A 71,661-nucleotide genomic window follows, 5' to 3' on the forward strand; every position below is an offset into this window, starting at 1 on the left:
AAATATTACTTATTCAATTGTAACATACTACTATTATTTATTTATAGTCAAATTTTATTGATTTAGATATTTTTGTAAATGATATCTAAACAAAAATAATATTTGTATATGGGAAAAAATATATTATTTATCTAAATATTTTTATATACGAAAAATGGTATAAGTATTTCACATAACCCATAAATCTATTTTTACATATACGGGTTATGTGTAATACTTTTACCAATTTTGATGAATATTTTAAACATCACTTAACTAAGTTTATGATAACTCTCTACTTATGTTATTTAGTTTTTATCCATTACATTCCTTTTATAAAATTAAAATAATAATATTGAAATACGGGTCGGAATGAACCATTAGACTGCATGGTGTAACACCCGAGGCCGAAAAAGGCGAGGGGTGGTTGTACCGCATGGAACACCTAAGGCCGAAGAGGGCGATGGTGGTCGCCACATCGGAATGAGAGGGATCCTGATGCTGTGCAGGTATGAGATTGCATGGTTGAAGGAAAGCTTATAAGGATTGATGGGTACTACCTATATCAACAAGATGCATCTTCTTTTCGGTAGCTCATTCCATAAGAACTCCACAGTTAAGCGTGCTTGACTTGGAGTAGTATTGGGATGGGTGACCTTCTGGGAAGTTTCCCGGAAAGCGTGCGAGTGAGGTCAAAGCATGCTGAAAAGACCCATGTTGGTTTGTGGGGTCAGTCGATCATCCCGAAAGCAGTCTGGGGCGTTACAAATGGTATCAGAGCCAGACCTCTTCCAGTACGATGTGGTTCGAGGACGAACCATGCGGAAGCTGGTGGGCATGTAACACCCGAGGCCGAAAAAGGCGAGGGGTGGTTGCACCGCATGGAACACCTAAGGCCGAAGAGGGCGATGGTGGTCGCCACATCGGAATGAGAGGGATCCTGATGCTGTGCAGGTATGAGATTGCATGGTTGAAGGAAAGCTTATAAGGATTGATGGGTACTACCTATATCAACAAGATGCATCTTCTCCACAGTTAAGCGTGCTTGACTTGGAGTAGTATTGGGATGGGTGACCTTCTGGGAAGTTTCCCGGAAAGCGTGCGAGCGATGTCAAAGCATGCTGAAAAGACTCGTGTTGGTTTGTGGGGTCAGTCGATCATCCCGAAAGCAGTCTGGGGCGTTACACATGGGCCTTTGAAAAATGGGTCGAACTCATTTTTTGTAGCCCATTAAACAATCGGGTCGGGTCAAACCAAACTTATTTAAACATTATGGCCTACTGGGCCGAAGCGGACTGGGTCGGACCGACCCATTTGACAACTCTAGATCTTATTTTGTAGTTTGTTATCAAAATGGATCACGATCGATTTCCAATCCAAATAAATTTGAATTTTTAAAACTGGTAAAAGTATTCCACATAACCCGTATATCTGCGTCGTTCTTCAACTCACGGTTGATGAACACAAGCTTCCCATCTTTGTCAACAAATGGCGAGCAGAAAAATGGATTGAGAATGGAAGGTTTTTGAGAGGTTTTATGAAGAAGAAGAAATGGTTTGATCGAAATTGACTATGCTTGTTAATGTTTTAAGAATTATGAATTTTTCATAATACCAGAATTATACTTCTGATTCTATATGAAATGACAAGGTGGCAGAAAAAATCAATTTTCCCACTCTAAAAATTGGAAACATAATACCGATAAAGAAGCAGAAGTATACCTTCGATTTTGTTTTTATTTTTTGAAAGATGAAACCACATTTATCCTATTTTTGTGAAATATATGGTGCGAATTTGAAATTTATTTTTTGGTTTTTGAAGGACAATTTCAAAATTACAAAGGACCTATCTTTTTTGGGATGAGGTAGAATAAAAAAATTCCAATGGTTTAGTGGATTTGTAAATTTGGTTTTTATAAACTATTTTTTTTTTCACACCTCTACACAAATGTACATACTTTACCTTTTATACCACTCTAATAATACAATTTCAATCTATATTATACCTCTTGATATCTCTTTGATGCCTTTAATATACATTGACGACATTAACAATTTAACTTTGTAATAACAAATAATTTTCCTATATATGTAAATATAAAAATAACAACACTTATGTTTTGTCTTTTAGTTCTTGAACTTAGTGAGACCTGTACTAAAATCTAAGGAAATAAAATGAAATATTGTTTGTAATGTTAGCCATCTGCTACAGATAACAAACTTGAAATATATCATTGTCATTTTCTTTTTTCACTTTCATCCAGTATTTGTTTTGTTGTCTCCTACTAATTCAGATCCATTATTGCATTGCCACTGCTAGCTACTACCTAAAAGCATCCAAAGATGTTGTTGATCAGTTCAGAATTCTACAAAAGAAAAAACATGAATTTCAATTGTTGATCAATGTTTTAACTGGTATGCATCTTTTAAATGACACTAGCTTAAAATTAAAAATTTATCAGCATTAAAAAAAGTTTTCTCCAATTTGCAATTTGCTCATAATTCATAACAAAGCAGCCAAAGGACTGTGGATATGTATCATTCAATGGCCAATTAACGCTCAATTTTAGGTCCATATCAAAAGGATCACATGCTGATATCCAAAACTATCTTTTATAGATCTTTCTAGGTTTTTACTAGTGAATTAACAATATGATTACTAATTCTTTGAAAGTGGACAATTTATTTTAGAGTAAATTAAAAAAACAAAGTCACCCTTTAATTAAATCATGCAAAACAAGCCATTTATTAGAAAATTATACCCTGTACCCCTACGTTTATCCCAATACTCCTACAAAAAAAAATTTCGGACAAATTTACCCCTGTATAAATAGTAAAAATTACAAAATTTTTCACTTTTTCACTCATTTTCACGGTTACACACCGTTTGAGAAGAGGGAATTTTTTTGAGCCAAAACCGGATAACCCAGCCTCGTCAGTTCCGGTTCACATTTCATTTAAAAAGTAAGTTTTTCAAAAAAAATTCTCAGCCGGATAACCCAGCTATGGGGTTTCCGGTTCTGTTCGTTTTCTTCTGTTACCAGCCGGATAACCCAATGATGGGGTTTCCGGTTCCTTTTTTTTCAGCCGGATAACCCAACAATGGGGTTTCCAGTTCTTCTTGCCCTCGGCCGGATAACCCACCCTTGGGGTATCCGGTTCCTTTTTTTTTTTAGTTATTTTTTTGTTGTTTTTAATATCATATATTATTTTTAATAACATTTTATTTAATTGTTAACTATTTTATTTTTTATTTTTTAGTGGTTCGAAGAAGAGGAGGTGCGATCGACGGAATGCGTCAAAGAGGAAGACAACGTCGAGAGGCTGATGGCGAGGGACAGCAGGGAGCTGCTCCTGAGGTTGGTCCGCAGCATCCGGCATTTCCCGGAGGACCTACTGATACATCTTTATTGGTTAGATATCAGAGGCACGTTGCCTGTCATTTATGGTTGGGCGAGGTACGTAAATATTTTCTTAAATGTTTTTTAAATTACATGTACTTATATATTAACATATATTACAAATTATTTTCAGGAGAGACGACCAAAGCCGACCTTAAAGGTTGCTGCACATGGCAGCAAATTAATAGGATGGGTTCCGGCAATGCTCCCAAGGCAGATGGAAAATTGGTTAGTTGCATCTGGCCTGTCATCTTTGCAGCATACTAGTTTGGCCAGGGTAGATACGCATCTATTATCTGCTTTTGTTGAGAGATGGCATCCTAAAACATCGTCATTTCATATGCCGTTCGGCGAGATGACCATCACGCTAGACGATGTTTCTTGTCTTCCGTTACCAGCCGGATAACCCAATGATGGGGTTTCCGGTTCCTTTTTTCTCAGCCGGATAACCCAACAATGGGGTTTCCAGTTCTTCTTGCCCTCGGCCGGATAACCCACCCTTGGGGTATCCGGTTCCTTTTTTTTTTTAGTTATTTTTTTTTTGTTTTTAATATCATATATTATTTTTAATAACATTTTATTTAATTGTTAACTATTTTATTTTTTATTTTTTAGTGGTTCGAAGAAGAGGAGGTGCGATCGACAGAATGCGTCAAAGAGGAAGACAACGTCGAGAGGCTGATGGCGAGGGACAGCAGGGAGCTGCTCCTGAGGTTGGTCCGCAGCATCCGGCATTTCCCGGAGGACCTACTGATACATCTTTATTGGTTAGATATCAGAGGCACGTTGCCTGTCATTTATGGTTGGGCGAGGTACGTAAATATTTTCTTAAATGTTTTTTAAATTACATGTACTTATATATTAACATATATTACAAATTATTTTCAGGAGAGACGACCAAAGCCGACCTTAAAGGTTGCTGCACATGGCAGCAAATTAATAGGATGGGTTCCGGCAATGCTCCCAAGGCAGATGGAAAATTGGTTAGTTGCATCTGGCCTGTCATCTTTGCAGCATACTAGTTTGGCCAGGGTAGATACGCATCTATTATCTGCTTTTGTTGAGAGATGGCATCCTAAAACATCGTCATTTCATATGCCGTTCGGCGAGATGACCATCACGCTAGACGATGTTTCTTGTCTTCCGTTACCAGCCGGATAACCCAATGATGGGGTTTCCGGTTCCTTTTTTCTCAGCCGGATAACCCAACAATGGGGTTTCCAGTTCTTCTTGCCCTCGGCCGGATAACCCACCCTTGGGGTATCCGGTTCCTTTTTTTTTTTAGTTATTTTTTTTTGTTTTTAATATCATATATTATTTTTAATAACATTTTATTTAATTGTTAACTATTTTATTTTTTATTTTTTAGTGGTTCGAAGAAGAGGAGGTGCGATCGACGGAATGCGTCAAAGAGGAAGACAACGTCGAGAGGCTGATGGCGAGGGACAGCAGGGAGCTGCTCCTGAGGTTGGTCCGCAGCATCCGGCATTTCCCGGAGGACCTACTGATACATCTTTATTGGTTAGATATCAGAGGCACGTTGCCTGTCATTTATGGTTGGGCGAGGTACGTAAATATTTTCTTAAATGTTTTTTAAATTACATGTACTTATATATTAACATATATTACAAATTATTTTTCAGGAGAGACGACCAAAGCCGACCTTAAAGGTTGCTGCACATGGCAGCAAATTAATAGGATGGGTTCCGGCAATGCTCCCAAGGCAGATGGAAAATTGGTTAGTTGCATCTGGCCTGTCATCTTTGCAGCATACTAGTTTGGCCAGGATAGATACGCATCTATTATCTGCTTTTGTTGAGAGATGGCATCCTGAAACATCGTCATTTCATATGCCGTTCGGCGAGATGACCATCACGCTAGACGATGTTTCTTGTCTTCTTCATGTACCGATTAGGGGCCAGCTGGTTGACCCCGATGTTGTTGTCACCGATTATGATGCTATCCATCTAGCTGTTGAGTTGTTTGGTGTTTCGCTGAGTGATGCAACTACAGAGGCTTCTGCTGTAAGGGGTCCTTACTATAAATTGGATTGGTTGAAGCAAGTTTTTGAGCAACAAAGAGCTGCGAATAACTTTACAGGCGCTATGAGAGCATACATGATGTTGCTATTAGGTTGTACCATTCTTGCCGACAAGACTTTTACTCTTGTCGAGGCAAAATATCTTCCACTTTTGAGAGATTTGGATACTTGTGGAAGCTATTGCTGGGGGGCAGCTGCACTGATTACTCTGTACAGATACTTAGGGGATGCCTCATTTTATTCATGCAAGCAGCTTGGCGGTTATGCCTCTCTTCTTCAGGTTTAAAATTTTACTTATTATTTAATTATACTTAATATCTAATATTTTAGTTTAATTTAGTTTATTATAATTTAGTTTAATTTATAATAGTAACTTTTACTTTTGTTTCAGTGTTGGATTCATGAGTACTTTCCAATTGTTGGAAAGAGAGGTACTTCTGGGTTATGTGGCATTGATAGTCCGATGGCTAGGGCGATGAAATGGGAATATAGGCAGGGGACGCAAAAATTGGCTGACATCCGAGCTGTGTTAGATCAGTTGACTCCTCACGATATTGTCTGACGCCCTTTTGAGGATCATCGGGTGCACCGTCCTTTTGATGATATCTGTTTGTATCGGGGTGGTTTGAAGTCGTTTGGTACTGTAGTTCTATATTTACCTGACAGATGCTTGCGTCAATTTGGATACAGACAGTACATACTGACTGCTCCTCCTAATGTAGACACACTTGATGTGGATGTTGAGTGGGCTACATATATGCAGAGTGTGTTGCAGGTGACCCGATCCCACGATGATCCCCGAGCTGCTTTTGCCACCATGCCATACGAGACAGACGATGATTATTTGCCGTGGTATTATATGGTGTCACATCCTCGTTTGAGAGCACCACAGGATGATGAGCCGATGGAGGTACCAGTGCCTGTCTATGACGAAGGACCGTCAGACCCGAGATTATCATATATATCTCATGAGCTTCATCATTACTTACAGCGTCATCAGGCTGTTCCTGAAGACGAACAGTTTCTGGAGATATTTAGAGCACTCAGACTTGCACAGGACGGACCATTACCTAGGGAAGGTCCAATTACTTATGACAATGAGTCTGATTGATGTCACATTTTATGTTTATATTTATGTTTTAGTTTGAGACTTATGTATTGTTATGAGACTTGTAGACGTCTGTATTATTATAAGACTTATAGTTTGAGATTAACTATTTATAATCCATTTGTCAACATATTAAAATCCAATAGCATAAAATCATACTAAATAGTACCAATGTTTTAATATCATAAAATCAAACTAAATAATGTCAATGTTGTAATATCATAAAATCAATCTAAGCTGACATATTTTGGCAGTATAGGCATAAGCCGTTGCCAATGTTGTAACCGCCCGGCAAATCCTACCATCCAAGAAGTCGCATCTTTTGTGCGATATTTCTTCCATTCATTTGTGACAGGTGGAAACGGGAATCCTTCATTCATGTTTACCTGCACATAAAATAAATATTAGAAAAAGTCAAATAGTGATTGAATGTACCAAAATTGTGTTACTAATTACCTGAACCCAATGATTTCCATTGACAAATCCGATGCAGTAAATGGATGCATTAGGTGAATGTGCACTCGTCATAGGAAAGTAACTCAAACTAGGGTGACCTAAAGAGACGAGAACAACATTATACCGATTAGCTATTACATATCCTAACTCAGGTAACGTCATCCATTTATTTGGTGGTTGTTGTCCTAAAGTTTCTATCACCAACGATGATCTCACTGTTGGAAGGCGTTCACCAAATAAATCCTCATACAACTTGCTTCTAGGACCTATAATTTCTTTCTCCAAATCCCGACGAACCATTGACCATCCATCTGTGCCATAACCATGCAAAGATGCAATGGCTCTAAACCCACAATTTCCATCATCTCTTACATCAACAATGTCATCAATAAATGGTCTGATGTAATCTGGAAATTGTACAATGTATTTATCAAATTCTTTATTTTTTGAGGTTTGGGATAGTTGTGAATATAACCTCTTTGAAGATTTTTGAGAACTCAAATGTGCTTGATCAACATACTCATATCCTGAAGGATCACGATAAACATCATATCCCACAGGTCTCTTCCCTTTTTTCTTAACCCCTCCTTTGGTTTTAATTTTTTCAGGCGGTGGACACATCTTTGTTGTAGTTGGATAAGCAATCTCACACACTCTGCTTTTTAATGCTCTTTTTCCGACAACATCTAATGACCTCCACATTTTCCAAATTTCATCGATTGCATTTGTCATGTCTATTTCTGATCCATCATCTGCATCTATATCTTGATTTCCTTCTATACTTAGTTTCCTCCAATGAATATGAATAGCCTCAATTGGTATCGCATCACCACTCAATGTATATCTCCCTAACTCACAAGCACATGGTAACCCATATACTTTTCTATGAGTACATCCGCACTTTTGCGTATCGGTACCCACCATGTCAATCCTCAACCACTCTTCAGCAATCTGCCTCAATGCAGCTCTTGATACTGAACCACGCAAATTTGAATAAAAAGGACTAGTATGTGCATGCTCAACTTCATAAAAACTCTTCTGAAATGAAGCTCTAATGTTGCCCACTTGTATCTTGATATTGTCATTCATAGCCTCCCAACATTTGCATAAATCACCTAAGCTATTCTCTAACATTTGCTTAAGTTTCCAATGCGCAGACTCCACCCTTTAAATAAAACAAAACAACTAATTATCTGTAATATTAATATAAAGAAACAATGTCGATAAAATCACATAAACATACCTATTTGTTGTGGTGTTGCCCAAATGTAACACTTGATTGATCCATGCTTCGACAAATCGATGTCTGTGCGGTGTCAACCATGTGTCATTCACATAATCAATAAAACCTTTGGAGTCAACACATGCATCCTCAAGTTGTTTCAACCGTTGATGGTACTCCATCTCATCACTAGCCTTTATCAGTTCAAACCACATTTTCTCCACTGTTTCTTGCATATCATCCACAACATTTTCCTTACACTTTGATTTCACGTTTTTGTTGATGTGAAATCGGCAAAGCAAATTAGCTGTCTTTGGAAATATTGTTTCAATGGCTTTCATTAGAGCAAGATCTCTATCAGTCAAGATTACTTGAGGACAATTATCCTGCTTGATAAACAACTGTTTCAACTTATCCAATACCCAACAAAAAGTCTCTGTCTGCTCAGATTCCATATAGGCAAATGCAACAGCAAATGTTAATTTAGTTGATGTCATACCAACTATTTCAAACAACGGTTGCCTGTACTTGTTTGTCTTGTATGTGCAGTCCATAATCAATACAATAGGAAACATATTCAACAACTTCACTGATTCTGGATGTGCCCAAAAAATATCTCTCACAACTTCTGACTCATCCTTTTTCCTACTCCAGTAAACATAACCTGATTCTTCAACCAACTTGAGCAATTGTTGCATTTCTGTTCTAGGACCCCTTATGTCTTTTTGTATCTTACTCTTATGTTTGTATATTTGCGTGATCCGAGTGACATTCTCCGGGTCACGCTCTTGCAATGACAATAATATGTGTCTTGGTGGAACATGACGTTTTGTCAAATCAACAATATGTTGCTGATCATCTGTATTTAGTCGACTTACGAAAGCATGACCTTCAAATCTATCAGGTAAGCCGTGGTTGTGTACTCCACATTTTACATCGATCTTCCATCCAGAACCATCTTTCGACGGTGTTGACCTAATTTTGAAAGGAAAACCACATCTCTTACTAGCACTTTGGGTTTCGCTATCTGTTTTTTTTGTATTTTCCACCTCTATCACAACCAAATACTAATTTATCACTTCTTCCTCTCTTGCCTGTTTTGATATCTGAACGAGCTATTATAACTGTCACTTTATTCCTTATTCCAACCTCCTTAATCCAACTTATCGCCTCTTCTCTTGTAGCAAATTTTTGACCAATTACAAAAACATCAGTTGTATCCACACATGTTTGAGTTACATCGCATTTCTTCAAAGGAGGATCCACACCTAAATATATAAAATTAATTTAGTTTAATATATAATTAAAAAAATAAAAAAAACGAAAAAATAAAATAAAAAAGGAACCGGAATACCCACAAAGGGGATATCCGGTTGAGACACACAACAAACCGGAACACCCACCCCTGGGATATCCGGTTGCGCAAAATTGAAAAAAACGAACCGGAACACCCACCTCTGGGTTGTCCGGTTTTGGATTTTACTAACCGGAAATCTGCATTTTGGGATATCCGGTTTAGGCAACGTCACAGTCTCCAACCCTCTTTCGTCCGTACAAACAGTAAAAATGAAAAAATAAAAAAAATAAAAAAAAGTTAAAAGTAAAAAAAAAGGATAAAATTGGAATTTTTTTAAAATTGTAGGGGTATTGGGATAAACGTTGGGGTACGGGGTATAATTTTCCATTTATTACCAATACAAAACAACTCATAGGTTAAATTGCTCCCTATATATATATATATATATATATATATATATATATATATATATATATATATATATATATATATATATATATATATATATATATATATATATATATATATATATATATACATTAAACACACACCTAAACTCGACATAAAAAGTATCTAACAAAGTCAAACAAAAACTTTACCGAAAATAAATAAAAAAGGCTCCGAAAAGAAATTCACTATAACAATGTCATCCCTTCAAAACACTACAACCAACAAAATTATCAACAAAACTACTCTAAAAAAAATATCACATATAGTATATAGTACCCAACATCAATGAACACAAGTTATCAGAACATAAATTTCCACAAGAAGAGGAAAGACATTCTACTCCAAGAAGGTCATAGACACTCAAAGTCTCTATTGAATCATAATAAATTTAGAGTTCTCCATATCAATGGCAATAGTAATGTTGAAGTATGCCTCAAAATTTAAGTGAAGAAGAGAAATGAAACATGTTTCGAGATTGCAGAAACTAGAAATAAACTTGGAAGTCAAGGAAGGTCGGCACCGAAGTCGACGCGATAACATAGTTGACCCGGTAGAGCCAACGGCAGGTCTTGTCATCGAGAACAAAGGTGGCAGCCTGGTCAGCAATGGTATCAGATTCGGTCCTATTAGTTTTAATGGGTTGTATTTTGGATCCGCTAAGTATCTGTTGGGTTTCAACAATTATAAATATGTATCTCTATCATTTTTGTCTTAACAACCTTCAAACCTTTAAAGCTGAAGACAAGAAAAGAGTTTAGGAATCCTAGTGGTAGTCTTAGAGAGACAAGGGAAAATTCTTAAGAGTGTGTTCTTGGAATTTGAGAAACCTTTGGAGATATTTAAGGGGGATTGGAAAAAACTTCTAAACACCTTGAGTTTGTGTGATTCATATATAAAGAGTTGGAGATATTGAAAAATACTTGAGTAGAAAATAGGGTTTGTTCTTGGGAACTTGAGTAAATATTTTGTTTAAAACTCATCTGTAATCTTTTGTAACAATTCTTGAAATTTTAGTGAATCAGAGAGTTTCTCTCTTCCCTAAGTAGATTGTTTGATCGAATTGGATAAATGAATTATTGTGTTTCTTGTCTTTTATCTTCTTAATTAGTGTTTAATTACACAAATAGTTATTTTTGTTGAAGACCATTTATTTTGGTGGTCATTGTTCTTTGTCCACACACATCAATTTTTTTGGTGTGATTGAACCTTTCAATTTCACAACAAATAAGTTGAAAGTTTTCCTAGTCACCATTTCCAAGCCAAAGTGATGCCCAGGACCTTCAAGTCCTCCATGTTAATCGCTTTACTTGAAAAATCAAATTATTTGAGACTTTAAGATAACTCAAACCAGAACATGTCAAACCATCAAAAGATTCAAATGCGACAACATATCCTCATTGATAACAAAAGACTAACTAAGCCACCTAAAAATCATATACCACAAAGTTAATACTACACCACAAATGACAAATAAATGAGAAACCAACTTTGTGGCACCCCCACAAAGACTACAAGACACCCCATACATTATATAAGGGAACCACACGTTTAGCCATGTTAACTTTATATGAACACTTATCCGTAAGAAGTTTTAGAGAGAAGAGAATCACCTCGGAAGGAGGTCATCAGCTAACCCTAACAGAAGGCACAACCCAACTAACCCAAATAGAAGGCAGGGCTTAATCCCTTCTGCTTACAGAGAGAGTGGGGCGAGACTTATCCTAAATGAGGGAATTACAAGCTATAAACAATGCAACTGAGTATATCTCATTATCCCTTACTTGTTATCACTAACAATTGATTCTAAGCAAAAGAAGTGACCCTTGTACAATATGGAAAAAGTTATCCATTAACGTTTATTCTCAAACAAACAAATGTCTCATCCACTAAAAACTCAACCTCAAATGACCCTTTTCGAACACTATCACCTGTTCTACTAACCTACCTTGATTACGCTGATAAAGTATGTGAAAGCTCTCTTTAAAGGGCTAGGTCTTATCCAAGAATCATCTCATAAATAGGTGTTCAGGTTGACCCCTTTTTAAAACCAGTCAAAAAATTACAAGTTTTAGAACCTAGGTAAAAGATTGTCTTCCACTAGAATGAAGATAAATAAGAAGAAATCACGTTGACACCATATCTAGCATATAAGATATCCCTCCACAACCTTATAACATGAAATAACGATTGTCAATGCCAATTATAAAAAAAATTAAGTTAATATGACAAAAATATCCGAACTCTAATCCTCCAAAAGTCTTTGGTCAGATTAATAGATTTAAACAAATTTAACTTCATAAACTTAAAATTTGTTTTAAAATAAAGATTAAAATTATTGTTATTTTCTGTGTGAATTATTAAAAGCATAATGATTTTTTACAATATTATTGTATTCTTTATTAACATGCTTATTTTAAAACAGAGGAATATTAATTGTCAACTTATCACTAATGATTAAAATGCCTTAATGTAGTAAAATCTAATTAAATTATATTTACCTAAATAAAAGTAAAATCTCTGTTTATATTGTAGAGTGAGAGCACAACTTAAAAGAAACTAATCCAAAAACCAAATGGACAATTACATAACCATAATTAACCATACTTTTATCCTAAGACTTTAACAAACCGAAAAGCCAAAAAGTCCACAAAAAATATCTTTGATTACCACCAATTAACCGACCACTTTTCCATAATATAGAACTAAACAACAAAAATATGACATTAATTCATTGATAATATATGAAACTAACAAATTTCACTACTCATTAAATTTCAAATTCCAGAATTCTTTAGAGCATGGGCGGTGCTATTAGTGGCCCAAACCTATTCATGTTCTCCACTTTTACTTTTTTTAAGTGATTATTTCACTCACATTCTGCCCCACCACCAAACACAACCTCTACCACTTTCCTCTGCTCACATGGAAGAATCATTGATTAGCTTCCAGACAATTCAAATAAAGCAAATAAATGACAGCTAAGTTTCCCACTAAAATTACTTGATTGGTTATGCATGGATATATACTCTTGTATGTATATACCTTTATCCATTACATACATTAAAATAAATTGTATATGTGAAAATATTTTTTAACACACTTTTTTAATAGATAGGATTTCCACAACATTTGGAGTATTAATAATTGTTTGATAATATTAAATAGTTTTAGTTTAAGCTAAGTATTTTAAATTATAAAATAAACAAAAAATATTTTGTCGAACCATTCTTCATAAAACAATTATTAATATTTTAAATGTGTGAATATGTATTTTTTTTACTATTTATAAATTTATCAAAATTTTACTGAACTTAATTGATAAAAGAAAATATATATATTAATAAAATATATGAGATGTTATAATATTTATTAATTTGTAATATTAAAGAGTTTAATTAATATGATTGTTATTGTTAGTGTAAAAGTGCATCATAATCATTCAAATATATTATTTTTAAAAAATAAAATAAAAGTTAAGCGTTTTATACAATCAACGCCTGTGATTATCTAACGGTATAAAAAAAATTTATACCGTCGATATATTTTAATTAAATTTATTATTAAATTATCAATTGAGTTGAATTATATACCTAACAATTAAATACTTAGTCCAAAAAAAACAATTAAATACTTTAAATTTAAATAATAGTATGAGTTTAATTAACTTATATTAAAATAAGCTTATACATTAATATATGATGTTTTGATCTTCTATATATAGAGCTCACTAAGATGCCTTTTGTAACATTTTTCTCTATCTTATCCTCTAGTCTACACCATTTTGAAAGGTTCCCCTAGAAATACTTCTAAACAAAATGGCTGGCATAGCATTTGGAAGGTTTGATGATTCTTTCAGCTTTGGGTCAATTAAGGCCTATATTGCTGAATTCATCTCAACCTTACTCTTTGTTTTTGCTGGTGTTGGTTCTGCCATAGCCTATGGTTAGTTAGTTAGTTCTCTCATCATCATTAGAAAGAAGATAAGAAATATATAATTTATTTTTTGAATAACAAAGATTATTATTATTATTATTATTATTATTATTATTATTATTATTATTATTATTATTATTATTAAACTTTGACAAAATTTATAGGTAAGTTGACATCAGATGCAGCTCTTGATCCAGCTGGTTTACTAGCAGTTGCTGTCTGCCATGGTTTTGCATTGTTTGTTGCTGTTTCAGTTGGTGCTAACATTTCTGGTGGACATGTCAACCCTGCTGTCACTTTTGGTTTGGCTCTTGGTGGACAGATCACCATTATCACTGGTGTCTTTTATTGGATTGCTCAGCTTGTTGGCGCCATTGTTGCATGTTTTCTTCTCAAGTTTGTCACTGGAGGATTGGTAAGTTCAATGGAAAATATACCACATTGCACCCACGACAGACCCTCTTTAATGCGTATATGGCAGAGTATAAGACAGACTACCGTCCAGAGACTAAAATTTGACACAGTTAATCTGTGTCATAGTTAAAGTGTGACTAACCTACCCAGCGAGTCTGATCGTGCTTAGACTAATATTGTGATTTGTTGTTTTTCAGGAAACTCCAATCCACAGTGTGGCAGCTGAAGTAGGAGTTATTGGAGGAGTTGTTACTGAAATAATCATAACATTTGGTTTGGTGTACACAGTTTATGCAACTGCAGCAGATCCTAAGAAAGGAGCAATAGGCACAATTGCACCCATTGCTATTGGTTTCATTGTTGGTGCCAACATATTAGCAGCAGGCCCATTCTCTGGTGGGTCGATGAACCCAGCAAGATCGTTTGGGCCTGCAGTTGTAAGTGGTGATTTCCATGACAACTGGATTTATTGGCTTGGGCCTCTTATTGGTGGTGGGCTTGCTGGGCTTGTCTACGGCAATGTCTTCATGCGTTCTTCTGAACATGCACCTCTTACTAATGATTTTTAATTTTTTTTTTTTGCGAGCTTATTCAAATTATGATTATTGTTAGTATGGTTTATGTTATGTATGTGATTCATGTTGATTTATGATTAATGTTTTTCTTTCTTTTTTTCTGTGTTTTTTTAGTTTGATTGTAAAGTTGTAAGAGTTAATCATTGTTTGGTAAGAAAGTTGGATTAATTGAGAGGCTTTTTATGTTTGTTGCAATTGTATTAAAGATGTTGGTGTGGCCCATTAATTATTCAATTATTAACCTTAAAATGCAAACTTCTGAACAATAGAAACAAGCCAGGGAAAACCATTTCATATTCATGTCCTTTGAAAACATTATGGTAGCCGGTAGGACATAGAGAAAGAGACCAAATACTATTTATATTCAGATCTCTATACTCACATAGTTTATATATTACTTTCAAGAGAGAGAGAGGAATGTTAGAATTTTTTTTTTAATATTCTTTAGTTTTCACTTTCTTATTAGGAAATGAGTCTCACAAAAAAAATGGTAGAGTTAACATACATTTTAAAAAGAGATTTGCTAGCATTTTTTAAAATAGTAAGCTCCACGCTATAAGACATATTAGCACATTTAGACTTTAGTGTTCTCAATTTTATTTGGTGGAATGAGGTTCAAGTAAAGACGTATTCTAATAGAAATTTGATAGGTTTATCTTTTTATAGAATTAGATAGGTATGAGGTCTGCCCCTATTTTTTTTTACTTTTACCTACTTTCTCTTTTTATATCATAAGCTTCTGCCCCTTTTTTAAAGAAAAAAAAAGTTCATACATTCAATATTTTCAATGTACAATAAATAAAAATAAAAGAATCATCATCAAAACTTTAACATAAACATAACTATTATACTCATATTTATTATAGTCAATCTCAGTGACGGAGTCTATTATACTCATATTTATTATAGCCAATCTCAGTGGCGGAGTCAGAAAATTTAGACAGTCTGGACAAAAACTTTACACTATTGATTATTCATCTGTTTTAATTTTTACACCTTAGTTTTATTAATTTTACCCCTAGTTTTGTCTAAAAATCAACTATTATATTTTTGGAAGAATACAAAGAAAATAGAGCTTGAGTCTGGGCGCATGCCCGAGCTAACTGGGCCTTAGAACTGTCCCTGGTAAATCTAAATCATGAATATTAAGACCTATTAAACTTACAAACTAGCCTGTCATGCTTAATATCACTAAAAAAATTTGGATGATCAATGTAAATTACTCATATAGATTAAAGTAAATAAATAATATATTTAAATTCATCTACTCTAAATGTATGTCTCAACTGATTTTCAAAGCGAACGCTGCTCTGATAGAAGTACATCTGGCGACTAAAGAGAAAATCTTCACATAGTCAATCCCCTTATATTTTGAGTAGCCTTTGTTATAAGACAGACATTGAACTTTTCCTTTTTTTTCCTTTCTGTTATATATGTTTTCTCTTGGACATATACTTGCATAAATAGCCTTTTTTCTCTTAGGAAGATGAACAAACTCTTATGTCTGAGTTTTCTTCAAGGATGTTGTCTCCTCCATCATTGTACCCGCACACTATTTTTTCGTGGCTAGTTATAGTCTCTTGAAAGGTGGATGGATCTCCAGATGTTAGTAAGAAGAGTATAAGTTGTTAATTCTTCATACTGGTATCTTTCATGTGGCTTAAGTTGACGTTGCTCTTTGTCACGTACAAGCAAATAATTTTGTGCTCCACCTGAATCTCCAGGTCCATGATGAGTTGTAATAACTGAATCTAGTTCTCATTGTGATCCATGTACTACCCGCACATTACTCAATGGTAGTATACAAGCGAATAATTTTGTGCTCCACCTGAATCTTGAGGACCATAATGAATTGTAGTAACAGAATCTAGTTCTCATTGTGATCCATGCACTACCCGCACTTTACTCATGGGTAGTAGCAATGACCGATGAATTTTAAACAACATCTCTGATGATAATTATCTTCTTTGAAATTGGATCCCTCAACTTGAAACTCTTCACACATTTTTTATAACTAATGAAGACACATTTTTTCGACTTTAAATCAAGTTTGGATCAATCATCACTAGATATACACACGTAAGTTGGAGACTAATAAATCCTTAAATTGTTAAGATCAGTGGGGCCACTTGTCCATACCACTTATGCAAACTTCCATCCAAAAAAGCTCGTGGTGACTTGTTTATGAGAATAACATGTCATATTAACAGCCTTTGTCCAAAAATCCTTTGAGAATCCAGCATTCAATCAGAGACATATTGTCTTTTCAGTTAGAGACATGCTCATTCTTTCAGTCACATCATTATATTGTGGTGTCTCCCAAAAAAGTATTTGAATATTGCGTTATGCACACACAAAAATGTAAAAGTTTGAAATAGTATTTTGTCTTATTATTTGGGTGTAGATATTTGATTTGTTTGCTTGTTTATTCTCTACATCTGTATTCCACAACTTAAATTTGAACAAATATCAGATTTTTACTTTAAGAAATATATTCAGGGGGAGACATCATGATTGTCCAAATCAAGCAAACTAGCTTGTGGATCATGAAGAGCTTGTTTAAAGCTAGAGATGTTGTGAAGGAGCTTCATGAGTGGCAAATGATGATTGAGCAAAGTAAGTACTCCACCAGGAAAATCTACTTTGCCTTCTGCCAGGAGATTGAAACTCTAAACCATCTCATTTTTGAGTGCCAAGCAACAAGACCTATCTGGCATAAAGTTCTTACCTGGCTGGGAGTTAACCACAACTCTAAACCACCTCATGTTTGAGTGCCAAGCAACAAGACCTATCTGGCATAAAGTTATTACCTGGCTGGGAGTTAACCACAACCCTAGAAACTGAGGGATGGAGCTTGCGTGGTTCCTAGGGGAATGCGGAAAAAGGGTAGTAAGGCTAGAATCTTTGTGTGTGCTTTCATTAAAACTGTGCACGAAAACTGGAAATATCAGAACCAAATGATATTTGGAGAAGCTATTGACATTCAACATGTGATTAGCAAGATTATTGATGTTTTAGTCTATCGTTGTTGGCATAAGGCCAAACTTAGACAACACCTCAGTAGTTTAATGATGTTCTAAGGTTTCCTTTTGGTTGTTTGGTCTTTAGGTTTTAGTTGGATCCTTAGGGGTCACTTGTACTTCATTGCCTTTTTGAAATATATCAATAAAGTTATATCTTTGTTTTGAAAAAAATTATATTCAAAGTGTGAAATAGAATCATCAGTGAAAATCAACATATAAATTAGAAACATAATTTGAGGCAGAATAATTCAAAAAAGTCAATATACAAATGAGAAACATAATTTGAGACAAAATAATTCAAGAAAGTCATTATACAAATGAGAAATATAATTTAAGACAAAATAATTCAAGGTTCGAATAATGAATCTTATGATTAATATGACAATGAACATAAGAGCTATATTTAAAACTATATAATTGAATTTTCAAAAATTAATTTAACGTTTGTAAGACTTTGGTGATATCAAGTAAAATTTGTAAGATTTTGGAATAAAATAATAAAATTTTCTTTTGATTTTTCATATTTTTTAATGAAAAATAATATTATAAAATAATTTATGATTTACATATTAGTAAATTTTGAAAAATATTAAAAATGACTTCTAAATTATGACCTCCAATTTATATTGAGACCAAATGAAGAAATTTTGTGTTTATTATTCTACTATAGGAGAAAATATTTGTTATTTTATTTAATTTTATTTCTCTTCAATCTATATTTATAATTTTTTTGACCAAAGCAAACTTAACTTCTTTCATTCATAATAATAGAATCAATACAACGAGGAATAATGTTAATAGAGCTGCGACAAGATCAAGAATTGGCCGCCTTTGAAAGACAATGGACAACCATATTCGCTTGACGCTTAACAAACTCTACCTCAAAGTTCGGAAAATGACAAAGTAAAGATTTAATAGATTGAATAATAAAATTAAATTCGGAACCACCTTTGTTTCTTCAATGAATAGCTTGGACAACTTGAAGAGAATCACCCTCGAAAATAACATGATCAAGATGGAGTGCTAAAGCACTTTGGATAGCTTCCTTTAACGCCAACGCTTCCGCTTCTAGGATAGAAAACAACCCAACGTCCCAAGCAACACCCGCATGAATAAAATTCCCCAAGTTATCCCGGAAACACCAACCTCTATTAGTAGTACCTTGACGACGATTAAAACCCGCATCAACATTGCACTTTAACCAACCGAAAGGGGGGAATCCAAGCTAGAGTGGAAGGAATACCAACCCCTCCCTCCTGAGGACTTTGAGCCATCCACCACTCTTGCCACTTGTGAAAAGCTAACCACCCAAGCCTTGAAACCTCCTCCTTCTTATTATTCCAAATAAAATCATTACTATTATACCACAACAAATCAATCATCATAGCAAAATGCCCCGGTACCTTCCTATCCTCCCTATTGCACAAGTTCAGAATAAGAGATTGAATATCATTAGAATGAAGGAGAAAATGTGATATAACGTCGGACAAACCTGCTGATCTCCAGCACTCGAAAGTCTCAGAACATCCAAAAAAGACGTGCCAGTCGTCTTCCTCCTCTTCCCCACACAATTGGCACATAATAGGACAAGGAACGTGGTGTTGACGTAGACGGACCCGGGAAGGCAAACAACCCGAACAAATTCCCCAAAGGAGATGTTTCACCCGAGGGTGGGGGGGGCAAAAATAGACCACAATCCATTCCAATTAGCCTCATTATTGTCGTGATTAGGGGGCTTCTTTCGACTCTTCCAAACACGATAACTGGAACGAACACTATATTGACCATCTTTCTCTTCCCTCCACACCAAACGATCTGTAACAACATCCTCAACTAACGGGACACAGGTAATAGCTGCCACTCCTGGAAAATCAAACAACTCTCTAATCAACCTCATATTCCATTGTTTAGCAAAAGGCAATAACAAATCTTTAACAACCAGATTATAGATACCCTGATGTTGAGGCCCCGGGACACACCTATCATCCTTTCCCCGAATCCAAGGCTCCTGCATTACCTTAATCTGGCTACCATCACCTATACTCCACCTACAACCAAGCATAAGAACATCTCTAGCTTTCCAAATACTCCTCCAAACAAAACTAGGATTAGAACCAAGATTAGCTTCAAAGAAAGATGTATTTGGGAAGTACCTTGCTTTGAAGATTCTGGACACTAAGGTTTGTGGGTGATTCATAATAAACCAACCTTGCTTAGCCACCATAGCCATATTAAAAGCTCTAAAATCTCTGAATCCAAGACCTCCATCCCTCTTAGAACAAGCTAACCGCTCCCATGCCATCCACCGAATACCCTTACTATTAGACCCTCCACCCCACCAAAAAGAATTCAACATTTTCTCTATATCAGAAATCACTGCTTCAGGAAAAATAAAAATACTCATCACATAAGCCGGAATAGCTTGAAGAACCGATTTGATCATGACTTCTTTACCCGCTTTTGACAAAGACCGTCCTTTCCAAGAATTAATCTGTTGCCAAATACGGTCTTTAATGAAAGCAAAAGTAGACTTTTTACTCCTCCTGATCATAGAAGGCAGTCCTAAGTACTTGCCAGTACCTAAAATATGATGAACTCCCATGATGTTTGCAAGATCTTCCTGGGCCGGTAAACTCAGATTCCGACTGAAAAAGACCTCCGATTTGGATAAATTGATTTCCTGACCAGAGGCTTTTGCATAGGTGTCCAGGACCCCCATAAGATGAGAAACTTCCTCCACATTTGCCCTGCAAAATAGAAAACAATCGTCAATAAAAAGCAGATGCGACACGCTAGGTGCCCCTCTGCAGATTTGGATCCCATGGATATCCCCTCTCGCTACAGAACCCTTAATGAGGGTTGAGAAACCTTCAGATATGAGAATAAAAAGATAAGGCGATAGTGGGTCGCCTTGCCTGAGTCCTCGTCCTGGTATAATAGGTCCAATTGTGTCCGAGTTAACTAGAACCGAATAGTGAACAGACGTCACGCACATCATCATCCAGTGTGTCCACTGCTTCGAAAAACCCATCTTAAGCAACATACTACGTAAGAAACCCCAATCCACTCTATCATAAGCCTTACTGATAACGATCTTAAGAGCTAACTGAACTCTCCCACCTTGAGTCTTTCTCTCGAGGGAATGGATGATTTCAGATGCTATCATGGCGTTATGCAAAATAGACCGACCCTCCACAAAAGCAGATTGTTCCTCCGAGATACAATTGTTTAGAAACGGCTTCAACCTATTCGCCGACGCTTTAGCAATAATCTTATAAATGACATTACACAATGAAATTGGCCGAAAGTCCTGCATTCTATTAGGCTGAGAACACTTAGGGATCAAACAAATATTAGTATCATTGATGGTATCAGGAAAATAGCCTTGATGAAGCCACGACGAAGCTGCCTGAAAAATATTGTCCCCACAGACTTCCCAAAAGTGTTGATAGAAACCGGGATTAAAACTATCGGGCCCAGGAGATTTATATTTATATATTTTTTTAAAATGGCAAAACCGTCATTGAGTAGTACTTCTAACTGTTGGAAAAACCGATGATGAAAAAATTTAAATAACAATGTTTATAAAAAAAATTACATAAAAAACAAGGTTTTCAGAAAATTTATCAAAGTGTCTAAGTTTTGCAGGACCCCCTAGAGTATGCGCCAAACCATTTGGCGCATTAGTATAAATTTTCTTGAATTAGCCAATTCATTTGGTGTATATGTGTTTGTGAAAAGTAAAAAAAAAAAAAAAAATCCACATTTGCGCCAAACCATATGGCGCATACTCCTAATTTTTGTACTAATGCGCCAATTCATTTGGCGCATACTCCAGGGGGTCTTCAAAACCTAAACACTTGGTAAATTTTTTGAAAAACTTGTTTTTTTTTTAATTTTTTTTTTAAACCTTGTTATTAAAATTTTTTTTTTCAAAACCGATAGATAACCTCTGTTATCGTCTTTCATTCACGTTTCACTCTACCAATGGCTTCGTCTCTCCACCAAACCTCCACTTTCCTCAAACCCCACCACCACTCTCAATCCCCAAAATCCTCAACCACCACACGCCGGAGCTACATCCCAGTACACTGCGGAGGACCGCGTTCCCAGCGCGGCCCACTAGTCAAAGGCCGGTTCCTATCCATCGAAGCAATCCAAGCCATCCAAACCCTAAAACGCCTCCACCGAACCAACCCCCAAAACCAAACCCAACTCCTATCCAACACGCTAACCCGCTTAATCAAATCCGACCTAGTCGCAACCCTCAAGGAGCTTCTCCGTCAACAGCAATGCACGCTCGCGCTCCGTGTCTTCTCTGCCGTTAGATCTGAATACGGAGCGGATCTTTCGCTCTACGCGGAAATCATACAGGCGCTCGGTAACTGCGATATGCCGGATGATGTGGACCGTTTGATTTGCGAGATTGAGGATGAAGGTGGGATTAGGGTTGATGAGGATCAGAGGAAGGGGCTTTTGAGTTTGATTAAAAGTGTTGTTGAAGCGAAGAGGAGAGATTCGATGGTTAGGGTTTATGAAATGATGAAGAGAAGTGGGTGGGGTTTGGAGGTTGAACCTGATGAGTATGTTGTTAAGGTTTTGAGTAATGGGTTTAAGGGTTTTGGAGATGAAGAACTTGCTCAAGAGATTCGAGATGAGTATGATAGGTTTTGTAAGGCCAAATTTGATTCGTTTCGGGTTTAGTGTAGGTTTTTTGAATGGTGATAAGTTGTTTTTGTTTGGACTAGACCCAAACACATTTTACAGATAGCGTTTATGTAATGTAGAAAAATATAATATGGTAAGGAAGATTCATCATATTTCTAGAGTGATCATATGTGTCTTTGTTTCTGAAGAACAATAGTGATCATATGTGTCTTTGTTTTTGAAGAACAATTGATAACTTGATTGCCAAATTAACTAATTGTGAGTCACAATTTCAACCATGTGATGCCAACCCTTCTGGTAAGTTATCTAGACTACAGGATTTACACACCTAAAAGAACAGTGTTGAGAGCACAATAGACCTTAAAAATACTCCCCTTAGAGAAGATCTGGGTTAGCAAGAGCAGTCCCATGTGTTCCATTTTATTCAATTGTAAAATAGAAGAATGAGATGTATTGCACTTTATCCAATTGTAAATTGAAAGATGCAAAATAACTTGTTACAATAAGTAGAATACCACATATTAAAAATACAAACTATGAAATGGTAAGAAAGAAAATTAAAAACTTAATAAGTATGAAATGGCAAGAAACATTGTTAGTAAGATTATTAATGAGAGACACTAGATAAAGATATTTTTTTGGGTACAAGAGAGACACTAGATATGATAGAGCACGTTTGGGTAGCATCTAAAAGAACCAATTAAATGCATGAGTTTTCTGCGTAATTGAATCCTATGGTTGCAGTACATTAATAGGCATTTTGGAGTAAAGCGTGCATTACATTAATAGGCAATTTAAGGTGCTACTATGCCTATGTCAATTATTTGTCCTTCATTAGATATTTCTTATCTATTTAAGTGGAGTGAGTGCACAAGTTAACACTATTGAATTATGTTAAAATTCTAGGACATAACTTTAAGAGTGATAATTCTTAAGGGGGTTTTGGTAAAAGACCGGAACGCTGCATTATTATATGTGTCTCATGTTTTGCTAAATAATCATGAGAAACATTTCTCTCTTTTAAGAGTGTGAAATATTTGAACTTATCATTCTCTAGTGAGAAGCTCTTTAAAATTGTGGAGAATCGTGACATAGTGATGTAAACATTAGTCGACTCTAAGATAAACTTGATAGCAAAGTTGGAGTCAGAATAACACATCTAGTCTTTGATGCCAATTTCCCAAACCATACGCAAACCATAATATATCGCCATCAGCTCAGCGTGAAGGATGTTGGAATAATCAATATTATCTACAAAATCATGAACCCAAACACCAACAACATTTCGAATCAATCCACCAAAACCCGAGACGTCGGGATTACCGAGTCTAATGTCATCAACATTCAAAATCATATTACTACCTTTTTGTGCATTCCACATGATCGTTCTTATTAGATGAGACATAATATACTTGAGAAAGCATTTACCTAACAAATCAGCAAAATTCATTGTGATAAGTTTCAAAGTATAGGAAAATACCATTTCGTTATCAAGACATAGTTTGTTCCTAGCCTGCCACAACCAGCAAGCAGCTAAAAAGATAGAGCCACAATTGATGTCATGTCTAATCCAATCATATAAACTATCTCCTTGAAAGAACATTGGGTCCAAGAAACCAATAGATTTGTAAAGCGAGTAGCGAATTCACAGTCTCTCAGGCAGTGTATAGTCGTCTCATCTTCCTGATTGCAACTAAGACAAAGATCCGTATGAAAGAAAGAAATTCAACTTTTTAGGGCAATCACAAACATATAGAGGAATATCAATATATTATGAATTGAAGTTTCAATTCCCATCCAAATAAACACCATTCACTTGCATTTCCAAATCGTGGATATCTACATCAAAAACATGCTCCGCTAATTTCCCTATCTCAGACCATTAAGAAAACCATAAAGAAGAGTTTTCATTCCCTAGTCTAAATTCAAAGCAATCTTTAACATCAAAGTGAACTTTCATAATTATATTTCAAGTAAGTGATTAAGTTTTTTTTTTATATTATGAAACATTTCTTCACTACTCCCTCCGTTTTTTATTATAAGTCGTTTTGGAAAAAAAATTGTATTTTAATATAAGTCGCTTTACAATTCCAATGAATAATTAATGCTATTTTTTCTATTATATCCTTAAATATTTATTATTCTCTCTCCTTTCAATTATATAAATTTATCTTCCACATGTCATTAATGAAGGATAATTTTGTAAAAACCTTCATAATTTCTCATTTTCATACAACAATTATTGTTTTTCTTTTTTTTTTATAAGCAAGGAATTCACTAAACGAGCACTAGGGGTACTCGAACCTGCTTACAAAAGGAGCTCTAAGAAATTCGGAACCGAACAAAACAGCCCAAGAAACTAAGAAATTCGGAACCAAACATTACAGCCCAAGAAAACAACTATTTGAAATAAAACAAAGGATTTCTACTAAACTCATAGAAATTACACTTGGAATTCGCTCTATTTCCGATGAACGACCATTTCCACGCTGTCAACTTAATATTCCATAACAGATCATCCATATTACAAGTCCCTCCGTTAAAAATGATGTCGTTTCTTAACTTCCATATATTCCAAACCGTCGCCGACCATATAATGCCCTCCTTCCTACTACTGTTACAGAACTTCCTGACACACTCCCCCCATAGCAAAAAATTCTTCCAAGCGCATGTAATAAAGCCGGGATCCTGCCCAGTCCAGCAACTTATATTTTTCCAGACCACAACCGAGAAAGGGCATGAGAAAAGAAGATGATCTAATGTTTCCTGACCATTCAAACAGAAATTACAATCAAAATCAGAATTAGTCAAAGGAATACCTCGCCTCCGTAATTGATCCTTAGTTGCTACTCTATTCAAAAAGCATCTCTAGACAAAAGCTCTGACTTTGAACGGCATGTCGGTAAACCATAAAATCCGCAGCGCTTTTTTACAATCACCCTCCAAACCGTCCGAATTCTGAGTAACAGCCAAAACATCGTAACCACGTTTCACATTATAGCCCTTGTCCACGTCAAGTTTCCAAAACAAAGAATCGGGTTTGCCTCTTATCGGAGCTGCCATATGTAAATGAGCTAAGAGCTGCTGCAGCCTCGGAGATATGCCGTCGAACGTCAGAAAATTATCCATAGCCAAAGCCTCCCATACCCAAGATGTGCCTTCCCACCTTCCCATCTCACTGACCTTCGCCCCTTTGTTATTACTACTAACATAAAGATCATAAAAAGTTTCCCTAAGAGATAAATCGCCCAGCCAAACCGCTTCCCAAAACAGAACCGAATCTCCTTTTCCGATTACGTTGAAAGTATTTCCTGCCAGAATCGAGACTTGAGCAGACTGTTCGAGCTTAATGATGTTGCTCCACCATACAGAATTAAACTTTGAGCCGCAATTATTGTTTTTCTTAATCTGTGTGAAAAATCTAAAACGACATATAATAAAAAACAGAGGGAGTAATATACTTATGTTTTAAAATTTAGACTCATATGAAATCACAATCCTAGCTTAGACCTCAAACCAACTTATGCAACATAGAGATGTGACCTCTCTTGCTTTCCAAATCCTAAGACCACAAAACTTTTTAATTTTAATGATTTACTATGTTCAACAAGATACACATTAGAGTTTGAATTATCCTTTTACATCTAGAAATTAGGAGTGATATTTTTTAGAAATTAAATTAATTATTTATTTATTAAATTCATCCAAATTATGTGAATCCAAAAAATTCCACCAAATTTGATTCTCCCCTCACACGGTCGAATCAATGACAAGCGGTTTTTCTTTCTCTCTCTCACCTAAAAGCCCCTTTGTGAACAGTGTTTGATCAATAACCAGACCATTCTAATCTCCCTTTCACTTTCTCTCTCTAAACACAAACGGTGCATGGACACAACTATCACTCATCTTCCCCAATGAGCAGCACTACTCTACCTTCAGTTCCACCACAAGATGCATGGACTCTCACTTCCCACAAACTCCTCCCCCGCTGGATTCCCCTTTCCCTTTCTCACCAGGTTTTTTCCCAATTACCCAATTTCCAAACCCTAATTCCTTATTTATCCAGTTCTACTAATTGGGAACTAACCCTAGTTTGTCAATTTTCAATTTCAAAATTGGGTGTTTGATCAAGTTGCATAGTGTTTTTTTTAAAAGTAATTTTAATTACTTATATTGCTATTTTGTGCAGTCAACGATCCCGATTTCGATATCGAGAGTTAACCAAGTTGATGCTGCAAGATTGGACATTGAAATGTCAGCCATGTTGAAAGAACAGTTGGTTAAAGTGTTTACTTTGATGAAGGTACTTTGATGCTATTGTTTATTGTTGAATGAATGAATGGATGAATTTCAATGATAGTGATAATTGAGTAATCGTACTATCAATTTGGAACTGCTTTCAAGTTATGTTTTTACTATTTTTTATTTTGGGATTAGCCAGGAATGTTATTTCAGTATGAAGCTGAGCTTGATGCTTTCCTTGAGTTTCTTATTTGGAGATTCTCAATTTGGGTGGATAAACCAACTCCTGGCATTGCTCTCATGAATTTGAGGTATAGAGATGAACGTGCAGTTGAATCAAGGGGTAAAGGTAGGAAGGTCTGATTCTTATTTGTTTGTATATACTATACAGTGATATATAGCCAGTATCGTCGAATAGCATTATAGCGCAACAAAATTTGAACAAATCTCAGTTTAGTTCAAAGTGTTGTCAAATAGAGGCGATAACAGATTAGCAGCGTTATAGCATTGTAGCATAGTGAAATTTGAATAAACAACTATTTTCTGTAATTCCAGATTTACAATACTGAATTAGCTAAGCTGGCATTCAGAGTTGTGATATGGTTCTGAATTCTATTTGCTTATTTGATAAAATACAAAGTTTAACAACTGAGAATGAGTTACTGCCATGATGGATGACCAGGCCTTGAAACACGTATTGTTGATGATATTTTGTTGATGCCTTGGATAAGGAAATTTTGATTCATTGGTGATTGAACATTTCTTTCAAGTTTTTGTTGTGTATTTTTTTTATCATCGCCTTTCTTGCATCATGGTCATATAGCACACGCTGCTAAAGTTTTAAAGTATGATGAAGCGTTTTCTTGCTTTATCAAAGAGCAAACAATCATTTTGATCCTGGAATGTGTGAGACGTTGTTACTATATTTTCTAAATGCATCAAAATTGCTAATAAAAGAGACAGTTGAGGACGTGTTTGCAGTTTCAATACAATCCGGACTATATTGACAACGACTGACTCATTTAGGGACCATAATGATTGTTTAATTTAAATATTGTCCATCCTTGTAGCAGTGATATGTTTAACTATTGTTCATTCTTGTAATTTATTTATTAACTTTTCTTTCTTTTGGATACTATCCATGCAGTTAGAACTGGTCTGGAGGGACCTGGACTCACAGTTGCTCAGAAGCTTTGGTATTGTATTGCCACTGTTGGTGGTCAGTATATTTGGGCTCGCTTACAAACGTTCTCTGCATTTCGTAGGTGGGGTGATACGGAGCAGGTATTTTTTAAGTCTGATCTTTTTAATCATACACTTCCAACTTGCAAACACGTAGGCTATTTTGGATAGAAGCGAGCTCTAATTAATTTGTTTTACAGAGACCATTGGCACGGCGTTTATGGATCTTGATACAAAGACTAGAAGGGATTTATAGAGCTGCTTCATTTGGAAACCTGTTGATATTTCTTTGCACAGGAAGGTGATTCTCTTGAACAACCTGACAGTTCACACAGCACTATTTGTTTCTTTGGGTCGAGTGTTTTGAATATTTCTTGTTGAAGTATAAATTTCTAGCATGTATTGGTTTTGGTTTGCCTGGATGTTCTTTTTGTTCCCTCTGACGAAACTATCTCATGATTTACTTGCTCTCTACAACTTATCTCGTTGTGTGTTATTTTGAAGCAGATATCGAAATCTTATTGAAAGAGTCTTACGGGCTAGGCTTGTATATGGGAGCCCAAATATGAACCGGGCTGTTAGCTTTGAGTATATGAACCGACAATTAGTTTGGAACGAATTCTCGGTACTTCTCCTTTTCATCCATTTTTTTGTTCTCTTAAGTTTGTTGAATCCTATGGCTTAAACATGGTACTTTTATCCTTTAAAATTTCTTATCACCTAGGTTTTATTTACCTTAACTTAAGCTCTTTATATATTGAACACAAATTGTGGCATGCATTGTTTTCCATCTTCTGCTTAGAATGCTCGGAAATCAATTATTCTTAACTTTCAACTTTTCAATGAATCTGAGATTCTTTCTATCGTCGATATGTGCTATTATGTGTGACGATTTATGAATTAAATTGCTTAATCCCAACTTGACACATTCATTTATAAACATTCCGATACTAAAAGAGTTTATGCATTCTCAAAGACGCTACTGTATTAGGTATGCCATGCCAACAGGAACAGCTGGGTGCTATCTCACAACAAGATGCATCTCTCTGGATTTGATGGCATTTTTAATTTGCAAACATGTTTAACTTATGATTATCTCAAACACTGATGGTAACTATGCCTGGTTCTGATGGCAGGAAATGCTATTGTTGCTTCTTCCTCTTCTTAATTCATCATCAATGAGAAATCTCCTTCGGCCTTTTTCCAAGGATAAATCATCAAGTTCGGCTGAGGATAGCACTGCATGTCCCATTTGCCAGGCTACTCCAGTCATTCCTTTTGTTGCTTTACCTTGTCAGCACAGGTACATCTCTAGACATGTACTCGGCATATCGCTATATCTTTTTTCCTGTTGCGAACTTTTCACTTGCCATCACTTCTGATATTTTAGAATAACTGTAGATGTTTGATGTTTGTAGACCACAATTATATGTATATATGCTTCAAAATAATCTATTTCTCATTAATTAACTTCGGCTAAATAATGCTTTACAATTTCTTTGTGCAAGATATTGTTACTACTGTCTGCGGACACGATGCGCTGCTGCCTCATCATTTAGGTGTTCTAGGTGTAGTGAGCCAGTTGTTGCTATGCAACGCCACGGTGGTGCCTCCACGGAGTAACTGTTACTCAGAGAGAAGGAAACAAATATTAGAGTTAGGGAGTATTTGGTCTACTTATAGAATTACTAGTTTATAGTGTAAAACACTACCAGAAATTGTGGTGGTATATTTTTCTACTTTTTTATTTGAATTCTCCCTTATTATTTACATTTAATTGGAAACAGAAAAGGAAAGTAAAAAATATCAAATTTCTTCATAGCATCACCTGCCCTATTGAGTGGGACGTATTCATTCTCTTGTAAACAATGTATCTTTCAATGAGTTAGATTTTACCATCTATTTGAAGGTTCAAGGTGATGATGTTTTGTATACACTTGGAATAGTTTATTCCGTTTATCTTATTGCATTACATTACATGAACATTTGTAATAATATATGTATACATTTCATAAACATAATTTGATATGTCTACGATGTTTTCAAATTATTTTAATTTTTTCCAAAATAACTCATGGATAAGTTATTATAGGATAGCTTATTATGATTAAGATTTTCTTAGGGATAATATGTTTATAATTGTTGAGGCGTTTTTAGTGTTTACCAAACTTATAATGGTGGGTTTGCAGTTTCAGTTTCTAAGTGTTAGTTTTAAAGGGTATATAGTTTGTATAACTTAGTTGCACTTATCTTGAATTTAGTCACTAACCATGCACACCCACGAGAAAAAGCTAAAACAATGTGAAAAGTGATTAAAGACTTGATTGAAAAATGAGTTAATGCACCATTTCAAAAACTATCTTTTCGTGTAATTTAATTGAACATAGAAATCAAATTAAGTCTAAAAATCAAAGAAAATTTTAATTTTGAATCCTTCAAATGGGAAAAACAAAGTAAATTTTAATTTTGAATCTTTCAAATGGGAAAAACAAAGTAAATTTCGATTTTGAATCATTCTTCAAATGGGAAAAACAAAGTAAATTTCGATTTTGAATCATTCTTCAAATGGGAAAAACAAAGTAAATTTCGATTTTGAATCATTCTTCAAATGGGAAAAACAAAGTAAATTTCGATTTTGAATCATTCTTCAAATGGAACAAAACTACCACCAACTAGGGTGGTGCTTGGGTTTGAATAAGCCCAAGTGTGGGAAGGAATGTAGGCAGCGTCGTCCCTTGGGACGAGCGCACCACCATCACTATTTTTGTCAGATGAGGCACTTGAAGGTTCGCCGCCCTCTAGGTTGTAGATGAGTTAGTTAACTTCTAAAAGATCAACATTTGAAATTTCCAGGTTCTCAACTCCTGTTGATGATGATAATTCACCACCATCAGAGTTGTTATATACATTCGCACGTACATCTCTAAGTTAACCATTACAAGAGGAGTGAGAGTGCCGAAATGCAAATAAAGGGATATAAAGTTGAATGAGAAAAAGAGAAATGAGTCGGAAGAGTAGGAATAATGATCAAGCTTGAAAAAGACGGTGACACAAGAGACAAAGGTCCAAATCAAGGGAGATAACAAGGAGGTCAAAGGTCAACGAAGTTTTTAAGAAAAGACATGTTTGGAAGATGACAATGAACCCCAGGAAAAAATGGAAACGAAAAGTTTGTTTGAAAGCCAAATCATCTTTATATAGTTAGGCAGACCAAGTTAATCAAAGATCCAAGTTATAGAAAAATGAGTAGACGAAAGGTAACAATTATATTATACCTTAGAAACATAACGATACTCGAGTCCACTAAAGTATCTTAGAAGGGAGCGCCACACCGTAACCTATGAATTTAGACCACAAATACAAAAATCCTGCGAAACGACGCAAAATGGGATTTGCATTTAATGCACATGTCTCTCACTTTTCTTGCTACCAGTTTCCAAATTCTTTCACAATCCTTTGTAGTCAATCGGTCATCACAAGACTGGCTTAAAATTCTAGAAGACTTCTCGTTCAACACATAAGGCAAGCTTTAAAAACTTACTTAAAATCTTGAAGACTTCTCGTTCAACACATAAAGGCAAGCTTTGGAGATAACTATTAAGGACCGACAAAAATCTAATAAAAAAAGGCTGAATATTCAAAGTGAATGAATCCAATAAAAAAACTCAGTGAAAAAGAAAATTCAAAAGAGAAAATGTATTAGTAATGAAGATTATAGACATATTTTAATTTTTTAAACACGCTTATAAAAATTATTTAAACATGCTTATACAATTAAATATAATTTAATATTTTCAATTAAATATTATTTTATTTTTTACCTCTTATTTTGGGATAGTAATTTCTTTTATTTTTTACTCTTTCTTTTCATTTGTATGTGAGTTTAAATGATTTTATTTGAAGTAGAAATAATTATGTCTCACAAACTTTACAAAATCATATTTATTTTTATCAAGGTAGGAGTAGTTTACATTAAAAAAAAGATTATTTATGTTAAATGGTTAAATAAATATTTTATATTGGTAATTTTTAACATTAAAATTAATTGTTTGCATAAAAAAATCATTGTTCCTTCACAACTAAAAACTACTAACAATTAACAAGTGAAGACATAAACAATAGTGATTTTACACCTCCAATTCAGTATCTCATCAACTAAAAACCCAGAAAATGAAAACTAAAAATTAGAAAGTGAATAAAAATTGAGAGAATAATTAGAAAATATCAAGAACTTCCAAAATCAAATTATTGCAAAGAGGACAATTTCCTCTACTCACCCAAAGCTCTCTTGAACACATCCTGCAAAACGTGTGTCCACACGGTATAAACGCTGCACCTTTATGCCTCACCATACACACGCAGCAATTGCGTTCCACCGAAACATCCCCTTCTTCTTCTTCTTCTCCTTTCTCATCCACGTCATCACCTTCATCATCAACATCACCGATTCGATCCAAATCAATTTCACTCTCCTCTAACAAAGCCATCAGCGACATACTAACCTGCACCGTCTCCGAACTATTCACGTTAATTTCCTCGTCGGAGAACTCACCGCCGGCGAGTAATTCCACCGGATCCGAATTGTTCAGATCTCCCCGAACGACATCGTTTTCTTGTTGTTGTAGCTGCTCTTGTTGAGTTGACTCGTCCGAGTTACGACGCTTTATACGAAGTACTAACTCCTTAAAAGCTTTCCACGACTTTCGATCTTTTGTATTGTTGCTGTTATCAACAACGTTGTTTGGTTCGTTTTCTCGTATGATGTCTAAGAGAGTTTGGTTTCGGGTTTTTTGAATGGCGAAGACGGCGTCGTTTTGGATTAACGTTGCGAGTGAGCTTCGAGTGTTGCTTGTTGTGTTACTTGATGATGTTATTTGATCGTAGAGTGTTATTCTTTGACGATTTTCCATTTTTGTTGTTGATAAAGAAAAGAACGGTTTTGGTTTTGTTACATTTGTTAATGGGAATTTGAGGAATGAATAATGAGAATGTGTTTGTTTGTTTAGTTGTTGGTTTGTTTAGGTTGCAAGTAGTTGTTTGGAATAAGATTGGAGATATATTAAGCATGAGTCAACGTTGCTTTTGGATTACTTTGTTTTACCAAATAAGATTATAAAAATGGAAAAAGGAAAAACAGAAGACGACAATTTATGAAAGAGAATTTAAATTGGAGTTTGTGTTCTCTCTTTCTAGTATTAAGATAACTAGTTAAAATTGCGTGACTATATTAATGGAGGGTTACCCCAACATGCAGTAGAACACGTTTAGTGAAAGTTAAAGAAAAACATGATCTATTGAATCTGTAAGTGGGGCCGTTCATAAAGACAGAACACAAAGGAAAGACAAAAGTAAAAGGAGAGACAGAGGACGCTTTGGATACCTTACCCCAACAGAAAGAGAAAGAGACCACATATATCAAAGGTGATGAGTTATTAATATTGATATTATGTACTAGTGTCTTACCCGTGCGTTCGCACGGGTACCCGTCGTTTTCGCGCATTGTGATTGAGGGAAATAAAAGATGATAGGGAAAATGTTATTTTGTTCAATATAGATATTATTGTAGAAGTAAATATCCTAAAAATAAATTTGTAAAATATAGAAATTTCTTTTCAATAGGTTGGGGCAATATTTGGGATATACTGATTAAAAAACATTATTTTCCCCTTAATATTCAATATTTCGATCAATAACTTCATGTTCCCGTTAATGTTTAATATTTTGATCAGTAACTCACGTTCTCGTTAATATTGAATATTTTATTCAGTAACTTCATGTTCCCGTTAATAGTCAATATTTTGATCAATAACTTCATGTTCCCGCTAATATTCATTATTTTGATCAGTAACTCCGTATTCCCGTTAATATTCCAAATTTGTTCCCGTTAATATTTAATATTTTGATCAGTAACTTCATGTTTCCGTTAATATTCATTATTTTAATCAGTAAGTCCGTGTTCCCGTTAATATTAATTATTTTGATCAATAACTTCATGTTTTAGTTAATATTTCAAATTTATTCCCGTTAACATTCAAAGAAATTATCAGTAAAAGGTATCAGTAAAAGATTAAATTTGGGTTAAAATTAAAAAAGTTATAAAAAATACTAATATTAAAAAATTGAATATTGTAAATAAAAAGTAATTAAGAAAATAAAGTTTATATGTTGTTTTATTAGTATGCAATAAAAATTGGAAAGATCAATTATTTGCCTTAAATTATTAATGTTTTACCAATAGTAAAACAAAATGTGACCTGCATAAAGAACAGACAACACAATGTCGATTATCCAATGCAATAAATTTATTCACATTTACTTTTAACTTACTAACATTGGTTCCCGTTAATATTGAATATTTTAATTAATAACTCCATGTTCCCGTTAATATTCAATAGTTTGATCAATATCTTCATGTTCTGGTTAATATACAATATTTTGATCAGTAACTTCATGTTCCCGTTAATGTTGAATATTTTGATCAATAAACATCATTTTCCCGTTAATAATCAATATTTCGATAAGTAACTTCATGTTCCCGTTAATATTCAATATTTTGACCACTAATTCATATTATCGTTAATATTCAATATTTTATTCAGTAACTTCATGTTCCCGTTAATATTCAATATTTTGATCAGTAAGTTCATGTTTCCACTAATATTCATTATTTTGATCAGTAACTTTGTATTTCCGTTAATATTCCAAATTTGTTCTTGTTAATATTCAATATTTTGATCAGTAACTTCATGTTCCCGTTAATATTTATTATTTTGACCAGTAACTCCGTGTTCCCGTTAATATTCATTCCTACTAATTCTCCCTTAACAACTCTTAATATGTCTATATACTTAATGCCATCTTGCCACTTAGTAGCCGTTAGATCTTATTACTTATTCTCATGCTTAGAGAAATATGGATGTTACATGAATCAACGGTATAACTATTCCTATATATAAATATTTTTGTTTTGGAATTATTTATAATTTTTTAAAATCAATAGTAAATTTATTCGCGTTATTATTCAATATTTAATTAAATGTGTTAATATCATTACCATATGCGCGTACCATATCAGTACTCGTGTGTTCGCAGTGATAATTTTTGTTTTGGAATTGTTTATAAAAATATTTAAATCAATAGTAAATTTGTTCTAGTTATTAATTAATATTTAAACCAATAGTTTAATATAAGTATTATATGCGCGTACTATATCAATACCCGTGTGTTCGCATGGGTACTGGTATGGTATCTTAAGTTCTTGTGAATTATTTACAAATTTGAAAAAATAAGGCATTGTGAGGAAATAAAGAAAAATTAAATAATATATTAATTATTCATAATCAAAATAGTTTATTATTTTTAAAAGAGATAATATTTGAATCAATAAAAAATTTGTTCCCATTTACAAAAAAAGAAAGTAAGCTTCTCGTATTTGGATCACTCTTATTTTTTCACACAGATATTTATTCAATTATTATTATAGTTGTATACATAAAATTCAAAGCCAATATTTTTTTTGTATTTAGCTTAAATTTTAATATTTCAATTATTTTATATTATATATAGATAAATATGTATTAATCATTGATGAATCATTGATGAGGTTGTTCCCGTTAAAATTTTAAATTTTATAAATGACAAAAAAATTGTATGATTAATAAAAAATATCATATAATTTTGATACTATTTATTCATACATTACTTATGTTTCATTCAATTAGTATTTATATTGAAGTTCATTTCATTCATTTAGATTATATGCTTATTTTGTACCCAAAAAATATGCGATTTTACTATCAACTTATAGATTGAAAACTCTATACACTATTTTATGTATAGTAATAAACTATCTTGTTCCCGTTCATAAATATATAATTATTTGTTATGCGATTCTCATATTTAATATTTCATTGTCCTTTCATTGTGAAAATATCTTTCTTCTTAATTTAAACCAAGTCATAATCTCATATAAAATTAAAATAAAATTATAGGCTATATTAAAATTGGAAATTAATATATTTGATTAAGATTTATTGAATTATTTAAAGTTATTTAAAAAAACTTTATTCTATATTTATATTTTTAAATAAAAGAATATATTGTTGAAGTAATTGATTCAACTAATGACATGGATATTTTTCTGTTTTTGTTTTTTCACCGTATCAGTAAAATATTTTCACCCATAATATCGTAATTTTTTTTATTAATTTATAAGTCACATAAAATATTACTGTATTTAAATTTATGACTAACACACACACACACATATATATATATATATATATATATATATATATATATATATATATATATATATATATTTGTACGACTAATATATAGTGTAGAAACTAACCTAAAGAGCATTATTTGTTAACATAATTGTAACGTAACACTAATTTTTGAAATTTAATTAAAAACTTCAAATAGGAAATTTTGAATTGTTTATATTTGGCTTATTTTATTTAATACTTAATAACATATAGACAATAAGAGTTATGTGATGCATGTTAAAAATAAAAAGTTAGTTTATAATAAATAAATTATTACTTTTAGTATTTTTTACAAATAAAACTATTATTTTAAAATAAATATTATTTTAAATGCATCACTTAATTTTTTTTACATAATTTAAAAAAGTAAGTATCAATAAATTTATTATATTTATGTTATTTATTGATATTTTAAAATATAAGTAGTTTATTAAAATTTTTATATTTTAAGAATAAATTAATAGCATTAAAAATCTAAAGTTGAGGATTTATTTATACTATTATGTTATTAAATAACATAAATTTTATTTAAATTAATTTTTTAATTAATATTCATAAAGTATAAGATTTTAGTGTACTCTTCAGTCATAAAATAGCATAAATTATATTAAAAACTCTAATTAATATTAAATTTACCAAATAATATATGTACTTCTAAAGATAAAAGAGTCAAAAGGCCACAAAAAGGAAAACATTTTCTGCGCTTTTACTTGAGTGAGTTACAGTTATAAAAACTCTAATTAATATTAATAAATCATTTATTTAATTTTTGAAATTTAATTAAAAACTTCAAATAGGAAAATTTGAATCGTTTATATCTATTTGACTTATTTTATTTAGGCTAAATTACAGTTTTGGTCCCCTGTTTTGGTATTTTCACGATTTTGGTCCCCTAATTTTGAACCAACTGTTCATGTACTGTTCATGTACGGTCATGTACTGTTCATGTACGGATCATGCACTGTTTATGAACAAAATTGGGATGGGGACTAAAACTGTTTAAAAAGAAAATAGGGGGACCAAAATCGTGAAAATACCAAAACAGGGGGACTAAAACTGTAATTTAGCCTTCTATTTAATACTTAATAACATATAGACAATAAGAGTTATGTGATGCATGTTAAAAATAAAAAGTTACTTAACTTTATAATAAATAAATTATTACTTTTAATATTTTTTACTAATAAAACTATTATTTTAAAACAAAGTTTATTTTAAATACATCACTTAATTTTTTTTACATAATTTAAAAAAGTAAGTATCAATAAATTTATTATATTTATATTATTTATTGATATTTTAAAATATGATTAGTTTATTAAAATTTTTATATTTTAAGAATAAATTAATAGTGTTAAAAATCTAAAGTTGAGGATTTATTTATACTATTTTGTCATTAAATAACATAAATTATATTTAAATTAATTTTTTAATTAATATTCATAAAGTATAGAATTTGAGTGTACTCTTCAGTCATAAAATAACCTAAATTATATTAAAAACTCTAATTAATATTAAATTTAGGAAAACGTTTTCTGTGCTTTTACTTTTACTTAGTTACAGTTATAAAAAATCTAATTAATATTAAATTTACCAAACAATATATGCACTTCTAAAGATAAAAGAGACAAAAGGCCACAAAAAGGAAAATAGGAAAATGATTTCGGTTTCTTCCACTGCTTCTACTTGAGTTACAATTACCATAAAGAAGAGTTACTCCTGAAACATACACAAAGAAAAGTTTAGTAAAAACTTATCTAGTTGTTCTGCGATCAATGTATGAAACTTTAACTAATATACTAATAAGCCAAAACAGCAACAGTGATAAAGCTATACTGATAAAAATAATCCAATTCCATTCAAACCATTCCATTCAACACAAAAAAAATAATAAAATTCAATCGAAACCATTTAATTCACAATAATAGAAAATTGAAAAGATGATTGAATCCTATAAGACTACCAACCTTGCACCATCTTTTGGAGGACTTCCACATAAGAGTTTGGTCACACGTTGGGTGTGAGGATTATCAAACAAAATCATGGCCCCATTATTGATATAAAGATTTTATATATGAGAAGGTTTCATAATATTAAGAAATCAATAATACACAACACAACATTGTAAAAGAAAAAAAAAACAATGACATTAAAAAAAGAAGAGATAAATCGAATGTATATAAAGAACAAACTTTCTTCATTTTCGAGAAACATGATGTGTCGGTGTCGTGTTTTTGGTGTCCTTAGTATGTAATTTTAAATTTGAAAATGCTCCTAACCTGAAATAGCTCTGAAGCAGCATTAACATTCCCTTATTTGAGTTTAGCCATTGCCAAATCATGATAACCATTCCTTTTCCTAAAACAACCAAATTCACACAAACATCAAAAAAAAATTGATTCAAATATTAAAACTTAGAAATGAAAAATTTAAAAAAACAGAAATAAAACAAATACTTGTTCCTCTCTTTCTCAGTTGCTGATTTGTAAGGAACATTACCACCATCAAAACAACAATCGATGTTACTTTATAGTACCGAAGCAGATTCACTCTATGCATAAAGTATTCAATGTAACACAATTCTTTTCACTATCAGAATCAAAACAAAGTTCCATAAGGCATAAATAAGCTAAAACCAAAACAAAAAAAAAATAAAAAAAAATCAATACAATGAATGAGTGAATTTCAAAACTGGATAAAATAAAGATTTTTACTCACCTCCTTTATGAAGTCATGAATATGCATCAATACCCACCTGCAGATTTCGCAATGTGAATGAGAATAAGCTATGAGAATGAAAAATTGAGCACAGCCCAGATAAAATTTTGAGGAAAAATCAAAACTTTGTCAAAAAAATATTAAATCTAACAAACCATTAACCATGAAGCAGTAAAACATTTCATTCAGAGCACGCTCATCGTCAGATCGCCGGTAAAACACAACAACCATTTCGAATTCGACGTCCACCACACTCACCGCTAGAAATCTGTTGTCGTTGCCACAGATCTACCACCGCAATAAAAACAATCCAATAAAAAACAAACATCAAAACACCAAATCAATTAAAAGAGAAAAATTTCAAATTTCATAGTATCAGTTATACCATTCAACAACTATATAACATCAAATACTTTCAGTAGTTTAGCACATTTAAAATATCAATTCAAATTAAAAGAAAATTTAAAACAGAACAGTAAATCTGCTGCGAAATTATATGAATGGTTGTTACCTTTATTTCTAGATTTCACTGGTGAAACGGCGACGGAGCATCATCAACCTTCAAACACAAAAAAAAAAATAAGCGATTAGAATTAGAAAAAATGATTCAGGAACAGGTTCAGATAAAAATTCACTGTTTTAATTGTTGGTTTGTCGTTCTTGAATCAAGGGTTCTGTGATGTGATCGATTGATTTTGTGGGTGAGAGATAAAATGAATTTGTGAGAAGATTTAGTTATTGGGTAACGTAATGAAAATTTTGTTTTTGGAATTGGAATAGAAACCGTTCGGTAGAAGAAAGAGAACGTGAGAAACAGTTTTTGAAATTGGAATTGGAATAGATACAGTTTTTAAAATTGGAATTGGAATAGATACCTGAAACAGAAGGTTGAGAGAATAGAAGATTGAGGTGCTAATGTGGAATATTGTGGAGACAGCAGCTGATGTGGACAGTCCCATTGATCAAGAAAAGGTAGACTTTTCTTATATGATAGATTTGTTGCCAAATACTAATCAAGGGTATCCAGCGCATTCTTTATTTTTTTAAATATATAAGAGTATCTAATTTTTCTAAAAGTTCAATTTAATTTAATGAGTAGAGTAGGTAGATTTAATTTTTAACTAATAGATTTCTAACCAATTGTTAGTTGATCTGGTAATAATTAATCTTGAATTTGATAGAGAGGATTATGATTCAATTTATCCTAATTGTAATTAGGAGGGATTTGAAATCATTAGATGTGAGAATGGTCTTTAAATCAGACTATAGTCATAATTAAAAAAAATAAAGATAATTCTAAACAGAAAAAAAAAACTAGCCATTTGAAAATTGGAAACCGTTGATTGTAACTAGTTTGAAAAGTGATAGGTGGTCTGGTGGGGCTCTCACGACATAGAGGAAATAAGGGGCGGCAAACGGGCATGTCTGCCTAGTTTAGACTCGCCCCGTAAAAAACCGTTAGAAAACGGGGCAGGACGGAACAGTCATATTTAAGAATGCGATCCTAAAATCTTAATCTTCCGTAAAAAAGTGAGGGCGAGCGGGCTAAGTTCGCAGACACTATATTTTTTAAGTTTAAAAATGCAAAGTTTATGCCAATGCCTGTGCCTGCAAAAGTTTGCATAAAAAACGAGATGGGGCGGGGCGGTCACACTAGAGAGGGTGAGGGCCAAAAACCTTGACCCGTTCCGCACAAAAGTGCGGGCAAAACGGACATGCCCAACAGGCCGAACCCGTCTTGCCACCCTAGAGAAAACTACTAAAAGATGCATATGCGCCGCCTTTTCCCCCTTATTGCCAATAACCTATCAAAGTCACTGCCCTACTTTAATATTCGTTACAATGACTTGAACGCTTCGGTACCATTGAATTTAGTTGGATATATGTACCCTCATTCAATCAAATTCTATTATTTAATGACATATCACTTTTAATAATTATTTTATTTTAATTAATTTTCACTTATAGTATCGGTTACGGGTGGAAATAGGCTGAGCTGAGTTAGGCTTTGCAAAACCAAAGCATGGCCTGTCAAAAAAACTGAAATCTAAGTCTGACCTGTAGTCTATCGTAAGCTTATTTTTAGGCCTGAACTTGGTTTTTTCGAAGGTCTGGTTAGCCTATTAGCCTACATAAAAGTCTATTTGTTTTAAACATATATAAATAAGCAATTAAAATAACTAACTAATAAAAAACCATGAGACTAAAAATTTGTTTGCATTGACTTATTTTAATTTACCTATTAGCATAAGTTCTGTGAGACTATTTGTTTAAGAGAACTTATGAAAACAAAGTGTTCATTATGTGTTTTCATCTTATTTTCACAAGTTCTTCAAGATAATCAAGTTTTATTTATGTATTCTAATTCAAAGTACAAAACATAACATGATGATAATAAAAAATTATTCATATTTAGTAAAATAGACCGGTCTAATAGATTTAAAAGATATTTTTTAGGCCAGAGGCCTAACATTTTTAACTAAAGATATGTTTGGAATCACTTGCAACTCAACAAAATCACGGTGTAATTTGTTTTCACCATGGAAATTGAGAAGCTAGTAGTTTAAGCTTCTACCACACGCACGTTTTCAATCGCGGAAATGTTGTTTCCAAACACATACTAAATAGGTTTATAAAAAAACATAAATTTTTTCTATTTTAAAAAAAAAGTGTGACCTTGTCTGGGGCTGTGTAGGCTAGATTGTAAGTCTTTATTATCGGCATGACATATTTCCATCCATAGTATCGGTAACCCATTATTTATGATGCATATTTAAGAATTTATCTTATTTTAATCTGAATTTGACGTGAACTTAGAAGTTAAACATTGACAATGGTTAATTTTATCCATTCTCTTGTGAGTTTCTTGAATGAAAAAATTATTTGCTTTGAAGGGTACAGAAAGAGGCTGAAATTCTGATTGCATTGAAAAAAAAACGAGTGTATTCAAAAACATGAGGGGTGCAGATAATAGGTAAAATCTCCTAATAGACTCCCACGAATCTTTCCTATTAAGATAATTCAAAGTTGCTCTTTTTCAATTGCATTTTACTTTTTCCATTTTGAGCATTAAACAGCACATCTGCTACAAGCACGCGCCTCTGCACCTCCAACCTGCGGTTTTTGGATGATAAATCAGAAAACAAATGTCTTCAAAATGTTCAAAATAAACACTGGGGAACGAGTGGTGCAGTCACTCCCCTTGTTCTTGAAGAACAACCACTGGGCTCTTCCTTCCTAAGATTTGACTCCATCTTCTGGGAATATAAATGTGGAAAGTTTGGACTACCAAAAGCTGTATGAAGTAAGTCCCTTCTTGTGGTTTAAGGTTTAAAATATTATACTCTTATTTATGGTATGTGGTTTAAAATACTATACTCTCATTCTACACTAATAGCATCTTGGTTGATTACAAGCAAATTAAATGAGTTTTTTTCTTAGAAATATGACAAGTAAAAGCTAGTTTCAACTTGTATAAGAAGAGATTATTTGAAGCATCATAGATATTTTATAAGACTCTTTTAATATTTTATTTTTCATAATTATTTGTTGATAAGTTTGTCCACTCAACTCTAGTTGTAATAGAAGAATATGTACAATTTCTTTACAAGCTTATGTTAAATCAAATAAACTGTTTGTGACATGTATGCTAATATCTTTTATGTCAGCGTATTATAGACCATGTTTAATATTGTATCTTAATTGTGTGTGAATTATTTTATTGATTAAATCATAGATTATTACTTTGATAGAGTTTTTTTCTTACCTGGGTGATAAAATTGTATTTAAGGTTTAACATTTTGTTTGCGTAACTTTCATTATTATTCTAAGTGCCAATGTTTTTAATTATTCTAAGTCCAAATGTTTTTAACTTAAATTTATGGTCTTATTTGAAGACATTTTGTTCTATGCAAAGGTAGGTGATATGTTTTAATGTTGAGAATCAAGTGTGAGGAAGAAGTGTTCCCTCGTTGACCCCCTGGATTGTTGCCCCTAACATTTAATACTTGAAGATGGCTGATGTTGCATCTCTAATGAAGCGACTAATTTTTCTATTCGTTCATGTTATTCAAACATGTTGGCCAAAGGTGCATAAGTATACATGGATTAATATGTGTTTCAATTGGTAGTCTCATGATCCCTCAAAAGTGGGAGTTGTCGAGTGGAGATTGTTATAACAATGGTCTTCAACATGAAAGCCTCTATAAAATAGTGGCATTCTTACATATCCGACCATTATAATTAATAAAGCCAAAAATCAAAATCAAATAGAAGGAAATGGAGTTTGAACCTGAACACTGGTTCTGTTGAGAGAATAAAGGAAACCATAAGGGTAAATTTTTTGATTGTAAGGTCAAATATAGGTGTTACGAACTCATCTTCTTTCTTTGACTCCCCGTGGTTACCTTCCTGGTTAACTAGAGTTAATTGAAGTGATGTCGATGCCTGTTGCTTCTTGAATTGAAACAATTGCTTCTTAAAGTGGAACAATTTCTTTTTGAATTAGAACAATTGTTTTTTGAACCTGAGCAATAATAGTTGTTTTTTGAACCACAATAGTCGCTTCTTGAACCGTAATGGTTAGGTCATGAGCGGAAATAGTTGGTTCAAGACCCAACTATTTTCGTGCAATACCTAACTTTTAGTTCAAGACACAACACTTCAAGAACCAATTATTGTTTTATGGTTCAAGAAGTTGCACTTGAAGAACCTGTTCCAGTTCAAAAAGCAACTGTTTTAGTTTAAAAAATTGTTCTGGGTTAACCAAGGAGATAAGCAAAACTGAGTCAAAGGAGGAACATGAGTTCATAACTTCTATTCCCTCCGTCTCACAGTAGGTGTCCTCCTTCCTATTTTTATTTGTCTCAAATTATCTGTCCATTTAGAATACCAATGTGATATTTATTATTTTTTTCCATCAACTTACCCTTATTTATTGTATTTTAGTAAATGAGACTCATTTTATCATTGAAATCAATGTAATTAGTCATTTTCTTAAAAAGCGTGAAAATCTCAAAGAGGACACCAATTGTAAGACGGAGGGAGTATATTTTACCTTACATTCAAGTTTTTTTTGTAAGGCTTCCTTTGTAGCTTTCTCCTCTCAACAGAACCACTAGTCAGCTTCATACCCATTTTTTTCTATTTGATTTTGAATTTTGGCTTTATCAGGCATACCTGGTTCACTTCAGCATTCTCTGAAATGGGATCAAAACATATTCCAATACCAACAAGATGTTTATCATTATTGTTTGCTACAATTTTGATATGTTTGACGATGACACTAATTGGCAGAAGAGTCTTTAGAGTTGAGCATGAGCAATTTTATTTGTTAATTATTTTGGTGGAATGGCTTGTGCAGGTGGTGATTCTAGCTTTTAATCAAAGATCCAACATACAAATACCTCATAAGGCAAAAAAGATCTTTCATTGAGACATTGAAGGTCCAACGTATAATTGCCTTCTAGGCGACTATGATCCTTTAACTAAGGTTCAATTTATAATTTCCTTATAGATGACAAGGATCCTTTAATGAATATCTATCATCAGTATACCTCGTAGGACGATAAGAATTCTTTAGTGAAGGTCCAACATACAATCGTCTTAAAGGGCAACAAAGATTCTTCAGTAGAGGTCTAGCTTATAATTGCCTTATAGACAAAAATGATTTTTCTGTGAAGGTCTAGCATACAATTGTCTTACAGGCGACAATGACCTTTAGTGGAGGTCCAATATCAATACACCTTAGAGCGTCACGAGGATCCTTTAGTGAATGTTAAACACATAATTGATTCTTGGAACTTTTAACATTATTTCTATTAGCCTGTATCTCAATACTCAAGAGGTAGTTTGTCACATTTTAATTCTTTGTAATCGATTTGTTAGCCTTTTGCGTGATAACTTGGTTAGTTTTGATTGTTTAGATTTGCCAAATCTTTTTATAACCCTGCATTGTGATAGCCTTAATGTTTTTATTAGCTATCAAAATTGTCTATATTTATCACCATTTTCAAACCATAATTTATAACAAATATAATATATTAGTCTAATAAGCTTAAGAACACCAAACACGCATGCATCCAAATAACACAAAACAAATCACAATGTGATTAATTTTTAAATCCATCATTATAATTTATAAAAGATACTAATTTCTATAGTAGCAACATGTATATAAGCATTGTGATACTACTTTGTGTTCTTGAGCATAAACATGATAGAACCCTAAGGACCTTTACCCATGAAACATGGGTTTGACTCTTGACTTTTTCAGTTAATCACTTTCTAGCTTCAACAATCTCAATTTAGTTCTACAAATCATCATATCCTTTTATTTGCAGAGTTTCTTTCTTATATGAAGCAATCAGTGACATACTTCTTAGTCTCGTTACTAAATGCTTCCTTAGAAAATACTGTAAGATTTCTCGACCTCTTGTGCCATGGCAGGAAGTCACCAAATTGAAGACGATCTAACCTACTCAGTCTCAAGTTTCGAATAAGCGAGGTATGCTGCTTGCATTACACACAAAAGCAACATCTTAAAACCCAACATCATCCAACCTAATCACAAATTGGTTGACAACATGATAAGTTACTCACATATTGTTGTTCCTTCTCCGTATGTATATGATGCAAGACTTTGTTGGCACCCTCGTATGATTTTTATCCTCTAATTTGATGGACACAAATTGTCATTGCCATTGGTAAATGTGGCACTATCCCCACCACTAGTATGGATTGAACTTGAGGCCCAAATAATTTTTATCAAGAATCATGGTTGACGCCAATTTTACTGGATAAAGTACAATAGAAGGTATGAGTATGCTCGATAGGGTTACCAGAGCCTATATTTGTAAGTTTTTTTGTGGAATTAGTGAATCCCCCATTTTTCAAACTCTAACAAAAAAATGTTTTGTGGGCTGGATCGAGAGAATATTGAAAGACATATTCTTAATCCATTACATGAAGATGATTTCTTCTTTGTTACTAATATTTTCTGGCTATCGCTCCTTAGACACATCAGCAACCACATATGTTAATGAGACATATCATTGATACCAATTCGGATGGCCAGACCAAATTTCAATGACTAGACTCCCTTTCAAATGGTCAGATCTAATTCAGGCAACTTCACAATTTTGCATTTGAATTGAATTAATTCAAGCTAAATATTTTTTTTTGGTCCCCTATGTTAGTGTCGAGGTTCATTTTGATCCCTTAATTTTAAAAAGTATCATATTGATTTTTCAACTTTTCAAAACGTATCATTTTAGTCATTTTCATCTAATTAGCGATAGAAAACCTAAAAAAATTAATCGCTAAATTCGTCAGTAATGTCAGTAATAGATGAAAATGACTAAAATGATATGTTTTTAAGAGCTGAGCGACTAATATGACGCTTTTAAAGTTTAGAGATTAAAATAAACCCAGATGATAACCTATGGAAAAAAATTGATATTAAACCATTAATTTATCATAGACATTTCTTCTTAGAATCTTAATAAAATAATTTTAATTTAATTTAATGATTAATATTAAACAACGCTGTCTCTTTATATTTGCTTCACCTGCAACAAATTTCACAATTTACTTTTTACTAGAAAAAGCTTCTTGAAAATATAGTTTTTAATGTTAAATAATTATCTTACTTGGCGAGATGTCATTAATCAATCCATCAATTGGTTGGTTAATCTATCATAAGTTGATGTGTCATTTCTCTGTCAGTTATTCTTTTATTTTATTATTGGTTATTATTAGTTTATTCTATTCTAAAAATAAAATAACAAAAAATTCTAAAAATAATAATTTTATTCTGTCTCTAGACTCTTCTACTCATGCACTATATTTTAGACACCTCTCTTCGCCATTCTTCAATCTCCACAATTTCAATCCTTCTCGATTCTTCTTTTCTACTTCACAACAGGTACATTTTCCCCCTTCTCTCGTTTTTTTCTCTGTAATCAAACCCTAATTTCCTCAATTACGCAATTCGCTTATCGCATTGCTTTTCAATTTCTGTCATCCAGGGCCTTTAATTTTACGCTCTCGCTTACTTCTTCCAGATCGTTCGATCAATCAATCCATAATGTCTCATATCCTTCATCATTGTTCTGGCGGATTTTATTTTATTTTTTTTTATAATTTTTTTTTTTGTAATTTTTAGGGTTTTGTGATTATTCTTTTTATATATTATGATATGCAATTGGTGTTTGTTTGGACTTAACTGAAGCTCACGCGGAAATCAAAGAGAAAAGGATCGTGAAAGGGCTCAAGCTAGGGCTAATAGCAAATCTAAGCAAGGAAAGAGTGATGGATTGACGCCAGAGCAACGAAGAGAAAGGTTTTTTTTTTTTGTTTGATGGTTTATTTTGTAATGATAACTGTGGGGGTTATTTTGGTAATTATGATTGTTTGTTGATGTGTTAGGGATGCGAAAGCGTTACAAGAGAAGGCGGCAAGGAAAGCTGGGCAGCGGGCTGGAGGAAGTAACATGGGCGGAGGTGGCGGTGGAGACAAAAATTAGGGAATTGTAATCGTGATTATAGTTAATTTAAGGTGTATTATTGTAGGAATTAGGGAAGAAGGGTTATTTTCGATGATATGGGTTTATGGTTTTGAAGTCATGGGTTTGTTATTGTTGTTGGCTTTTCAACCTTTTACTTTTATGTGATTTGAAATGCAATCTCTATGTGTTTTTATGCAGAAATCAGTTATGTTTGAGATTTTTTTTTGTCTTTCACTTTTTCACAAGTCAGTTATAGCAAATTAATTTGATCCTTTAACATAAACTTTGGTTAAAACCAAAAATCTTAAGCACTTTGAGTAAGTATCTGAGTGAAATGCACCATAGGTTTGGTAAAGAAATTTGTTTTGGAGTTAACTATAAATATATTAAGGTCTAAAGACTCAAGGAATTTTGTTGGGAGATGTTGTACATTAATCCAATGCTTTGCCAAGAAGAGAAATTCTGGTTTGGGAGAAGTTAAACACCAACCTAGTATGAGCATTTATGCCCCTTGCTTTAAAAAATAAGCACTTCATAAATAAGGATTATTGGCACCAACTTTTGATCTAGATGGGTACACATTTATGGAGAATGTTTGCTAACATGAATGCAACTGACAGTAGTCACATCTTCCTTAGATAATTCATCAGTTGCATTCATGTTAGCAATATTGGTGCAAGAGTTTTATAGTAAATTTTCATTCTTTTTTGAGTTTTTTCTATGCTATCATCCAACCCATTGGTGGTTTGTGTTGCATCCACAAACTTTGATTCATCGGAGCTAATGTGTTGAATTAGCATACTTGGGCTCGAAGAAACCACCAAATTTACCATGTTAGCATTAGGTTGATCATGTATTTGGGTTTCAATTCGGCTTTACATCAACGTGTTTTACATCAGGTCTTTTTGATTGGATTTATGTTGTCATGGATGCTTAACCACCTCACTAGTTGTCATGGATGCTTAACCACCTCACTAGTTTCCCCATTAAGTGTTGTGTGTTACTTTTCAATGTATTTCTTTATGGTCAAGCTAACTACCTTAATGCAGGGATTCTAAAACTTTTCACCCACAGGCACAAAAATCTTGCTCAAATCACTATTTATTTTACATATAGTTTTTTTCAATTCAGTCTCATCTTTTATCTTACAACTTCCAATAGAATGACCAATGCCATTGCAATAGTTATAAAATTCAAGAAGCCTTTCATATTCAATTTCCCCCCCCAAAAAAAAAAAGCAAAGTCAATTCTTTTAATCAAGATGTTCTATCTTAGTTCTTTGGTCAAGTCAATATCAACCGAAACCTGAAAAAGTGGCCAAAAGTCCCATCTTATCAAAAAAAGGTTTATTTGAAGTAGAATCAATGCAGATAGGGATACTAATGTTGCTTGTTATTTCAAAAATAATTTTAGGTTTCTAATATTTTTGAGAGAGATCATGAATCCTAATCCAAACCCGTGTCGAAGTCTGAATAACATTGGATTGAATAAAATCCTTGGTCCAAGAGAAAAGCTTTAAAACACCATAATTCAAGTTCCTAGAGTGTATAGATTTGACTCTGTGCACACCATCCAAATTTGAGAATGAAAATTCGAAAATGTGTTTTTCGAAAGGTGTAATGCCCCAATTTCCAATGGTTTGCCATATAGTTTTTAGCTTGGAGCGTAAGTTAACTCCAATGAGGGGGTGTTTCCTTTTGACTAGATTCTACCATAGAAATTATGTTTACATGCTTCCAAACCTAACATGTATTCTTCTTCTAGAATAACAATAGCAAGCTTATCGCCCTTTACATATGAATTGAGAGTTGATTGAGAGGGATGTTACATATATTATTGACAACTTCAACAAAGAATTTAGAAGTTTTAGGGTACTCTAATTTGATTTGTTTAAAGGATATAGTTAGATGTGGTACTATATCTAGGAATAAAGAGAATGTAGCTGAATCGACTATGGAAATGGAGGTTAAGGGAAGAAGATGACTTTCTTATAGGTCAACCGTGCATGCATGGTTTTTGAGAATCGCCAGAGCATGATTTCTTCCATCAAGTTTGTTCTTTCCCCACAACATGACCTATGTTACTAATAATGCACATTTTCAACTTCTTCTCTCAACCAAACATACCCTAAAGGAAAAACAAAACAAAAAAAACCTCTTTTTCTATGTTTTCTTCTCTGTATAGGAGAGAAAGAATATTATGTGGGTCCCATGTGTTTTTTTCTCTCTCTTGTGTATTTCTCTTCTTGCCAAACAAGATGTTGTAGACTTTCTTTACAACTTCTCTCTTTCATCAATCTCTCTTTCCTATTTCTCTCATTCCAAGCACACCTTTAGGTGAAAAAACAGTGCAAAGATTAGTTAAACATCAGATTGCTTGAAAAAAAGAGAGGAGAATATGCATATAAATGGCATGTACTTATAACAACATTTAAAATGTGTCTTTCTTGAGTTTCCTTTGGGCCTTCAATAGCAGGTTTGGAAGGCCCATTTAGTCAAGTTAAAATGGCATTGTAGATTTGACTATTGTTAAAATATTTAAAATAAATTTCAAATTAAGTTCAAGCTTTGAACCAGTTGAACAATGGTTTACCAGTTGAACAATCGGTTTTTGGATCCAATTCGATTCTACAATTGTCGTGAAAGTGTTTATCAACAGTAGCATTGTTCCTTAAGATAAGACTTAAATGGTTGAATTGTGTAGTTATTACTTTTTACATGAATTTTTTGGTTATTCGTATTTTTAGGGAAGCCAATGATTATGTGGATTTCTTAGCCACTACTGATTTCATGTCTAGAACTAACAATTGGTTCAATTTTATGCATAGTAACATTGACAAAGAATTTTTGCTAGACAAATTCTAAAGCTCACTTCATAAGGGATTCTGGTTTGGTCTCCCTTCTATATGTTACTCTTTGTTACTCAATAAACTTCTTCTTTTGGTTAAAAAAAACTATCAATTTTACCGTTTCACTTCAAGGCAGTATTTAAGATGAAATAAATTACATATGTATCCGGTTTTTAGTTCAATAAATTGAATCAGCCATTTTTTTAATAACTTTTTGTTTGTTTACTAAAAAAATATTATTGTCAAATAAAAATATTTTAGTTGTTAGTTATGCAAAAATATTAAATATATTAGGGGTGAGAGTTTGAATATGTATATCTCATTTATTTAAAAATCTGCAATTCTAAATTATAAAATATTTTGGACATTTCACACGTAGTAAAAAAAAATTATTGTTAATACGAAAAAGAGAAATTTTAAGGCAAATATATTTTTATAAAGTAAGTTATAATGTAGGTCGGAGAAGAGTATTATTTTTAAAAAGCTTATATAAATTCTTATCCTCAAACCAAATTTTTGTATCCATATAACCATTTTGCTATCCAATTCAACAATGCACTATTATTTTTAAAAAGCTTATATAAATTCTTATCTTCAAACCAAACTTTTGTATCCATATAACCATTTTGCTATTCAATTCAACAATGCACTCATAGTCCGAGCCTAACACGTAATTAATGGAAGAAGAATAAATTCAAAGATTCTCAAAAAAAATTATGTCAACAAAAATATTGTATTCACATCATTTCCTTTTGTTTATTGGTATTACTCTTTTGGCTTAAATGCAGTTTTGGTCCCCCTATTTTAATATTTTTTAACTTTTAGTCCCTCCATTTTAAAATTCAACTTTTTGGTCCCTTAACTTTAATTTTTTTGGGATTTTGATGGTCCCTCTCCAATTTTGCACATGTGGCCTCCTCATTAATGACGTGGCAGTGCTACATTAAGTCCATGTCATATTTTATTTCATTTTTAATTCATATTAATTACATTTTATTTTGTAGATTATTAAAATAACAAATAAAGAAAATAACTTTTTTAATTCATAATTAAATTGTAGTCATCTTCATCTTCTACAATTTAATCGTTTAGCCAAACCCAGATTTGTTTTCCAGATTTTCAATAAAATAAAATTATGTTTAGTCAGATTTTCAATTTTATTTAAGCCTCGTTCAAGTCTTTTGCATCCATGTGCAACCAAATTCTTTTTCACAATATTTCCACCTCCATCAGTATCCATTATTCTGAATCCAATTCTTCAGCAGTCAATTGAACAACCCAATTCTTCTGTATCCTGTTAAAGGCTTTGATTTGTTTATCCTCATCAATTTGAAGATACTTCACAATGAACCTAGTTACTTTCATGTACAACCCTTTCTTCTAAACCTATCAGTTATGGTCTCAAATATCATCACTGTGTTCCTAGATTCAAAAGAAGAAAAAAAAAATCCAAATTCGTTGTTTATGGTCTCAAATTTACTCATTGCATTTTCAGATCTAGAAGAAAAAAACTCAAAATCAGAAAGAATAAAAACCATAATACTCAGATCCACAAAAAATTAGGAGACTTTTGAGGAAAAAAACCATGATACAAAACCTAGATCCCAAAGATTTTTTTTCCCGATTCCATCAATTTCAATTTTGGAGTTTTTTCCCTGAGTTCTGGTTATAGTCTTCTATTCTGAATTTTGTTTCATGATTTCATCTAATTTGGTTATAGTCAAATATATGGATGTTCTAATCATTCATTGTCACATTGAATGAAAATTAATTTAATATTGAGTATAAATTGAAACTGTGCATACTAATAACATTTAATTTCTACCAAATATATGTACTGAACAATGCGAAAGAGAGATACAATGCAATAAAGAATAAGAAAAAATGGGAAGAAAGAAAAGAGAATAAAAAATGTGAAGGGAAATTTTTTTGGTTGTTTTTCTGAGTTTTTGTTACTTTTTAACTTGTGCTTTGTGTGATTAATGAGGATGATGAATTTGTTTATGGATTAGAGAGGATGATGATTCGTTTTATTTTATTTTTTCAGTTATTAATATTTAATAATATTAAATATATTTTAAATAATTGAGTATGACTTTAAATGATGGATTAGGGAAATGTTCTTATTTTCAATATTCAAGGTATTATAATATCACATTAAAATGCAATATAAAAAGTTAATATTAATTTAAAAAAAATAAAAAGTAGTTAATTTTATTTAAAAATAAAATAAAATATGACATGGACATAATGCAGCACTGCCACGTCATTAATGAGGAGGCCACATGTGCAAAATTGGAGAGGGACCATCAAAATCCCAAAAAAATTAAAGTTGAGGGACCAAAAAGTTGAATTTTAAAATGGAGGGACTAAAAGTTAAAAAATATTGAAATAGGGGGACCAAAACTGCATTTAAGCCTACTCTTTTTATAATTCACTGTCAAATGTGAGGATAACGATGTAACACAAAACTAAGTTAACTCTTCCAACATTGACTTACTCTGTGTCTAAGAGTTGTCCTTTTGAAAGATAAAATATTTTGTGAGATACGGCAATGTTTTTAGTATTTAATTTACGTTTAAACAATCACAATCAATAATATTCACAAATTATTGTTTGCTTTTGCAAGTACATAAAATAATTAACTAATTAATTATAAATTGTTGACTTTGACTAGTTTATAAATTATATGAAAATTGTACGAGTAACGAGGCCAGTAGGAAAAGAGTTTTTATTTTCTACTTCAAGAAGAGCAATTGAATTCAACCGCGAAGGAACAAATGAATCTTCTCCATTTTTTTTCTCCATTTTCATTTTCATTACTATAGTTTTGGAGATATATGAAGGGCATAAAAAATAAATCTACACATTATGTGTCACATTATTACATTAATATTTTCAAAACTTTAGTAATGCACAAAATGGAGAAGGGAGAAAATGGAGAAGATCTTGTCTCATTAAGAGTCGATTTTCATGAGAGGGACACATTATGAAAAGTAAATAAAATATATTAATATAGTATGACAATTCATAACACATTTTTGTGATGTGTGTAACTTACCACCATTCTAAAAATATATATATTTGAGACAATAAATCATTTAGTAGAATAATAATGGTAATATAATTGTTTTATTTTGCTTTTTATTTTATGCTTTTATCTTTTAGTTTTTATTGCTTTATTGCTCAAAAGAAAAAAAACATTAATAAAATGGCAAAATCTTTAAAAAAAATCTTCTGATTTTGTGGACTTAATGCTATTATCCCTTGTTTGAGAAGTATTTTGGACTTTGAACCTTACGACTTAGTGTTTTATTTTGCTTGAAGATTGTATCTAGGACTTTGTGAATTATCTAGATTTCTAAACTTCAATTCAAGACTCGACATATTATGGGAAACTCTGGTATGTCATATTCGCTTAGTGAAATAAGTTCACTTAACGAACTTGTCTTTCTTAATCCTTAAGTATTTTCAAACTGTCCTCTGAAAACCGTCAAACTTTGCTTAGCGGAATAAGTTTGCTAAGCGAACTTTCTGATGTTTGAAAGTTGAAACTCTCTGTTTCTATTTGCTGATGTTTGCTTAGCGAACCTTTTGTTGTTGTTCGCTACTGCTCGCTTAGCAAAGTGACTAAATTCTAGACTTTATCATTTTGATGTTCAATCCTTTATTTAATGGCCATAAATGCAGACAAACCAGAGTAAACTTGCACAAGACTTTCTATTTCAATTATTGAGTTTTCATGTTAGAAACTTATAAATCAAGTAAGATAAATGTCTTATTTAATGTTATAATTTAGCTTATCTCAAACACTTATTAATAATCGACTCTCAAACCCAAATTTAATTGTGAATACTATATTTTTGTTTCGTTAAGGGTTTTATCAATGTTTTCATTTTTAAAATAAACATTTTGTGGCGATTTCATTGGTTTCGAGTATGTCTCAAAAACATTTCTCTCTGTGGCACCCCTTAGTTAATCCCCAAAGAATATACTAAGAAAAAGCGGTAACAAGAACCATCCATGAAACTCACTTTGACCAAAACCACCCATTGTCTAGTACCAATTCTATTAGATCAACCGGTAAAATGATATCCTTCTCAAATTATATTTGTCACCTCGAGCCAAGTAAAATTGACCTTAGATTGTCACAATGTTTGAAACAAAACCCCACTATAATCTTAAAATCTAGATAAAATTCTTCTCAAATTATCCTCGCATCTTCAATCAAGTTGTCATTTTTATGTTAACGCCGAGATATAATTCTCTTCGAATTATTTCCCATCACTTGGGCTAAGTAATCACTTCCCACTCTTTCAAATTGCGAGTTATGTGGCACATGTTTTCAATTGGGCTTAGACCGAATCCATCATAAATTAAGCTTGTAACTTACAAAATAAGGACATGTCTTCCTCTTCATCCACAACATAATGTAAAAAGGGAGAGCATATAAAGCACAAGACAACAATCACATGAACAATCAACGGTTATGGTTCCAGATATAACACTAGTCTCCTCTGAATGCTTTAAAATTAAAGACAAAAATACATAACATTTTATCCTACATATATTTACTCCTCATTAAATCACTAATTAAGTGTTGGAGTTTTGTAAGTATCATCCCCACATCTCTTTTAACATACGGGGTCATTCATTTTCTGGACGTCCTTACGAGATGATGTAATGGTGATTGAACTGAAGCGTACGGGGGGAGAAGATGTTGTAGTTGAGGAAGTGAAATGTGAGATAGCTAGTTTTGAGGTAAAGAAATTGGAAAAGTTTCTTGAATTGGCGGTTGATGAATCATTGTTAAAGATTGGGGATTATGTTAGAGGATATGTTCTTCGCAGACAAATGAATGAACTGGTGAATTGTTGTCTTAATGGATATAACTAGTTGATCGATTTTGTTGGCGGTTCTTGGAATGCGAGCTACCTTTGAACCTATCATTGAAAAGGTAGCAAAAAATGATTACAATAGTTGCAGTTGTTCAGAGTTGTACCTAAAAATGGTCACGGCGCTGCAACTGGGGAAATTTGAGAGAATCAAAAGACAATTCTCACAAACGCTGCCACTATTTTGTACTGGAATGAAGGATTGATGATAGGTTTATCACGACGAATGCGTGAGACTTCTTGTATGGTTGTGATAGTTCTTTTATGAATTGAGAGAATGCCTATAAAATGTTTTAACACTGTGAAGTTCAAGTCAGTATGAGATTAAGGTAAAACTTTTCAAGTATGAGTGAAAGTGTTTTTGGATGTGACTCCTAATCACACTTACACAAAATAAATGGTTGCAATCATCTCCGATTTGTTGGATGTAAATCAACAAATTTGATAGCTAAAGAATTGTGCTCATGTGCGGCACCCATAAAAAAAAGTTCACATGTACGTTTGTGATTGCCGTCCTTTAATTGAATTAGACTTTTGAATTAAGCCGATTTTTATGGATTCTTGGCCACCCAATATAATAAAAAAACAACTTCATTCGATTATAAAAAATAATATTAAAGTTTGATGTAAACCATGTTTACAAAAATTCAAATGATATTACTTTTTTTATTGGTTTAAGGTTTTTAATTTATACTACTTAGTTTAGATTTCAACATACCTATCTACTCAATAAATTCAACACAAACAAGAGTTAAATGACTCAAATCCATTACGGAAACTCACCTAAGCCACAGATATAGCAGTGTCGTCTTCCTCGTCTCTTCGGAGCAAAACAAAGACGAGATGCGACATGTTGTTTGTTGACTAGGCTACGAAATTTTAGTAACAAATCACTAGTAAGATACCCGTGCTTCCGCACGGGTAAATTTATTTAATATTGTATGAAATTAATTAGATACATATAAATTTTTAATAAATGATTTAAATACAAATGAAAAATATTATATAAATTTAATTATATTAAATAATTATATAAAAAAAGAATCTGGAAGATGAAGATAAAAAAAAATGAAATTTTAACATTTAAAAATAAAAATTATCTCTCAATTTATATTAATTGTTGATTAAAATAAAATAGATACTTTGTTGATAATGACCCGTGAAATAAAAATTTTATTTGATCCGATATAAAATATATTTAAATACAAATGTAAAATGAACAATAATCATATAAGTTTAATTGTATTAAATAATCTTTAAAATCAACGTGAAATGAAGAAAAGAAAAAAATTTAAAAATAAGGATATTATCTTTCTAATAAAAACAATGATTGATTAAAATAAAATAAGTATTATGTTGATAGTGACCCGTGATATTACAATATTTTTAATTTTATTAAAATTAAAAAATAAATTATTTTTTAGAGTTGATACATAAATAAAGAAAAAAATTAAAATGAAAGTAAGAAAATTTGAGAGAAATTTGATATTTTAATTAAGAAAGAGAAAGTGTGTAAAGAGAAAGTGTGTAATTAAGAAAGAGAAAGTTTTGGGAAGAGGGAAAAGTGATTTTTCAATCTCACCAAATGGAAGTACAAAACTTTTTGAGTTGGTCCAATGAGAAGCACACAAATGGCATTGAGCAATATTTATTTTGTTAATTACTTAGATAGCCTTTTGTTAGTGTAAAAAATATTTGAAAGAAGGGTATATTAGTAAGATTGGGCAACATTATAGTATTGGGTAGATAGTTGATTGATTTAAGGTATGGTGAAGATGTTCAAACTCACAATCATAACGTCGGCATAAAAATTTTGACTATCTTTTCTTGACTTTCTGTTCATTAAATTTTGTCACTCCTATCAAAATCAATGCTAGTAGTATAACTTCATTCTTAAAAATGTAGTAACACTCTTTTGACCTTTTTCTTTTTACTTTCTGTATTTTCAATTAAATTAAAAATAACTAATGATAAAAAAATCGTCGGATTCTCACACTTAAATCAGACAATAATTTAGTTGTATTAAACAGAGACTTAAAACCAACTGTAACATTGATGTTGTATGTGAGAATTCAAAGTTCATACCAATTGCGCCAAAAAAAAAAAATCATACCAATTCAATTAAAAGAGTACAAAAGTTTTTAATTAATCAATTTCTTCTTGCTTACATTTTGAACCATGATTGCTTAAAAAACAGTTCTATGAGAGTATAAAATGATTCTTTACAAATTTACAGGTGGGACTTTGAATTGGTCTTTGTCTCTTTGATTTATGTGAAATAAATTTATAATATAAGAGAAAGAAAAAAAAAACAAGCATCATACATAGTTTTAAAGAGTCATGTATCTTCGAAAACTAATGTAAAAAAAATGATTTTAAATAAATAATTATGTTCACAAGTTAACTTTAACACCATAACAATCAATAATATCACATATTCAATCAATCATATTGAGAGATTGATTAAAACTCATTATCACATTGTTCGTAAATCTTAATTTAAACGTCATTATCTGAGTTTGACTTCGAACTCTGATACTTACAGTTGTGTGTATGTGAGTTTTTAGTGATTATTATCACATCTAATCAATGCGAGATTTGAGATCGGAACAAAACCAAACCATAAACAACTCTTATCACAATCCTCTACATTGTTGTTGCAAGTTGACTTCATGATTATTTTGTATCTATTTGTGGAAAAATAGCAACCCACAAGCTATATACAATTTAGCTTCATAATAAAATAATGCAATTTACTATGATTTTCCTAGTAATTCGCATGCTTAGCGCGTAGCTAAAGTCAACTAATTGCAAACTCACTACAGCATCTCAACGACCACCACCACCTTCTTCCACACACACACAAAAAAAACCTCATCTCAAACCAAACTAAATCCTAGTATTCCTCAAAAAAAAAAACATCATCAAACCAACAACGTTGTACACATTCATGGCTTTTCCATCTCATAACAAACCTCACTTCTTGCTCATAACATTCCTCACATTTAGCTCCTTTTTCTCATGCTATACTTCAATCACTGACAGCCTTGCATCATCCGAATTTCTCAAAGACAATGAAACAATAACCTCGGACAGCACAAACTTCATCCTAGGTTTTTTCAGTCCATTAAACTCAACAAACCGTTACCTAGGAATCTGGTACATCAATCAAACAAACACAATATGGATTGGTAACAGAGACCAACCTGTCAAAGATTCAAACGGAATCGTCACAATTCAAAAAGATGGTAATCTTGTGATACTAGACAAACCAAAGGGTAGCATCATTTGGTCAACAAATATTTCATCATCAGCAAAAAGCATCAATTCAACAGCTCAGCTTAATGATGCAGGAAACTTGATTCTAAGAGATTTGAGTTCTGGATTAACGATTTGGGATAGTTTCACTCACCCTGCAGATGCTGCTGTTCCATCTATGAGGATTGCGGCTAATAAAGTAACGGGTGAGAAGATTTCTTTTGTTGCAAGAAAGAGCGAGAACGATCCGTCTTCGGGTCGTTTTTCAATTAGTCTCGAAAGATTGGATGCGCCGGAAGTTTTTATTTGGCATGATAAAAAGATTTATTGGAGAACCGGTCCTTGGAACGGAAGGATTTTTCTCGGATCGCCGAGGATGTCAACCGAGTATTTATTCGGTTGGCTATTGAATCCCAACGATAACGGAACTGCTTATATAACTTACAATTTCGCGGATAAGAATATGTTCGGGATTCTCTCGTTGACGCCGCACGGAACACTTAAGTTGGTTGAGTATTCGGATAAAAAGCAAGTTCTTAATCTCGAGGTTGATCAAAATGAGTGTGATTTTTATGGAAAATGTGGGCCAAATGGGAATTGTGATAACTCAACGACACCGATTTGTCATTGTTTTGAGGGGTTTGAACCAAAGAATTCGGCGGAATGGAGTTCAGGAAATTGGACTAATGGCTGTGTGAGGCAAGAAGGGTTGAACTTGAAGTGTGAGATTGTGAAGAATGGATCAAGTTTGGTTAAACAAGATGGATTTTTGTTGAAACATAATATGAAAGTTCCTGATTTTAATGACAGATTTCCTGTTACTCAAGATCAATGTGGAACAGATTGTTTAGCAAATTGTTCTTGTGTGGCATATGCATATGATCCATATATATTTTGTATGCATTGGAGTAAAGAGTTGATTGATTTGCAAACATTTCCTTATGGAGGAGTTGATCTCTTCATTCGTGTCCCCGCGGAACTAGGTATCGGTTCTTTCTCTCTTTCTTTTCGATGTTCTAAAACGCGTATGTATGTTGAACATTTATAAGCCATCCCCTCATTCTAATATTTTGAATAATGTTGTACAGTTGCAGTTCCAGTAAGCAAAAAGAAAAAAGGGAACAAGAAGGGTGTCTTAATCATTGCCATTGCTGGAGGGATAGGAGCATTCACCTTTGTTATATGTGCTTATCTTTTGTGGAGAAAATGTTCTCCTAAACATAAAGGTAAGGTTGAAAATAATTCTGAGATGTTACAAAATAGTAATATTTAAGGGTGAAACATAATACTTAGATGTTGTTTTATTCAGGAAGACATCCTAGAAACTCACTTGTTAGAGAACATAAACAAATGAAGTTGGATGAGCTACCACTATATGAGTTTGAAAAGCTTGAAACTGCTACAAGAAACTTTCACTTTGGTAATATGCTTGGAAAGGGAGGTTTTGGGCCGGTGTACAAGGTGATTTTATGGTAGCGGCGCAATTTGTTGTCTGTTTGCCTTCTATTTCTGTATAACCTCTATGATATATATAAAACACGAAATAAGGATTATAATCATGTCATAAATCCAATGTTAAAGTATAATTTTCACACTATCTAGGGTGTAATGGAGGATGGTCAAGAAATTGCGGTGAAAAGACTTTCGAAAGCGTCTGGACAAGGAATGGAAGAGTTCATGAACGAAGTCGTAGTGATTTCTAAGCTTCAACATCGCAATCTTGTAAGACTTCTTGGGTGTTGTGTTGAAAGGGGTGAGCAAATGTTGGTTTATGAGCTCATGCCAAATAAGAGTTTGGATGCATTTCTCTTTGGTGAGTTCTTTTGCCTCTTTTGTATTCTAGTCTCAAATTATAATTGTTCCCTCACTATGTATAATAGCTTCACATTCTACTGAACTTCTTGAAAGATGCTTAAGTGTTTAGACAAGTTTATTTGGACTTAACTTATAGTATATGCACTAGATTAAGGGCATGTTTGGGTTTGCTTTGTTTAAACTCGTTTATTTGTATAAATTTTGTAAGACTGGATGGAAGAACTTAGGAAAACGGACTTATGATATTGTTTATAAGCTATTTTAAACTTATTTTCATAATTTTTTAAATAACTTTGAAAACAATTTCTTTTTTTAATCTTTTGATATAGAAAGAGCTTATACATAAGTGTTTATCATAAGTGGTTGAAAGAGCATGTAAAATGGTTTATGATATGTCAAAGCTAGTTTTCAAAAACACCTTCATATAACTTGGTACCATTAGCTGTTTTTCAATTTATGTATAGTTAATACATAAGCACTTAGTTATGATGTATATCCAAACACTTTCTAAGTATGATTCTTTCTTTTCAACTTTCTTAAAGCACCCAATTTTTTCATCATATTAATGTATTCTTTATGTTGTTTTAAGATCCACTCCAAAAGAAAATTTTAGATTGGAAAAAGAGATCCTACATAATTGAAGGAATAGCTAGAGGCATACTCTATCTTCATAGAGATTCAAGACTAAGAATTATACATAGAGATTTAAAAGCAAGCAACATCTTACTTGATGGCGACATGATTCCAAAAATATCAGACTTTGGTTTAGCAAGAATCGTTAAGGGTGGAGAAGATGATGAAGCTAACACTAAAAGAGTCATGGGAACTTAGTAAGTGCTCTTATTATATCGACTTTATAATGTTGAAATTAATATTACAAATGAGTGGTTTAAGTTTTAATTGTGTTATTATAATATATATGTTCTAAATGCAGTGGTTATATGCCGCCTGAATATGCAATGGAGGGACTCTTCTCTGAGAAATCAGACGTTTATAGTTTCGGAGTTTTATTGCTAGAAATCGTTAGTGGACGAAGAAACAGTAGCTTTTATCATAGCGAGGATTCTCTTAGTCTTGTTGGATTTGTAAGTATCTTACACGTCCTTATTACTTGTGAAACCAGAAATGTTCGTAACGCACTCTCAAAAACTATATTATTGTCTAAAACTTACGCGGAATATACTAATCTATGTGTGTGGCATTATTAATTATTATAATTATTATTTTGTTTTTCTTTCTAGGCATGGAAACTATGGTTAGAAGAAAACATTATATCTCTAATAGATCCAGAGGTATGGGATGCATGTTTTGAGAGTAGCATGTTGAGGTGCATACACATAGGACTTTTATGTGTGCAAGAAGTTCCAAAAGAAAGACCAAGTATATCAACAGTTGTTTTGATGCTTATAAGTGAGATTACACATCTTCCTCCACCTGGAAAAGTTGCATATGTTCATAAGCAAAATTCTAGAAGTACAGAATCTTCTCAAAAAAGTCATCAATCTAACTCAAACAATAATGTAACTATGACTGATGTTGAAGGAAGGTAAAATTATGTGTATTTGGTCATACTTTACTTAGTTTTGTCAATGAACAAATTTGTTTCCTATTTATTAATTTTGGGAAGAGAACTTCTTGTATTGCCTTGATTGTTGTGGCTGCTAAATTGTTCTCAATCTAGATACATTACATACATAATACATACATCTTTTATCTACAAAGTCAAATTCAATTGAATACTCTATTGACTCAAATTAAGTATCTATCAACTTTGTGAATGACTAATAGTCTCTACCAAATAACTTGATTTGCCTCCTCTTGTAAAACCTCATCTTCTAACTATGTTTTTCTCATCCACAATACTCAAACTTAAGAGTGAGTTCAGTTTCACTTTGGTCAATGTAATGTTAGTGCACTCAATAGACTACTTATTCAATGTATAATCGAAAGCATTGTAATTCAATAAAATGTTGGCATTTGGATAGTGTTGAAACAAAGGAAACTTATTGTTGTGTTCAGATGTCCTTACAAAGAGAGATCAGTTTCAGGAAACTTATTGTTGTGTTCAGATGTCCTTACAAAGAGAGATCAGTTTCACTCGAGTCAATGTAATATTGGCGCACTGAATAGATAGTCTATTGAATGTATAATCGCAAGCGTTGAAATTCAACAAGATGCTAACTTTTGGATAATGTTGAAAAACACTCACAAAATATTATGTGTTCGAGAGACCAGTTTCATTCAAGTCAATGTAATATTGGCGCACTAAATAGATAATCTATTGAATGTATAATCGCAAGCACTGAAATTCGATAAGATGCTAGCTTTTGGATAATGTTGAAAAACACTCGCAAAACTTTGTGTTCGAATGTCAATACTTAAAAGAAAGTGATTTCAATTTCACTTGAGTGAATGTCATGCTGGTGCACTCAATAGGTGATTTCTTGAATGTGACATGCATTTGAATGGTGTTGAAAAACACTCACAAAACTATATTAATGTGTTAAAATGTCATTTGAATAGTGTTGAAAAACACTCACAACTATATTAATGTGTTTCACTGGAGTCATTGTCATGTTGGTGCACTATGACTTATTGATGTATAATATATGTTTACAAAGAAAATTACACTGACTAATTTAACACTTTTTTCCAAAGAAAACTAAATATATGCTTACATTTCAATTTTAATCCAAAAACTGGTTTCTAGCAAATAAATTAATGCCCTTATTACATATCTTGTCATCAACTTATGTCTTTTGACACTGATGTGTGTCATCACGCCATAACAAGAAAACATATTTTAGGATATCGATGATAATTTTGCGAATGACAGGTAAATTTGCGAATGACGTGCTATGTCTTTCTACATTACAAGTACTATGCGAAAGAAGAATATAACACAACCGCATACAAACTCTATCAGATAAATTTGTTGCAAAGGAAATGCAATAGAGAAAAGTCGATTTTTATGTTTCAATTACAAAAGCTAAGCGCGAGCTTAGTAAAATTTGTCATATAGACTGTGGAGTCATAGTGTTTGTGAGGACTAAAGAGCTTAATAAAAATATTAAGATTCTCGTCGCAGACTTAACAAAATCACATGCCTCCAAAAGAACGGCGCGATAACGTCTAGACCGAACTAGAAAACAAACACTAAGGTGGTGTAATAAGGAAATAAATAAAAAGTAAAGTTGCAGTATCAGCATCTCTACACAAAATGAAGCAACCAACATAGTGATAGGCGACAACCTTGTGAGACAAAAGTTGGTACTTGGTACTAGACACTTACACTTAACTTAGCCTTTGGTTCTCATAATTGTGATGCTTCCTTTTCCTCCTTCAGTGCGGATTTTAGTTTTACCAACCACAGGCTTTCCTGAGAAGGCAGATTTAGGGTAAGCGGACGGATCGTCACTGCTTTGCTTTGATTTTGGAGGAGTCAGAATGCGCTGATTGATTTCCTTCAGAGTAACATCACCATGAGCACCACTTGGTTTAATGAAGGCAAATGGATATGCCACAGTAGAAGCCAACTTTGTCGGCGTCCTTATGAAAGATTTCTTACCTATACATGAAATAAAAAATCTTAATTTGTGTTTGTGACAACAAATGTCATAAAAAAGTTGTGAATTCCAGGTACCGAAATTGTTATACCTTTGAAGACAACATTTTTAGAGACTCCAGTGACATTCGGAGGAACCATATTTTGTTCTTGTGATGGTGTGATGTTGCATAACTCTGCAGAAGGAAGAAATTTTAGTGAATAAAATTCAATCGAGAATGACAATGATTGAAGACAAGTGTACAGAAAACAATGTAATCTACCTGCAACATCAATATGCACATCATCTGCTCCTAAGAAATTCCTGTTTCAAATAACAAAATTATCAGATTATTGTGTAACCAACCAACCGTTAAGGAAATAAAAATCGGGGGTTGGGAGAAGCATACAAATCTTCAGGACTGAATTGCATGTTGGCATCATTTAAGTACTCAGTAAGCCACCCTTCAGTTGCTTCAAGGTCAGGTACATTTTCCATTGTATATTCTATGTCACAATTTGGAAAGGATCAGAAAAAAAACTATTCAAATTAATCAGGGAAGTCATCCATTGTGAACGGAAAGAAAAGAGCAAGAGGCAGACCTGGAGTCCCGGACATCCACTGTGACACTTCAGGAAAAATATCCTTCATTGAGTCGTCTTTCCCCTATAAATAACATTGTTTAATTATATGACTTCAACGCAAGATAAGAGCTAATTTTGCTAGCCGAACAATACAAAAGAGACTTCTCGCTGTCGAGGGACACACACACACTCATGAGCGCAAAAAGGACTCATGAAAAGAAGTAATACTAGTAAGATATCATTAACAAGATTCCAACCAAACAACTTCATCAATAAACTCTAGTTCGACATAGGATTATCCATCACCACAAATGTTTCAAGTAAACGGTGTTGTTTTATATCAAGTCATTGTGTGCTCATAGAGTAAACATGCAGTGGATAAGATGACTCTAACATCAGAAAAGATAAGCCAAACAAGAGAACAGGGATGGTTGTGACCAATGCCATCAATTGTGGATGGCAGATAATGGCAACAAATCCAAAAATCAGCCATATAAACATGGCATTGTGGTCTCGAACTCGCACAAACCAATATTGTTAGATTGGACCCCGTTGCCTGGGTTCGAACTCAAAACCTCACAGTTGAGTGAGTTTCTAGTGGTAATTGACATTCCTATCGTAATGCCATTACGGCGATTTGAATTTTGACAATAATAGTTATGACATTGAAGGACATTATGCATTTGCTTTCCTAATCAAGATAATATCTACATTTAATATAATTTACTAACGCAATATATTCACATAACTTCCGTTTAGCACAAATATGGACAAAAATCTGCACTTCTTAACTCTTCTCTTCGTGTTGCAATAAACTCGAAACATGATATAAGTGTGAAAAGATAAGATAATCCTGAAAAAACTAACAAGCACTGACATTTTTAAAACATGGTGCAGGCATCTCCATGTTGGAAAGAGAATTGTCACTCTCTTGGCTGTCGAACTGTAGCATCCGCCGCCTCTTAACTTGAGAAGACTCCCTACCATCCTCTAGTTGTTCCTTTTGATTATAACTTGAATTTGAATCTGAAATCCACCATTTTGTTTTTGCATTAGAAGTTAATTGATAATAATAGTAAAAGAAACAATGTTGTCAATTGCAGATCGGAGAAAACAACGGTTTGTTCAAATTCCATTGCACAATTGAGCGATAGCGCCACTATATCCGCCATTTGACGATATTTTTGTACTAACTATAGTATCGCAGAACAATAGTGATTTGTTCGAATTTCAGCATTCCGTTACACTATAGCGCCGCTATTTAACAATACTAAAATAGGAAAAGGATTCAATTTACTAAGTTCCATATATATTCAAAAGACAATGTGAACGAAAGCTGTATCCGAAAGAACCATCTTATCTTATCTTACCCCCATTATTGACATTATATGCCAAATCACCGCAAGCCTTAACCGGAGTTGTTTCCGCATCAAACATGTAGGAAAGATCTTCTCCATTTTGAGGCACATCATTCCACAGCTCCTCCGAAATATCTATTGGAAACAACAAATTTTCTCAAACACGGCTTTAGGTATAGAACAATGCACTTAAAGTTACCATTACCAATGCACTTACCGAAATTCGGGATTGTATTCTGGATACAGTACTCCTCTCCATGCCAATCCCATGGCTCCCTACAATCATATCACAAAGCATACAAGTAAATGTCATAGATGTGATGCAGCAATAACAAGTGACTTCAATCACAAAAGAACCACATTATAAAACCAATATCTATAAAGCACAGACACCGAAAACACAACACCGACAGCAACACAAACACACATTTTTCCAGAGGTGTCAGTGCTACAGAAATCACTATACAAGATCTTCACACAACATTTATAACATCAAAATCAACAGAATGAACCTAGAAACTGAACCATCAGATTCAACATCAGAAAATGCAAGCATAGTAATCAGTTATTCTCTCATCCATTGATGTATTAGTCAATAAACAACAGCAAAAATGAGTCAATTAATAACTGCACAAAAGTAAAAGCAAAAGAGAAAAAACAACAGCAGCGAAAAAGGGGCGTAAACGATGAACAAAAAATCCAATCAAATCATTTCCAGAACAAATAAAAAAAACTACTGAATCAACTACAACTCTTCACCAACATTTGATGAAAAACATAAATCAACATTAACTAGAAGACCCTAAAAACAAAACAAAACAAAACTACACAGTTTTTTCAGAAACAAAATCAAACAAAAACAATAGTATATTATATATCAAACAAGATCAAACCTAGAACTTCAAACACATTTACAAAAACAATCCAACAAAAAAAAATACAAAAAATTATTAAAAAAATGAAGAAAAAAAATAAGAATGATTTACTTGTAATTGTTGTTAGAATCCATTAATTGAGCATCAGCAAGACAGAGGTTAACAAGTCAATGATGAGATGAGAGTGTTTTATTATATAGTTCTTACAAGAAAAAAAAGGCACAAAAGTAACCGTTACAGAGAGAGATCGGTTTCGCTATTGCTACTACATACTCCACTCCGTTTATATGTGTCTTCTCTCTTTGTGCTTTGTGCTTTGTGTTTTGTGTTGCATTTTATTTTTTTTTATTATAAAATTAAATATTATTATTATTATTATAATTATTAGTATTTATTTTTATACTATCCACTGAACATAAGAAAAGACACGGTGCAAAAAACGCTGTACTGTGTTTGGTTTCATAGACCTTATTTATTATTTTTGCGGTTTTCTATGTTTATTTTTGTGATTTAAGAATTAATAATTGAGGTAAAAAAAAGAAGAAGGAAAAAGAAAAGTTAAATAAAAAAAGACGAAAATCTACGGGAAGATAGAGAGTACGGATGAGCGCATATGGTTTTAATTTGCAAGACCAAGACCCACTTCCTTTAGTTACTCGTGTTTCGTTACACTATCCTTTTTTTGTTTTTATCAAATTGTTTTTTGTTTTTTAATAGGAAAAAACAAAATAAATAAAAAAGATAAAGGTGGGTTTATTTTAAGGATCTCACCTTTATGGAATAATATTTTTTGAAATATTATTATTAGGAATTTTATTTATGTTTATGTTTTAGTAAATGATTTAATTTTTAGTGCGTGATGAGTTATCTTAAGAAGAATAAGTTGGAGTTATTTGTATAATTGAGACTGCTTTAAATTTTAAAAAGATGAAAGGATAATGTCATGATTGATTTATCTTCTTTATACGCACATCAATGCTAAAAGAATTTGATGAATGTCCAATTTATAAGGTGGAACTACGAGGAAGCGATTAGCAGGTGATTAAAGACACACACAACATAATGGTTGCATATGCTCTCATTTTCACTCGGGAGAAACACACTTTAACTTGTGGTTGAACCTACGTCTCTTGAAGCTTGATCATACACGTTTTCACGAACAAAGGCCGAAATAATTCTTAATGTCTTAGAATCCACCCAATCACCTAAAATATCATAGTCAATTTTCTTGGTTGAAACTGACATTATTACCATGATTAAATATACCTTGAATAGAATTGATTTAGGTATTCCAGGGTGAGCGGGTTTTAGCGATCTCTATGACCTAATTAGAGAGCATAAGAGCGAAGAGAATGACGGGAAAAATTGATCCAACATACAAAATCAATATCAACCAACAAAATTGTCTGAGTTTGATCAAATGGTAGAACAAAACACTTTTTTTGCAAGTAACTCATAACAAAGAAAGGAATACTTTCAAAAACCTTTTATGCTCTATTCAAGCACTTAAAGGTCATTCAATCAACAACATCCTTTTGACGATGGAGATATTCTCAAGAACACTCCAAATGCACTTAATGATTCTAAGGGAAAAGTAATATTGTTGCCAATTGGTAAAGACATGCCAATTTCTCAGCGCTGCGACATAACTTCCAAGAGTAGTTGTATATGTGTCTATTCCCCAGAGTAATTTTGTCTAGTATGGGACATCCGCGCCCGCAACCTCCATGATCAGATAGTAACGCATAACACAAACCTTCTTCCTACCAAAAAAGCAAGGACAGGGTTTTAAGGGCAATTGTTAAGGGCCGACCGCAAGGTCCAATAAGCAAAGCCTAGTAACAAAATAAATGGTTGTCACAGGAAAGGTACACTACCCCATTGTCCCTCCATATATAGAATATATTTCACGTATCACCGTGCTAATTTCCTAGAGTTAATCCAACGGTTAGCTGCATCCCACACACATGTGATTTTCAAGCATCGATCATACTTAAGGGAGAAGACGAGTCATTCTCCAGGTATATCATTCATTTTCCATTCAATTTCCATTTTCATTCTCTTAGCGACTTGAGCGTCAGAGTGTTAATCTTGCATATTATCCCCCATTCAATTACATCGGAAGCCTTGAACCACCATAACTCACTCTGAGTTTGACTTCTCTGGTCTTTATATAGTTTTAGAGTAAAACATTTTTCTCTTCTTCCAAAACCATTTCCTTTCAAAACCTATTTTGGTTGTTGGTTAGTAATCGAAATCCTTGTTTGTTTTTAGTTTGAATTGAAAAATCAATTAATGATTTAATTTAGAATATGAGTATTCAGTTTAATTTAAATGATTGTTAATTTTAATTTTAATAGTATTGTTAGAATCTATAATTTTTGTAGTAGGTTTTGGATGATTTTTGGTTTTTTTGTAAAGATTGTGCAATGAAATCAAAATTAATCTGTAACTATTATTCAATTTAAATTCGTGAAGTCTAACCGTATTAGTTGATCATTTAGATTTACACACTCATACATGAAAATAATCAACAAATTGAACACCTTTTGAAATGTTTGATACATCCCATGATTTTCTTCGTAATAAGTCAATCAATTATCTTAGTTCAATTATTTTTTCTATTTAACTACAAATTATTTTCTTCTAAAATCTCCCTTTATTTTGGCTTATTAATATTTAGATGTACTTGAGATGACCAATGTTAACCATCTTATTATTGCATTTTTTAAAACATTTTTAATCTAATTTTTAAGTGCTTACGACATCAATCAATATACTTTTAACAAATTCTTCACAGCCCAGTGAATTCAATTCTTTAGTTAATGAAAGTTATAATTTTGGATTAACATTTTTAACATGATACAAACAATACAATAAAAAGAAACACAAAGAAAGTAATTAATTAATGAAAGTTAAAGAAAATACAAGTTATAATTACATTGGCTAAACAAAAAAGAGTAAATGATAATAGTCAAAATGCATAACCTGTAGAGTTGTTCAAACAAACTTTGAAGTTTTTTTTTCCTCTCCACCAAATTCGCTCCATATAGAATCTAGAACCACAATATTAGATGGTTATGAGATGTACATTTTAGCTAACAAAACTTAATCATTGTATGACATGAACAAGGCGGCCTACTGCAGAGGGCCTCAAATTTTTTACACTTAACATGTGGCTAAATAGGGCCTCATAAAATATTTACATTGGTTAAACTTTGGTAATATAGGGCCTCTATTTGTTTTGCCCTAATTAAACTACAATTAATCTACACAGGACCTCCGCAAAAGTTGAGACGGCCTTGACAGGTATATCATCACTGGCAGATACATGATCTCATGTTAGGGGGTGCAGAAATTCTTAATTTATTAATTATTAAGTTTAATTACAATTTTGTTCTCTTGATTTTATCTCATTCACAAAAGTGGAATGCTTATTTTAAATTTAAATAAACTTTACCCCTTTTATATTTTTGTACTTAAAATTGATGATGTGTTTATTTTAAATAATGTAACATATGTGAAATGTGACATTATAATATTTTAACTTTTATAGACTTTAAAAATAAAAAATAAAAAATATAAGTTATTGAAGAATGGACATGTTATTAAGTTTCAATGCAAAAATATGAGAAGGGAAAAAAAAACTTTTGTAAAGTTTTCAAAGATAAACAAAATATAAATAACATGTTATATATCATCAATTTTTCAATTCAAAAATGTGAAAAAGAGAAAGAAAAAAAAACCTAATTGAAATGAAATAGAAAGACTAATAATTATTATGTGAATGAGGTAAAATAGAAAGACAAAAATATAAAATTATAATGGCTAGTCATATTAAATTTAAGTGAAATGTAATAATTTTAAAGTAATATATAAAATATTAATTTATAGTAAATTTAATAAAAAAAAACAAAGTTTAAGATAAGAACATATGAAAATAAGTTGAAAAAAACTTTATGAACAATTTTATGAGTTATTTTTTATAAGTTTTTTCAAACAAATATTATTGCAAAACTTATACCACTAGATAAACTTGAATAAGTCAATGCAAACAAACATTTTATCTCATTGATTTTTTAATTTATAAATATATTCAAATATTAGTTGATTTGCTTAGTTGCAAATGTTCAAATGAAATATGCTTTTAAGTAGGCTAATAGGTCAACCAGGCCTCTGAAAATGCCTGACTCACGCCTAAAAATAAGTCTATGATAGGCTACAGACCAAACTTAGGCTTTGAATTTTTTAGTAGATCAGGCTTAGACTTGGCAAAGTCTAACTCGGCTTAGCCATTTCTTACCCCTAATGGTGATAATTACACTATTAACTCTTCATCACATGGAATTATGGAATGATGTTGTAGAAAAAATACTGCTTTAATTATAAAAATATTATATATTTCCGATGCTAGAAAATATCTACCAAACATCATTGGTCGAATGAGAGGGAAGTTTTATCTTTTTCCATAGTGCAGTGGCTCGATTATACTATTTTTTTTTTACAAAAGGATGGCCAAAGGCCAAACGATAAGATTCTGTTATGTCTTAATATATTGCTCATACTTCCGCTAAGACGATGTCAAAAGCTTGTATAAATTTTCAACAATTAATTTACAAAAACATATTTCATCATATTACTAACCCTGATATCCAAATTTTTGAAGCCCCATTTTTTTAAGCTTCGGATTATAAACCTGGTTGTCCTAACCCAATGTCGACCCTGATTGGATCTTAGTAAATTTTAGAGGGTGCAAATAGTATAGGATATTAGTCAAATTGAAAAAACTAAGGATATTCATATTTAATTTTATAAATTATAGGGGTGAAGTTATACTCCCTCACCGGTATGTAGGTGAATAGGTCAGTGTGTATCATATAGCAAAAATGCTATCTTGATACCTGATTTTCACACCAATGCTTTTTGTACTGGCCTAGGGATCAGAACCTGAAAGGGTCACGAACGTATTGCACGGCGTCGAGGAAGAGGAGAGGAGGGT

The 71,661-nt window shown here is 32.7% G+C and overlaps 8 protein-coding genes and 1 long non-coding RNA gene across 9 annotated transcripts; 6 read left to right on the top strand and 3 right to left on the bottom strand.

The window, feature by feature from the left end:
* Positions 1-4,590: 4,590 nt before the first annotated feature.
* LOC131619893 (protein MAIN-LIKE 1-like) lies at positions 4,591-6,531 on the top strand. Its single transcript, XM_058890932.1, has 5 exons — positions 4,591-4,639; positions 4,749-4,945; positions 5,023-5,700; positions 5,812-5,948; positions 6,087-6,531. Exons 1-5 carry the CDS (start codon positions 4,591-4,593, stop codon positions 6,529-6,531), a joined length of 1,506 nt encoding a protein of 501 aa, XP_058746915.1.
* Positions 6,532-6,755: 224 nt separating this feature from the next.
* Positions 6,756-9,706, bottom strand: LOC131619894 (PKS-NRPS hybrid synthetase cheA-like). The gene is made up of 6 exons (XM_058890933.1): positions 9,694-9,706; positions 9,301-9,474; positions 8,830-9,233; positions 8,228-8,742; positions 6,985-8,149; positions 6,756-6,914 (listed from the first exon to the last, which is right to left on the bottom strand). The coding sequence occupies exons 1-6, from the start codon at positions 9,704-9,706 to the stop codon at positions 6,756-6,758; spliced, it is 2,430 nt and encodes an 809-aa protein (XP_058746916.1).
* Positions 9,707-13,711: 4,005 nt separating this feature from the next.
* Positions 13,712-15,070, top strand: LOC131618137 (aquaporin TIP2-1). The gene is made up of 3 exons (XM_058889404.1): positions 13,712-13,895; positions 14,051-14,301; positions 14,498-15,070. The coding sequence occupies exons 1-3, from the start codon at positions 13,769-13,771 to the stop codon at positions 14,867-14,869; spliced, it is 750 nt and encodes a 249-aa protein (XP_058745387.1). The 5' UTR covers positions 13,712-13,768; the 3' UTR covers positions 14,870-15,070.
* Positions 15,071-21,846: 6,776 nt separating this feature from the next.
* LOC131618139 (protein THYLAKOID ASSEMBLY 8, chloroplastic) lies at positions 21,847-22,726 on the top strand. The gene has a single exon (XM_058889405.1). It carries the CDS (start codon positions 21,886-21,888, stop codon positions 22,600-22,602), a length of 717 nt encoding a protein of 238 aa, XP_058745388.1. The 5' UTR covers positions 21,847-21,885; the 3' UTR covers positions 22,603-22,726.
* A 3,575-nt stretch (positions 22,727-26,301) lies between these two features.
* On the top strand, positions 26,302-29,892 carry LOC131616339 (peroxisome biogenesis protein 2). Its single transcript, XM_058887645.1, has 8 exons — positions 26,302-26,582; positions 26,756-26,869; positions 27,004-27,157; positions 27,956-28,092; positions 28,191-28,291; positions 28,498-28,615; positions 29,127-29,293; positions 29,499-29,892. Exons 1-8 carry the CDS (start codon positions 26,481-26,483, stop codon positions 29,611-29,613), a joined length of 1,008 nt encoding a protein of 335 aa, XP_058743628.1. The 5' UTR covers positions 26,302-26,480; the 3' UTR covers positions 29,614-29,892.
* Positions 29,893-32,161: 2,269 nt separating this feature from the next.
* On the bottom strand, positions 32,162-33,126 carry LOC131618140 (uncharacterized). Its single transcript, XM_058889406.1, has one exon. The coding sequence runs from the start codon at positions 32,898-32,900 to the stop codon at positions 32,205-32,207; it is 696 nt and encodes a 231-aa protein (XP_058745389.1). The 5' UTR covers positions 32,901-33,126; the 3' UTR covers positions 32,162-32,204.
* Positions 33,127-46,763: 13,637 nt separating this feature from the next.
* Positions 46,764-47,435, top strand: LOC131618141 (uncharacterized). Its single transcript, XR_009288748.1, has 4 exons — positions 46,764-46,902; positions 47,006-47,066; positions 47,209-47,319; positions 47,406-47,435. It is a non-coding gene; the product is annotated as an uncharacterized LOC131618141 (long non-coding RNA).
* Positions 47,436-58,015: 10,580 nt separating this feature from the next.
* Positions 58,016-62,311, top strand: LOC131616340 (G-type lectin S-receptor-like serine/threonine-protein kinase At1g11300). The gene is made up of 7 exons (XM_058887646.1): positions 58,016-59,468; positions 59,574-59,711; positions 59,795-59,946; positions 60,088-60,298; positions 60,890-61,130; positions 61,235-61,385; positions 61,542-62,311. The coding sequence occupies exons 1-7, from the start codon at positions 58,178-58,180 to the stop codon at positions 61,848-61,850; spliced, it is 2,493 nt and encodes an 830-aa protein (XP_058743629.1). The 5' UTR covers positions 58,016-58,177; the 3' UTR covers positions 61,851-62,311.
* A 920-nt stretch (positions 62,312-63,231) lies between these two features.
* On the bottom strand, positions 63,232-66,971 carry LOC131616341 (protein XRI1). Its single transcript, XM_058887647.1, has 9 exons — positions 66,774-66,971; positions 66,005-66,063; positions 65,800-65,922; positions 65,307-65,455; positions 64,448-64,511; positions 64,255-64,351; positions 64,129-64,169; positions 63,958-64,041; positions 63,232-63,868 (listed from the first exon to the last, which is right to left on the bottom strand). The coding sequence occupies exons 1-9, from the start codon at positions 66,794-66,796 to the stop codon at positions 63,600-63,602; spliced, it is 909 nt and encodes a 302-aa protein (XP_058743630.1). The 5' UTR covers positions 66,797-66,971; the 3' UTR covers positions 63,232-63,599.
* Positions 66,972-71,661: the final 4,690 nt, after the last annotated feature.

The sequence above is a fragment of the Vicia villosa genome, linkage group LG7, assembly GCF_029867415.1.
Source record: "Vicia villosa cultivar HV-30 ecotype Madison, WI linkage group LG7, Vvil1.0, whole genome shotgun sequence".
In the NCBI taxonomy this organism is placed as follows: domain Eukaryota; kingdom Viridiplantae; phylum Streptophyta; class Magnoliopsida; order Fabales; family Fabaceae; genus Vicia; species Vicia villosa.

Bases quoted from the DNA above. Each gene is read 5' to 3' on its own strand.
- LOC131616340 (XM_058887646.1), top strand. From the start codon at position 58,178: ATGGCTTTTCCATCTCATAACAAACCTCACTTCTTGCTCATAACATTC. The intron at 59,469-59,573 runs GTATCGGTTCTT...AATGTTGTACAG, and splicing joins TCGTGTCCCCGCGGAACTAG to TTGCAGTTCCAGTAAGCAAA. The intron at 60,299-60,889 runs GTGAGTTCTTTT...TGTTGTTTTAAG, and splicing joins TTTGGATGCATTTCTCTTTG to ATCCACTCCAAAAGAAAATT.
- LOC131619893 (XM_058890932.1), top strand. From the start codon at position 4,591: ATGGGGTTTCCAGTTCTTCTTGCCCTCGGCCGGATAACCCACCCTTGG. The intron at 4,946-5,022 runs GTACGTAAATAT...ATTATTTTTCAG, and splicing joins GTCATTTATGGTTGGGCGAG to GAGAGACGACCAAAGCCGAC. The intron at 5,701-5,811 runs GTTTAAAATTTT...CTTTTGTTTCAG, and splicing joins GTTATGCCTCTCTTCTTCAG to TGTTGGATTCATGAGTACTT.
- LOC131616339 (XM_058887645.1), top strand. From the start codon at position 26,481: ATGAGCAGCACTACTCTACCTTCAGTTCCACCACAAGATGCATGGACT. The intron at 27,158-27,955 runs GTAGGAAGGTCT...CTATCCATGCAG, and splicing joins AGTTGAATCAAGGGGTAAAG to TTAGAACTGGTCTGGAGGGA. The intron at 29,294-29,498 runs GTACATCTCTAG...TCTTTGTGCAAG, and splicing joins GCTTTACCTTGTCAGCACAG to ATATTGTTACTACTGTCTGC.
- LOC131618137 (XM_058889404.1), top strand. From the start codon at position 13,769: ATGGCTGGCATAGCATTTGGAAGGTTTGATGATTCTTTCAGCTTTGGG. The intron at 13,896-14,050 runs GTTAGTTAGTTA...CAAAATTTATAG, and splicing joins TGGTTCTGCCATAGCCTATG to GTAAGTTGACATCAGATGCA. The intron at 14,302-14,497 runs GTAAGTTCAATG...GTTGTTTTTCAG, and splicing joins AGTTTGTCACTGGAGGATTG to GAAACTCCAATCCACAGTGT.
- LOC131618140 (XM_058889406.1), bottom strand. From the start codon at position 32,900: ATGGAAAATCGTCAAAGAATAACACTCTACGATCAAATAACATCATCA.
- LOC131618139 (XM_058889405.1), top strand. From the start codon at position 21,886: ATGGCTTCGTCTCTCCACCAAACCTCCACTTTCCTCAAACCCCACCAC.
- LOC131619894 (XM_058890933.1), bottom strand. The intron at 8,743-8,829 runs GTGAGAGATATT...TGCACATACAAG, and splicing joins AAAAGGATGAGTCAGAAGTT to ACAAACAAGTACAGGCAACC. The intron at 8,150-8,227 runs GTATGTTTATGT...TTTTATTTAAAG, and splicing joins GGCAACACCACAACAAATAG to GGTGGAGTCTGCGCATTGGA.
- LOC131616341 (XM_058887647.1), bottom strand. From the start codon at position 66,796: ATGGATTCTAACAACAATTACAA. The intron at 65,456-65,799 runs GTAAGATAAGAT...GGTGGATTTCAG, and splicing joins ATATAATGTCAATAATGGGG to ATTCAAATTCAAGTTATAAT. The intron at 64,512-65,306 runs GTCAGTGCTTGT...TGTTATTTATAG, and splicing joins CTGCACCATGTTTTAAAAAT to GGGAAAGACGACTCAATGAA.